General features: G+C 45.8%; 3 non-coding genes across 3 annotated transcripts; all 3 read right to left on the bottom strand.

The window, feature by feature from the left end:
- Positions 1 to 28,844: 28,844 nt before the first annotated feature.
- trnae-uuc (transfer RNA glutamic acid (anticodon UUC)) lies at positions 28,845 to 28,916 on the bottom strand. The gene has a single exon. It is a non-coding gene; the product is annotated as a tRNA-Glu (tRNA).
- Positions 28,917 to 46,852: 17,936 nt separating this feature from the next.
- On the bottom strand, positions 46,853 to 46,924 carry trnae-cuc (transfer RNA glutamic acid (anticodon CUC)). The gene has a single exon. It is a non-coding gene; the product is annotated as a tRNA-Glu (tRNA).
- A 6,591-nt stretch (positions 46,925 to 53,515) lies between these two features.
- On the bottom strand, positions 53,516 to 53,589 carry trnan-guu (transfer RNA asparagine (anticodon GUU)). The gene has a single exon. It is a non-coding gene; the product is annotated as a tRNA-Asn (tRNA).
- Positions 53,590 to 72,089: the final 18,500 nt, after the last annotated feature.

Here is a 72,089-nt window from a genome sequence, read left to right as displayed (position 1 = left end):
GGAAGAGAGGGTCCTTCAGCCAGAGTGTGGTGAGTCTATAGAATTCACTGCCACAGAAGGCTGCGGAGGCCAGATTACTGAATATATTTAAGACGGAGATAGATAGGTTCGTGAGGATCAAGGGTTAAGGGAGAGAATGGGGTTGAGAAACTTATCAGCCATAATTGAATGGCGAAGCAGACTCAATGGGCTGAATGGCCTAATTTCTGCTGCTATGGTCTTATGATATGCTGATGTGTGGAGGGATGAGAAGGGGGGAAAAGAGATGAAGAGAGAAAGACAGTTAAGGTGAAGCTCGATAGAGATGAAGGAAATATAAGAATTGTATGATAAATGGCAGAACACATAGGAGCACTGGCATACAGAGAGATCTGGGCATATGGATCCGTGGAAGTGGTAATGCAGGTGGGCACGGTGGTCAAGAAAGCACACAGCACGCTTCCTTGAGTGTAAGAGTTACGTTACAGCTGTTTATTATGGCCACATTCAGAATATAGTGTGTAGTTCTGGTCACGGTGCTACTGGAAGGATGTGGGTGGTCTGGTAGAGGGTACAGGCAAGGTTCACCAGGACATTGCCTAGTCTGGAGGGCTCTCGTTATGAGCAGAGGAGGCATAAACCTGGATTATTTTCTTTGGAAAAACAGAGGCTGAGAGGAGACCTCGACAAAATGCTGAGACACACAGATTGGCTGGACAGGGGTGGCAGGGTAGCTCAGTGGTTCGCTCTGACGCCTCACAGTGCCAGAGACCTGCGTTCGATTTTAATCTCAGGCAACTATCTGTGTGGAGTTGGCACATTGTCCCTGCACCCCACCTCCTGTGTCAGTGTGGGCTTCCTCCGGGTGCTCGGGCTTCCTCCTACAATCCAAACTTGTATAGGTTAGGGTGGATTAGCAATGCTAAATTACCCATAGCATCCAGGGAGAGGCAGGATAAGTTGGATTGTCTGTGTGTAAATTGCCCCAATGTTCAGGGATGTGTAAGTTCGGTGCATTAGTCAGGAGTAAATGTAGATAATGGGGGTAAGAAAACGAGTCTCTATGTGTTAATCTTTAGAGGGCCAGTGTTGACTTGTTGGGCTAAATGGTCTGTTTCCACGCTGGAGGGATTCTATGATAGTCAGAGACGTCTTTTTCCCTCCAAAGTAGAAAGGTCAACTAAAAGAGGTTCAAGGACTGTTTGAGGGGAAAGTGGTGGGGGTGGGGAATTTACACAGAGGGGTGGTGGGTTTCTGGAACGCACTGCCAGTGGAGGTAATGGAAGCAGGCACCTTAACAACGTTTAAGGTGTATCTTGATAGACGCATGAAGGGGAGGTGAATAGAGGAACAGAAGCCACACATGGGCAATAAATAGCAGGTCTAAGTAAGAATTAAGAAGTAGCACAGGCTTGAGGGGGTCTGTGTGCCTAAAGCAAGTGAGAAGGGCCTGTGACTGTGCTGTATTGTATTGATACAGCTTTCCCCCACTATTTGAAAGTAGAGTGTTCCTTTCATAAGCCGAAATGGCCTAAAGCGAAGAAGCAATTACCATGAATTAATTTATATTATGCCTTTCTTTGTAAAAGCGACAATCCTCTTCGGATTTCTTTCGGTTTGTGCGAACAGGTATTAATGTAGGTCTTTTGTAGAAGTGAAGTAGTGTAAAGTGAACTTTCGAAAAGTGGGGGATATCTTTATGCTGATGGAGGGGAGATGGGGGAGCAATGAAGAGGGGTGGATGTAGGCTCAGGTGCAGAATAATAAACACTGAGTCACCAATTGAGCCTGGCCCTGTGCTGGAGACTCAATGGGATAGAGACAAGTGTATCTATTTCAGGTATACCTGCAGTATGCTCCATCCCAGGATAAAAAAAAAATGTCCTTCATCTGCTTCAGCATACAGGGCAGATGAGCAGTTTCTCCCCAATGTGGACCAGGAGGTGATGCGACTGAGTGAAGCCTTTCCTGTGCTGAATGCAGGTGAATGGCCGCTGCCCTGTGTATAAATGCTGATGAATATCGGGCAGGTGGGGAAGGGAAACCGTTCCTACACTCCCTGCATTTTCATGATTTCTCCATGGTGCAGGTGTCCTCGTATTTCTCCAGGTTCAACAATCAGTTGAAACTCGCTCACACTTACAGCATAGGTGTGGTGTTACTGGTGAACCCTCTGATAATTGGAGAACTCTGTAAAACATGTTCCAGTCACTACTCTGGTGTGTGGGTATGTAAGACTCTGTGAGTTTCCAGTCACACTGACATTTAAAACCTAACTAAGCAGACAGACCTTCTCCCCTTTGTTTTCAAGGCCATCTATATCCAAGTCCTGGTGAATCAAGCGATTGTCAGACTTCGATGTGATGTTTGGTCTGAGATTTCTGCCTCCAAATTCTTCTCTTGTAATATTCCTGTGGAAAGAGATTGCAAAGGTCATCGCTGTCAGTCCACAATAGAAAATCAGAACACACATTTCTAGTTTCTGTGGATCATTCTTTCCTCTCTTAATACCCAAGATCTTTGTGCTGATCTACATGTAAATGTATACAGCAGGGTAATGTGGTGGATTGCATACTCCACGAAGAGTTCACTCAAGTTGCTGAATGGACATCTATCATGCGGTATTGACGTTCTTACTGAAGATACACAATATGCTGCAGTGCAATATTATGAGCCCAGAAACAACTGCATTCAGGCTTTTAGAGCCATAAACATTCCATCAAATATGTAACATATACCCCAGACTGATCTGTCTTATATTAACGCACGGTTGTCTTACATTTCCAGAAGACTCAGATTTAAGTTTTAAGTGTGACTTTTTGTAAAAGAAGCCGTCGTTTTGGACTCCTTCCATGCCATACTGACTCTATTACTGGAAATACATCCATACTACACCGGGATTCATGGATCAATGTCGTGAGGCTTATCTTTACCCTCTTATAATTTTCTGTTGCATAAATGTTTCGACGAATGCCAACGCTTTTCACCAGTCATACAGTCAGAGACATAAAGCACAGAAACAGATCCTTCAATCTAACTTGTCCATGCCGACCGGATATCCAAAATTAGTCTAGTTCCATTTGCCATCACTTGGTCCATATCCCTCTAAACCCTTCCTTTGCATATAACCATCCAGATGCCTCCACCACTTCCTCCGCAGCTCATTCCATACACGCTTCACCCTCTGCAAAAAAAAGGTTGACTGCAAGGTCCCTTTTAAATTTTCCCCCTCTCGCCCTAAACCTATGCCCTCTAGTTCCGCACTCCCCCTATCCCAGGGAAAAGACCTTGTCTATTCACCCCATCCACACTCAAGTTTTTATAAACCTCTTTAAAAAACACACACTCAGCCTGCGATGCTCGAGGGAAAACAACCCCATCTTATTCAGCCTCTCCTTGTGGTTCAAACCCTCCTACCCTGGCAACAGCCTTGTGACTCTTCTCTGAATCCTTTCAAGTTTCACAACATCCTGCCTCTAGGAGGGAGACCAGGATTGCACACAATATTTCAGAAGAAGCCGACTGAAACTGACTTTTGCAGAGTCTGCTCCCTGCTTGGATTCATACTGCCTCCCGTTGTTGCAAGTGAACAGTGCTTCCCCCTTTCTCTCTCCCTCCCAGGATAAGGAATGGAAAGGGGGAGACATTGCTTCATTCCCAGATTTTGCCCAGAAGAGCCCCCCTATGGTCTGAATGCGCAAGTTGGACGGTGAGCTTCTGAAGCTACTGCTGCTCCTCTCTTTCTGATTGAAGGTTGAGCTTCATTCCAGACTGCAACTCCCTTTCTCTGTCCAAACATCTGTGAGCACAGCACATTTTTGTTGAAATAAGGCATATTTCCTGAATGTTACAATTAAAGGGGTGTCTTCCCCCCGATATTCCAAGGGATGGTAAGTCAGAGAAGGACCACGCCTTGTGTTGTGTGGCTCGTGTGACAGTTGCAACAGGATGTCCCAACTCCTATGCTCAATTCAAAGTTTGAGAGAAGATTTGTAGCTCGGGTGCTCATTGTTGTGGTTCTGTTCGCCGAGCTGGGAATTTTTGTTGCAGACGTTTCATCTCCTGTCTAGGTGATATCCTCAGTGCTTGGGAGCCTCTTGTGAAGCGCTTCTGTGATGTTTCCTCCAGCATTTATAGTGGTTTGTCTCTGCCGCTTCCGGTTGTCAGTTCCAACTGTCTGCTGCAGTGGCCGGTATATTGGGTCCAGGTCAATGTGTTTGTTGATAGAATCTGTGGATGAGTGCCATGCCAGAGAACAGCCAGGGAATTCCTAGAGGCATGGCCTCGAGGCATTTTTCCAGCACCACATTTTTCAACTCTGGATCTGGGACAAGGCGTGTGGTGTGGCGGGAGGGGAGGGGAAATAAGGAAACTGGTGAAATCTACATTGATCCTATGTAGTTGGTGGGTCCCAAGGCAGAAGACAAGATGTTCTTCCTCCAAGCGTCAGGTAGCTGGAGCTTGGAGGGGAAGGCACCAGAGTACTTGCGTGTCCTTGACGGATTGGGAGGGGGAGTTAAAGCGTTCAGCCACAAGGCGGTGGGGTCGTTTCGTTTTGGCGTCCCAGAGCTGTTCCCTGAAATGTTCTGCAAGTTGGCGTCCAGTCTCCCCAATGTGGCAGAGACCACATCGAGAGCAAGGGACATATAAATAAATCTTATAAACAAATTGTACAAATTTTAGCCTGCCAGGGTTATTTTCTTTAATTAAGTTAAAGAAAATTTTAATTAAATTGGGTGACTACATGAAACGGTTTGTTGGTCAGACTCAAATCATCATCCTCAAATGAGACAATGCCATTAATATCAGTGAACTGCTTTTTTTTTAGAACCACAAGTTCTTGATTTATTTTCACAACTTATTGGTATTCACATCTGCACATTCAATGTCAAACTCTGACATCAGAGATGACATGACACCATTAATTTTTTTCTTACAGTAATTCAACAAACAAATTAATAACACACAGTGAACACCAAGTCTCATTAATATGAAATTAAATTTGACCAAAAAAAAAAGTAAAATCAAGATGAGAGATAACAAATGGGGGAAGGGCAGAAGGCAAGATATGCAGCATCATAGAAGGTGCTCCTCCAGGGAGTGTATTTTACCAACTACAACTGCTCAATATAAGCAAACACTCTGACAGGACCCTCCGGTTTTAATGTAAACCATATCCCCATACAGTAGGTACCATTTAAATAAGTTAATAGATACAAGCCTTGAGCAAATCCAGCCTCCAGCCGGACCCCCCGCTTCTTGGAGCTCGGACCTTCCTCCAGCTCCGGGGGGTTGTTGAGCTCCTGGGCTCCGGCCGCCGCCGAAGAAGCCGCGGGCGCCGGCTCTCTCTTCAACAGCCGACATTTTTAATTTGTTTTCTCGTTCACCCGATAACTGTCACCTCCCCCTTCCGGGGCCCCGGGAATTATACAAAAATAAACAATAAACCCCACCGGGGACTGTCTCCTTTTCTTCACAACTTTTGTTTGAAAAGTTCTGGCTTTAATTTGAAATGTATTTTAAAGGTATTTTCTGAGGTAAACGATGCCTGTCTGCCCCCCTCCCTCCGTCAGAAACCGCCCGCTGAGTCGATGACAAAACCGCAGCCTCGCGCCGCCATCTTTGTTTATCTTCTTCATTCCGTCTCCTCCTTCAGTGACGCGCGTCATTCGCGTCCCCTCCAATCAGAGCGCACCTTACTCCACCTGACCAATGGCGGCTGGCTTTGTGCGTCGTGTAGGTCCCACCCTCTGCAATATCTCTCTCCGATTAGTCGGTACCGACCACAAGCTTTGGGATTGGTGGAGAATTTCACAATCACGTCAGTGTATCCGCCCTTTTCATTCCCGTTCATTCATTCAACAGCAGATGACCCAATTTACTGCAACGGGCTGTGGGGCTATAGCGGTAGTGTCACATATTCAGGGGGAAGATGTGATTTTCAACGTTATCAACCAATTCAACTGTGGCACCTCCACATCCATTCATTCAACTGAAGAGGGCTCAATTTAGTGTAAAGGGCTCTGAGGGTATAATATTTGTATCCCATGTTGAGAAGAAACCTCTCCCCATTCATTCAATAGAAGAGGGCCTATTTGCTGCAGAGGTTTTTTATGGCGCAGTGGTAGTGTCCCTATCTTCGAGCCCTGAAATCCCACTGCTATGAGGATGCGTAATAACAATTTTTTTAGTCATAAGTCACATGACACCAGGTTATAGTCCAGCAGGTTTGTTTGAAGGGGATCTTACAGAAATATATTACATTATGAAAGAAATAGAAGTATGATGTTGCATTGGTAGGTGAGACTAGGATAAGAGCGCATGGCCTCAAGATTAGAGGAAGCAGGTTTAAAACTGAACTGAGAAGAAACTTCTTCACACAGAGGGTTGTTAATCTATGGAATTCCTTGCCCAGGGAAGTATTTGACATTACTTCAGCAATCACTAGAAGCAGTAGATACGTTTTTGAAAAATAAAATAATTAAGGGATATGGTGAAAACGCAGGTAAGTGCAGCATAGTCCACGAAAAGATTAGTCATGATCTTATTGAGTGGTGGAGCAGACTCGAAGGGCCGGAAGGCTGACTCTTGCTCCTAGTTATTATGCTCTTATGTTGAAATCACAAGCTTTTGGAGTGTAGTCACTTCAGCAGATGAAGTCATGAAAAAACAAGTGCAGGAAAGAGAATTTAGATAAATGAAAGACAGAGCATCTCAACGGTCAATTACTTACTCCCATTCCTATTTCTGATGATCTTACTACACAGCAAGTTGTGTTTACCAAACATTAATTTTATTTCCATTGTTTAAAATCAAATATTTAAGATGAACAGTTTGTTTTTCCACACTTGGACACACTGTGACCCACAACACTGTGAATATCATAAACCCGCTCATGAGATATCATAGGAACAATTCATAAACTAGATTTGTCACAGATACTAGAAAGGAGAAAAATTCCCAACATGTGCAGGATGCTAAGGAAAAGTTAGCAACCTGAAATGGTAACAGGAGCAAGTGAACAGCCCCAATCAGGAAACTCATATTCTGACATCCACTACAGTACCTTGCTTTCCTTTTCAGTTTAATGATCCATAATTGAATCTGACTCCAACACACTCTCTGGCAGACAGTTCCAGAGGTCAAAGTATTTTCAATCATTAACGAAGTAAGTTTTGGATCCATCCCAAAGACATTGAACATAGAAAAATACAGCGCAGTATAGGCCCTTTGGCCCTCGATGTTGCGCCGATCCAAGCCCACCTAACCTACACTAGCCCACTATCCTCCATATGCCTATCCAATGCCCGTTTAAATGCCCATAAAGAGGGAGAGTCCACCACTGCTACTGGCAGGGCATTCCATGAACTCACGACTCGCTGAGTAAAGAGTCTACCCCTAACATCTGTCCTATACCTACCACCCCTTAATTTAAAGCTATGCCCCCTCGTAATAGCTGACTCCATACGTGGAAAAAGGTTCTCATGGTCAACCCTATCTAAACCCCTAATCATCTTGTACACCTCTATCAAGTCACTCCTAAACCTTCTTTTCTCCAATGAAAACAGCCCCAAGTGCCTCAGCCTTTCCTCATACGAAATTCCTACCATACCAGGCAACATCCTGGTAAACCTCCTTTGCACCCGTTCCAGTGCCTCCACATCCTTCCTATAGTATGGCGACCAAAACTGCACACAATACTCCAGATGCGGCCGCACCAGAGTCTTATACATCTGCAACATGACCTCAGGACTCCGGAACTCAATTCCTCTACCAATAAAAGCCACTACGCCATATGCCTTCTTCACAGCACTATTTACCTGGATGGCAACTTTCAGAGATCTGTGTACATGGACACCAAGATCCCTCTGCTCATCCACACTACCAAGTATCCAACCATTAGCCTAGTACCCCATCTTCCTGTTACTCTTACCAAAGTGAATCACTTCACACTTACCTACATTGAACTCCATTTGCCACTTTTCTTCCCAGCTCTGCAGCTTATCGATATCCCGCTGTAACCTGCCACATCCTTCCTCACTGTCAACAACTCCACCGACTTTCGTATCATCCGCAAACTTGCTCACCCAACCTTCTAGCCCCTCCTCCAGGTCATTTATAAAAATGACAAACAGCAATGGTCCCAAAACAGATCCTTGCGGAACACCGCTAGTAACTGCACTCCAAGATGAACCTTTTCCATCAACTACTACCCTCTGTCTTCTTCCAGCCAACCAATTCCTAATCCAAACCTCCAACTCACCCTCAATGCCATACCTCCGTATTTTTTGCAGTAGCCTAGCATGGGGAACCTTATCAAACGCCTTACTAAAATCCATATACACCACATCTACCGCTTTAGTCTCGTCCACCTCCTTATTCATCTTCTCAAAGAATTCAATAAGGTTTGTGAGGCACGACCTACCCTTCACAAAACCATGCTGACTATCCTTGATCACATTATTCCTATCCAGATGTTCATAAATCCTATCCCTTACAATTCTCTCTAAGACTTTTGCCCACAACAGAAGTGAGACTCGCCGGCCTATAGTTACTAGGGTTATCCCTACTCCCCTTCTTGAACAAGGGAACCACATTTGCTATCCTCCAGTCTTCTGGCACTATTCCTGTAGACACTGAGGACACTGTAGCTCAGGTTGAGGTTTAGGGTGTAGGTTTGCTCGCTGGGCTGTAGGTTTGATATCCAGACGTTTCATCACCTGGCTAGGTAACATCATCAGTGGCGACCTCCAAGTGAAGCGAAGCTGTCTCCTGCTTTCTATTTATATCTTTCTCCTGGATGGGGTTCCTGGGGTATGTGGTGATGTCATTTCCTGTTCGTTTTCTGAGGGGTTGATAGATGGCATGTAGATCTATGTGTTTGTTTATGGTGTTGTGCTTGGAGTGCCAGGCCTCGTAGCCCTACACATGGATGAAAAAAAAACATCATTTCGACTGGGACAACACATCTATCCTGGGGCAGGCTAAGCAAAGACTTGCCAGAGAATTCCTAGAGGCCTGGCACTCCAACCTCAACGCCATAAACAAACACATAGACTGAGAAATCATCTATCAGCCTCTCAGAAAATGAACAGGAAATGACATCACCACAAACCCCAGGAACCCCATCCAGGAGAAAGACATAAATAGAAAGCAGGAGACAACAGCTTCGCTTCACTTGGCGTCGCCACTGAAGATGTTACCTAGCCAGGTGATGAAACGTCTGGATATCAAACCTACACCCTAAACCTAAAATGATATCTTCAGAAACATCGTTAAAGCCAGAAAGCGTGTTCAAGTTTTTTAAAAGAGCTGCTGAAATCTGTCTGATTCTTTCACTGAAATAAACGCAGTCAGGCCACCGCTCAGGACAGGCTGGAAGGGGTGAATGGGCGAAAATGAGCACTGCAGATGCAGGAGATTAGAGTCAAGATTAGAGTGGTGCTGGAAAAGCACAGCCGGTCAAGCAGCATTCGAGGCTTTTGCCTGAAACATCGATTTTCCTGCTCCTTGATGCTGCCTGACCTGCTGTGATTTCCAACACCACTCTGATCTTGACTGTAAGGGGTGAATGGCCTAGTCCTAGTCTTGTGAAGTTGGTTCCAACTATCTAGAAATAGCGTCACAGAGCACAGAAACATACCCTTCGGTCTATGCCGACCAGATATCCTAAATTAATCTAGTGACCCATTTGCCAGCATTTGGCCCCTTATCCCTCTGAATCTGTCCTATTCATATCCCCATTCAGATGCATTTTAAATATTATCATTGTACTGGCCTCCACCACTTCCTCTGGCTGACCCCCACCAGCGTTCTGTGCAAAAAGGTTGCCCCTCAGAAATCTTTCCCCTCTCACCCTAAACCCATGCCCTCCAGTTCTGGACTCGCGCAACGTGGGGAAAAGACATACAAAAGTTGAGCAGCCAGACAGAATGCAAAAACAATACAATGTCGAATCACAGGGAAAAACAAATTGTAGCTCGACCCCTTTTTTGTCGTATTGGCATTTGGACTCTTAAAATCTGACAGGAACACCAGCATCCCTAGTGAGCATACTGCGCATGTTTCCCGGTGTCAGCAACGCAGTGCACATGCCCACCGGTGTCAGCTGAACACTGGGCATGCTCATCGCTTTCCGCAAAAAATGGCGCGCGACCTTCCTTTGATGGTCCAATCGGGAACCGTGGAGGACCAAAACAAAACTGGTCCTCCTGCCAATCAGAGCCACCCCATTATCTGAATACGGAAGTTGGACCATGAATTTCTGAAGCTGCTACTCCTGCTCCTCTTTCTGAATCAACATTGAGCTTCACCCAGACTGCAAATTCTTTTCTCTGTCTGAGATCTGTGAGTACAGCACTCTCTTTTCTCGCCCCCTTTGCCATTTCTATTTATTTCCGGAATTCAATTGTTGTCTTTCAGCAACTGAAAGGAAAGGGATTGAACCCAGGGAGGGGACGGACTATGGAAAAGTGATCGAGGTCTGTGTCTCAATTGGCAAAGTAGACAGACAGGAGGCTGGAAGGGCACAGCAAATCAGGCAGCATCACGAGGTGTAGAAGTCGATATTTCGGGTGTAACCCTTCGTCAGGACTGGGGATGGGTGCCAGGACCGGGGGCTAAAGTGGGGATAGGTGAAGAATTGGTCAGATTAATCATTGGGTGGAAGAAATCAGGTTGGTGGCAGGAAGGAGTGGTAGTGAGGGGCATGGGGCTGAGAAGGGAGTCGGGTGATGGAAAGGGAGGTTATTTGAAATTGGAGTTCTCGATGTTGGGTCCTGCAGGCTGTAGTCTGCCCGGGCGGAAGATGGGGTGTTGTTCCCTAATTTGCGGTTTGGTTCGTTGTGGCAATAGAGGAAGCCTATGATGTTCTTGTCAGAAAAGGAGTGGGAAGGGAAATTAAAATCGATGGTGACTGGGAGGTCTGGTCAGCCTCTGCGGGCCCAGCTGTGATCCTCGCCAATCCGTTCCCCAAGTTTATGCTCAGTCTCCCGGAAGTCTAGAAGACCACAATTTACAAACACGTGGCAAATGCAGTATCTCAATGTAAAGTTATAGTCTTTGCTATGAAACAAAAAAGCAGGAAGGAGATGTATTGTTTAAATGGTGATACTTTGGGATGTGGAGAAAGTGAGAACTGAAGATGTTGGAGATTAGAGTCAAAGTGTGGTGCTGAAAAAGGTGGTAAGTCAGGCAGCATCTGAGGACCAGAAGAGTCGACATTTCGGTCCCGAGCACTTAATCAGGAATGATGTGTGGATGGACAAAGGGTCTGATTCGGTTCTATATAACTCTAATCATCTTCAGTGAGAGCAGAAGTGTGATTGTGAAGGCTGGAGTTTCAGAGCAGCTTTCAAAGATGCTTTGCCCTTAATGTGGATGGACAAAGGGTCTGTTTCTGTGCTGTATGACTCTAATCATCTTTGGTGAGAGCAGAAGTGTTTCTGATGAGTTTTCAAATATGTTTTGCCCTTAATGGGAGTAGAAGGTACAATGAAATCTTGCATTTGTGAGACAGCAACTGAGTGAGTGAGTAAATCCGAGGTTTTGGTGCAAAGTGGTAATTCATTGCACTGTGAGGATGAAACTCTACTTATTGAGTCATTTCTGCTGGTGAATGAAACCAGGCTCAAGATTAGGAGGAGTAAATTTAGGACAGAGATGAGGAGGAACTGCTTTATCTGGAGTGTAGTGTATCGATGGAATTCTCTGCCCCAGGAAACAGTAGAGGCAGCTTCATTAAGTATATTCAAGACACAATTGGATGGGTTTTTGCAATGGTAGGGGAATTAAGGGTAGTTGGGACAATGCAGGGAGGAGGATCTCAGATGGTGAATAGATTAGCCATGATCTTAATTGGATTTTTGAACAAGAGGAAGGCATGAAAATGGTTTCAAGACCAGTTTAGAACAGTTACAGACCCAGAGAGCACAAACAGACCCTTCAATCCAACTAGACCATGCTGACTGTGTTCACAAAGTAAACTAGTCCCACCTGCCCCATTCTCCCCGTAACCTTTGATCCCCTTGATACTCAAGAACCTATCTGTCTCAGTTTTAAATATCCTCAGTGACCTAGCCTGCACAGCCTTCTGTGGAAATAGATTCTACAGATTCACCGCTCTCTGGCTGAAGAAGTTTCTCCGTTCTAAAAGGTCTTCCATTTACTCTAAGGCTGTGCCCTCTGGCCCGAGTCTGTCCTACCAATGGAAACATCTTCGCAATGTCCACTCTGTCCGGGCTTTGAAGATTATGTATGGTTCAATTAGACCCCCCCCCCCCCCCCCCCCCCCCCCCCCACCGAGTGCGGGCCTGTTAATCAGCATGAACCAGACCCTTCAGGATGAGGTCCAGCAGGGATTAGGGTCAGCAAAGTGAGAATGGAGGGAGTGTGTGTGGGATGGAGATTTTCAGCTTCGAGGGAATGAGAGAGAAAAGTGAGTTCGCTATAAATTAGAATTGATCGGATGGGCCAAAGAGTAGTAAATGGAATTTAATTTGGAGAAATGTGAGTTGTTGCATTTTGGTCAAGCAATCCAGGCAGGACTGACACAGTTAGGGGGAATGTTGCAGAACAAAGAGTCCTTGGAGTGCAGGTTCCATAGTTCTCAGGTAGACAGGATAGCCTTTGTTGGTCAGAGCATTGAGTAGATGAGTTGGGAGGTCATGTTGTGGCTGTCCAGGATGTTGGTTAAGCCACTTTTGGAATACTGCAGTTAGTTCTGGTCTCCCTGCTGTAGGAAAGATGTTATGAAACTTTGAAAGGGGTCAGAAAAGAATAGGTCAGGGGCATTCTCCATGGAGCATCCGAGGCTGAGGGGTAAACTTATAGACCTTTGTAAGGGCCATGGATAGAGGGGAAACCCCAAGGTCTTTTCCCCAGGGTATGGCAGTCCAAAACTAGAAGGCATATATTTGAGGTGAGAGTGGAATGATTTAAGAGATTGGAGGGGCAACCACTTCAGAGGGTGGTGCATGTATGGAACGAACTGCCAGAGGAAGTGGTAGAGGCTGACACAATTACAACATTTAAAAGGCATGTGGATGTCTGTCTGTTCTCAGCTCTGCTGGATGTCTGTTGAAGCTCTGAACCCTCCCTTCTACACCTTCTGGGTTAAACAAACATTCAGTCAGTCAAGCCTCAATCCACAATCTCCCAGCCAGTCAACAATCCAGGCACAGTGTAGTCACAGCAGGCAATCAGCTGCCCTGAGTGCGGGAAGGCCTTTACCCAGGCCTCTGCCCTGCTGAGGCACCGGTGGGTCCACACGGGGGAGAGGCCCTTCAGCTGCCCCGAGTGCAGAAAGACATTCCATGAATCCTCCAACCTGTTGAGGCACCAACGGGTCCACACAGGGGAAGAGGCCCTTCAGCTGCCCAGAGTGCGGGTAGGCCTTTACCCAGGCTTCCTTCTTGCTGATCCACCAGTGGGTCCACACGGGGGAAGAGGCCGTTCCCCTACACAGTGTGGGGGTAGGCCTTTTTCCAGGCCTCTGCCCTGCTGAGGCACCGTGAGTCCACGCAGGGGAGAGGCCTTCAACTGCTCCTCCCACCTGCGGAGCCACCAGCGGGATCATGTGGCATTGCAGGGGATTGAAAGAATGACGGCCGAGTGCCTTTATGAACTGGACTATCAACCCAGTTCCAGTGGCTCCCGAGTTCGATTCCCACCGCGACAGATGGTGGAATTCGAATTTGGTCAGAAATCTGGAGTTCAGAATCTAACGGTGAAACCATTGTCGGTGGGGTGGGGGTGGAAGAAAACCCCCATCTGATTCACTCAGTTCTTTTTTAGGGAAGCCTTGAGCAGTTATTAGAGCAGTCGTCCTAGCTGCATCCTTTACCCGGTCTGGCCTACACGTGACCCCAGCCCCACAACAGTCTGGTGGACTCTACGCTGCTCATCCAACTTGATTGGAATACAGGTTGAAATTGCTGAGTGAGGCAATACTTTCTCCAGGTTAAGGCTGTACCAAGGATGCAGTTACAAAGGGACGACTCAGTGGTGACCAATAATGAAGAAAGTGAGGGGTTGCACTTTGACCTTGAGCGATGTTTTAAAAATTGCTACTTTTTCTACGCCTTTCTGCTGGGAGATTCTGAAGCTGTAACAAAGTTGGGTCACAATAAAGATTACCTGAACTTCACACTGAGCTCAGACTCTCACTGAGAGCTTTAAACTGCAACAGGTTTTTGTTTTAAAACTGCTCATTTTACATGTGAAAGTGAGAACTGCTGATGCTGGAGATCAGAGTCAAGATTAGAGTGGTGCTGGCAAAGCACTGCAGGTCAGGCAGCATGCGAGGACCAGGGACATTGACATTTCGGGCAAAAGCCCTTCCTCAGGTTTTTGCCAGAAACGTTGATGTTCCTGCTCCTCAGATGCTGCCTGACCTGCTGTGCTCATTTCTGACAGTCTCCTGTACTATGTTTCCAATGTTGTGTATCAGTTGCAGCAGTGAAGGAGGAGCCAGCATTGTTAGAAATTGTAAAATTTTCAGGAGTGCAATGTCAACAGCATTGTAGTTTCCTGGCAGCACTGAGAAGTGTGTGTTTGGTTCACTAGACATGATGTGGAGGTGCCGGTGTTGGACTGGGGTGGATAAAGTTAAAACTCAACACCAGGTTATCGTCCAACTGGCTTATTTGGAAGCACGAGCTTCTTCATTGGGTGTTTGTGGAACAGGATCATAAGAGACAACCACCTGATGAAAGAGCAGTGCTCCAAATGCTAATGCTTACAAATGAGCCTGATAGAGTATCACCTGGTATTGTGTGAAATTTAACTTCGCACACCCCAGTCCAACAGCGGCATCTCCAAATCAGGTACATAGTTCTTTGAAAGTTGCATCATTGGGACACAGGGTAGTGAAAGAGGCCAGTCAGGAGCCCTGGAGGACCGGAAGGTGACTGGTCCTCCTGCCAATCAGAGCCTTCCTATTGTCTGAATGCAGACGTTGGAACATGAGCTTCGGAAGCTGCTGCTGCTCTCTCTGAATGAAGATTGAGTTTGCTCCAGACTGTAACCTCCTTATTCTGTCAACCATCTGAGTGTATGGTACTCTCTTCACAACTCCTTTTCCATGTTTTTCATTCTGGGCTTCAATTTACGACTTGCAGCAACCGAAAGGAAAGGGAATGAATTCACGGAGCGGACAGAATCAGGAAAAGTTTGTTTATAAACAGAGTGTTTCACGTGTGGAGTGAATGTAAAGAGGAAGTGGTGGATGCACATTCAGATGCAACGTTTAAAAGACATTTGGATAAGTATATGCGGAGGCACGGTGTTGGGCCAAACACTGGCAAGTGGCACCAATTTAGTTTGAGAACGTAGGCAGCATGGAATATTAGATTACTTACAGTGTGGAAACAGGCCCTTCGGCCCAACAAGTCCACACCGACCCGCCGAAGCGCAACACACCCATACCCCTACATTTACCCCTTTAACCTAACACTACGGGCAATTTAGCATGGCCAATTCACCTGACCCGCACATTTTTGGATTGTGGGAGGAAACCGGAGCACCCGGAGGAAACCCACGCAGACACGAGGAGAACGTGCAAACTCCACACAGTCAGTCGCCTGAGTCGGGAATTGAACCCGGGTCTTTGGCGCTGTGAGGCAGCAGTGCTAACCACTGTGCCCTTAAATAGTTGGACTGAAGGGTCCGTTTCTGTGCTGTCTAACGTAACTGTTCTGTCGTGGTCTTAAAACCATTTTCTTGCCTTCCACCTTCAACGTGGATACTCTAGCTGCATCCAACACATAAACCATTCAAAATAAAAAAAAACCTCCTGCGCACAAAGAAATCCACACTTTATTGGTCAAAAATCAGATGAACTCAGCCTTGAATATATTCAATGACCCCCTAACTGCAGGAAGACATCCCCACTTCTAATCTCAGTTCAGCTTGTTAATATACCACTTGCCTTGCTGCACCTGTCTGACAACTGGCATTGACTGATGTAGAAGGATGCTGCAAATCAAAGCACTGATCACACGGTGGTCTGGTGTCAGCTCAGATTTCAGGCCTTGATTTCTCTGTCCTGTGTTGATCCTCCTGTTCCCACAGACTAAGATGTCGGTCTGTTCACAGCTCTGCTGGATTTATGTTAAAGCTTTGACCCCGCCTTTTATAACTTCTGGAACGATAAAATATTCAATCAAGACCCAACCCACAATCTCCCAGCCTGTCAACCATCCTGATACAAGGTGCAGTCATAGCAGGGAATCAAACAAGAAAAAATGAAACAAAAATCATAAATAGGCGCACGTGCTTAATGATTGTTCATGAGGAAGTAAACCAGGAATAGGGGTCTCTCAGGAATCTTACAGTGCCCTACTTGAGGAATTCTGTCACCCTTACATCTATTAGTACCCAGCTATGAATTACAACAACATTTACACCAACAGGAATAAAGCATCTGTTATCAAATAGACAGAGATATACAGCACGGACATGGACTTTGTCTCTATCTCATGCACACATGATAGATCATCCATGGTGGGAGTTAGTCTTTGTAGCATGATGTTTGCAAATACATTCTACTTTGCTCAAAGACTGCACAATCTGCAGGCAGTCAATACATGTAATATATTGTAAATTCCACTTTGAAAATAGATAATGGGCCCACTACCTTTTGGATGTGAGCATAAGTGGTATAGTAAGTAAGTTTGCTGATGACACCAAAATTGGAGGTGTAGTGGACAACGAAGGAGGTTACCTCAGATTACAATGGGATCTTGATCAGATGGGCCAATGGGCTGAGAAGTGGCAAGTGGAATCTAATTTAGGTAAATGTGAGGTGCTGCATTTTGGGAAAGCAAATCTTAGAAGGACTTGTACACTTAATGGTAAGGTCCGAGGGAGTGTTGCTGAACAAAAAGACCTTAGAGTGCAGGTTCACAGCTCTATGAAAGTGGAGTCGCAGGTCAATAGGATAGTGCAGATGGCATTTGGTATGCTTTCCTTTATTGGTCAGAGTATTGAGTACAGGAGTTGGGAGGTCATGTTACAGCTGGACAGTTGGAATATTGCATGCAATTCTGGTTTCCTTCCTAACAGAAAGCCCTATGCAATGTTTGTTTTTGTTTAGTGGGCGGCACAGTGGTTAGCACTGCTGCCTCACAGCTCCAGAGACCTGGGTTCAATTCCCGCCTCAGGCGACTGACTGTGGGGAGTTTGCGCGTTCTCCCCGTGTCTGCGTGGGTTTCCTCCGGGTGCTCTGGTTTCCTCCCACAGTCCAAAGATGTGCAGGTCAGGTGAATTGGCCATGCTAAATTGCCCGTAGTGTTAGGTAAAGGGTAAATGTAGGGGTTTTTGGTGGGTTGCGCTTCGGCGGGTCGGTGTGGACTTGTTGGACCGAAGGGTCTGTTTCCACATTGTAAGTAATCTAATTAATGATTGCTGCAACCTATTCTAAAATATGAAAGACTTAACAATCCAGGTTTGTTCAATATATCAGTTCATTGGCTGGGCACTAATGTTTTCCTATCAATTCTGTGCCATATGATCTTATTGTCCACAATCACCTGATGAAGAAGCAGTGCTCCGAAGCTCGTGTTTCCAAATAAACTGTCGGACTTAGCCTGGTGTTGTGCGATTTTTAACTTTGTCCAGGTTCAGATAGTGCCCAGGGATGTGCAGGTTAGGTGCATTAGTCAGGGGTAAATGTTGAGCAATAGGGGAATTGTGTGGGTGGGTTACCTTTCAGAGGATCGGTGTGTAGTCTTTGGGCCAGTTGGCCTGCTCCCACACTGTGGGGAGTCTCTGAAGGGGAAGGGATTTTTGTAAACTGTGCAAGGCAATGCAGGCGTAGTGTGGGGGCCTGCTGTTGGCCTTGCCCCGCCCTTTGCTCCTCTCCCCTGTTGTGGAGTTGTCTAAAATACAGCTACTCTTTCTCTGCCCTTTTTGCTGGGGGAGTTGTGGGGGATTTGAAGCTGTAACCATGTTGGGACACAAAATAAAAGGTAACCAGAACGTACTGCTGGGCTCAGGCTCTCATCGAAAGCTCCAAGCGGTTTTTGTTTTAAAGCTGCTCATTTCTTGCAGCCTTCTGCACTAAGTTTCCAATGTTGTGTATTAGATGGAGCAGTGAATGAGTAGCTGGTTTCGTTAGATGCTATAAATTTTTCAGGAGTGCATCGTTTCATCGGCAGTTTACTGGCAGCACTGGGAAGTATGGGCTGTGTTCACTAGAAACGAGGTGGAGGTGCTGCTGTTGGACTAGGTTGGACACGGTTTAAAAATCACAACACCAGGTTATAGTCCAACAGGTTTATTTGGGAGCACCAGCTTCCGGATTGCTGCTCCTTCATCGGGTAACTGTGGAGCAGGATCATAAGACACAGAGTTAAGAGCAAAAGATCAGTGTCATGCAACTGATGATATATTGACAAACGTAGATTGCTGTTAAATCTTTCATCTTTTAGAATGGGTTGCAGGTTTTAGTTCATTAATGTGTACATCGCAGTACTACTATAAAGTCATATTCTCAAGATCACTTTAAAAAGCAGGTGACATCTCAGTCCAGACAATGCATGAAAGGTGTGAGAGTATCCCAATCTTAAATTGGACTGGTTCTATTTCCAAACTAGGAATTTATAAAATATTACATGGATTGACTACCTGCATATTGTGCGTTTTGTGCAAAATTGAATATATCTGCAAATATAATTCTGCAAATGCACCACATTGTTATATGTATGAATGCAGCATGAGAGTGTGTGTAAGAGAGTATGTGCGCACATGCTTGGTAAAGTGAGTGTGATGGAGGAGAAGCCTGTGAAAGGGTGTGTGTGTTGGGGGGGCGTGTATGTGTGTATGTCTGAGAGAGAACATGTGTATAGATAAAAGGTGAGGGGTTGCATTTTGCCAAAATAAGGAAGGGCAGGGCTTGTACAGAGGGATATGGTGGGGGGGTTCAGATATATACTTCTTTGAAAGTTGCATCACTGGTTGGAAGGAAGCTTCAGAAGGCATTCAGCACACTTACCTTAATTGTTCACACCATTGAATACAGGAGCTGGGACATAATGTTGAAGTTGTACAGGATGTTGGTGAAGCCACTTGTAGAGTACTGAGAACGCTTCTGGTGGCCCTGTAATAGGAAGAATTCTATTAGAAAAGGTTCAGTAAAGATTTACCAGGATGTTGCCAGGACTGGAGGGTTTGAGTTGTAAGGAGAGGCTGAGACACTCTTCACTGGAGCACAGGAGGTTGAGGGGTGACCTCATTTGAGATTTATAAAATCATGAGGGTGATAGGGAAGGTGAACATCAAACACAGCGAGCAGCGTGCGCGGTTATGTCGAGTGAGAGGGGAAGAAATTGTGGCATTTGGACACTTTAAATCCATCAGGAACAGCATCTCCATAGAGCACACTGCGCATGTCAGGTGAGGTGCCAGAAGACTGGAGGTTGGCTAACGTGGTGCCACTGTTTAAGAAGGGTGGTAAGGACAAGCCAGGGAACTATAGACCAGTGAGCCTGACATCGGTGGCGGGCACGTTGTTGGAGGGAGTCCTGAGGGACAGGTGGTACATGTGTTTGGAAAGGCAAGGACTGATTAGGGATAGTCAACATGGCTTTTTGTGTGGGAAATCATGTCTCAAATTTTGAGTTTTTTGAGGAAGTAAAGAGGATTGAGGAGGGCAGAGCGGTAGATGTGATCCATATAGACTTCAGTAAGGCGTTCGACAAGGTTCCCCATGGGAGACTGATTAGCAAGATTAGATCTCATGGAATACAGGGAGAACTAGCCATTTGGATACGGAACTGGCTGAAAGGTAGAAGACAGAGGGTGGTGATGGAGGGTTGTTTTTCAGACTGGAGGCCTGTGACCAGTGGAGTGCCAGAAGGATCGGTGCTGGGCCCTCTACATTTTGTCATTTACATTAATGATTTGGATGCGAGCATAAGAGGTACAGTTAGTAAGTTTGCAGATGATACCAAAATTGGAGGTGCAGTGGACAGTGAAGAGGGTTACCTCAGATTACAACAGGATCTTGACCAGATTGGCCAATGGGCTGAGAAGTGGCAGATGGAGTTTAATTCAGATAAATGTGAAGTGCTGCATTTTGGGAAAGCAAATCTTAGCAGGACTTATACACTTAATGGTAAGGTCCGAGGGAGTGTTGCTGAACGAAGACACCTCAGAGTGCAGGTTCATATCTCCTTGAAACTGGCGTCGCAGATAGATAGAACTGTAAAGGTGGTGTTTGGTATGCTTTCCTTTATTGGTCAGAGTATTGAGTACAGAAGTTGGGAGGTCATGTGGCGGTTGTACAGGACATTGGTTAGGCCACTGTTGCAATATTGTGTGCAATTCTGGTCTCCTTCCTATTGGAAAGATTTTGTGAAACTTGAAAGAGTTCAGAAAAGATTCACAAGGATGTTGCCAGGGTTGGAGGATTTGAGGTATAGGGAGAGGCTAAACAGGTTGGGGCTATTTTCCCTAGAGCGTCGGAAGCTGAGGTCTACAAAGGGGCATGGATAGGATAGATAGACAAAGTCTTTTCCCTGGGGTGGGGAAGTCCAGAAATCAAGGGTATAGATTTAGGGTGAGACGGGAAAGATATAAAAGAGACCTACTGGGAAACTGTTTCACACAGAAAGTGGTACGTGTATGGAATGAGCTGCCAGAGGAAGTGGTGGAGGCTGGTACAATTGTAACATTTAAGAGGCATTTGGATGGGTACATGAATAGGAAGGTTTTGGAGGGATATGGGCCAAATGCTGGCAGGTGGGACTAGATTGGGATGGGATATCTGGTCGGCATGGACGGGTTGGACCGAAGGGTCTGTTTCCATGCTGGTTCAACAAAAGCCATTCATGCTCTTCGCTGTCTGCAAAAATGGCGCAAATCCTTCTTCAAATGGACCAATGAGAAGCCAATTGTTGACTTGCAGCAACTGAAGAAAGTGAGTGAATCCAGGGAGGGGACAGAGTCGGGAAACGTTCGTCCAGGTCTGTATCTCAATTGGCAAACACATGGCAAATGCAGTCCCACAGTGTGAAGTTATAGCCTCAGTTACGAACAAATAACCGCTGAAAGGAGGTGCGTTGTTGAAATGGTGACATATTGGGATGTGGAGAAAGTGAGGACTGCAGATGCTGGAGATGACAGTTGAAAAGTGTGGCACTGGAAAAGCACAGCAGATCAGACAGCATCCGAGAATCAGGAGAATCAACGTTTCAGGCATGAGCCCTTCCTCAGGAATGATGTGTGGATGTAAAAAGTGGCCTCAGCATCCTTCCACACCAGTCACTGCCAGTTGTCAGACAGGTGCAGCAAGCAATCAGCAAGGCAAGTGGTATATTAGCAAGAGGAAATGAGTTCAGAAGTCTCTCCAGTTAGGGGGTCATTGAATATATTCAAGGCTGAGTTCGTCTGATTTTAGAACAAGAAAGAAGTAGATGTTTCTGGGGGAAGGCAAGTAAAATGTTTTTAAGACCAGTACAGAACAGTTAAAGGGTCATAGAGCACAGAAACAGACCCTTCAGCCCAACTAGTCCATGCTGACTATATTCACAAACTAAACTAGTCCCACCTACCTGTGTTTAGCCCATATCCCCCTGAACCTTTCCTATTCATGTACTTATCCAAATGTCTTTTAAATGTTGTTACACAACCAGCATCCACTATTTCCTCTGGACATTTATTCCACACACAAACCACTCTGTTTACAAAAAAGGTGCTCCTCATCTCTTATTAAAATCTTTCTCCTCTCACCTTAATTTGCGGCCTAATCTTGAAATGACACATGCCGTTCACCTTATCTATGCCTCTCATGGTTTTGGAAACCTCTATAAGGAGAACAAAGAAACCTACAGCACAGGAACAGGCCCTTCAGCCCTCCAAGGCTATGCTGATCGAGATTCTCTGTCTGAACCTGCCGCCTATTTTCTAAGGATCTGTATCCCTTTGCTCCCTGCCGATTCATGTATCTGTCTAGATACATCTTAAATGACGCTATCGATCCCAGCCCTACTGCCTCCACTGCATGAGACAACCACCACCCTCTGCGTAAAGAACTTTCCATGTAGATATCCCTCAAACCTTTCCCCTCTTACTTTGAACTCGTGACTCCTAGTAATTAAGTCTTCTCCCAACAGGAGAAGACCACGCAAACCTCCACGAGTGTATCAACGCGACTGTGCCATTGGGCCAGTATATCACTGGGAAATATTTATGTCCAAGCTGTTTTCGGAAGCAGATGAGAAGGCGAGGTGCAGAACAGAGCGCTGTTATACCGGAAAGCTGCTAAAGACGACATTGAATGAATAGGAGAGAATGCGTTCTCAGCTGGGTTATGGTCGCAACACGCACCCGTTGTGCCAGGGGTTCCACCTCGGTTCCACTCTTCCTTCACTCGCAACACCCCACACCCACCTCCCATAGTGCCAAGGCACTTTCCCCTGCAACCGCCGAATGTGTAACACCTGCCCATTTACCTGCTCCCTCCTGAATATCCAAGGGCTCAAACATACCTGCCAGGTGAAGCAGCACTTTTGCCACAACCTAGTCCACTGCATTCGCTGCTCACAGTGTCATTTCCCCAATGTAGCATGAAGCATAAACTGGGTGACTGCTTCGCAGAACATCCCGGTACTGCCCGCAGAAAAAAAGGCCCTGACCTTGCGGTTGCCTGCCACTTTAACACATCACCCTGTTCCCTGGCCAACATCTCTGTCTCAGGCTTGCAGTAGTGTTCTCGCTCCAGATGAAAGAACAACACCTCATTTTCCACTTGGAGACCTTACAGCCCTCCGGTCTTCAATATCGAGTTCCATAACTTTAGGGCCTGAACTCCCCCATGTCCTTGACCCCTACCACACAAACGACTCCTTGTTATCACCTCGTCTGCTATGACACACTACGTATTGTTAGCCGCTAACAGTCTCCATTAACAGTTATTCGCCCTCTCACGCGGATCATTATTCACTCCCACGTCCTTCCTATTGTTCTCTCTCTGAGCTGGCGGCAAACACAGCAATGTACATCGGAGACTCTGAGCCAGCTGAAACTTGCTCAGTATGAAGTACATACCACGTTGCTGCAAGAATTGCAAGCAGCAAAGCGTTTCCAGAACATCTGCTTGTCATTCTGTCCCCGGGGCGCTGATATTTGTCTCATCCCCAGGAACTGGACTACCTCCACTGGTGGATAATTAAACCATTTTATTTCTACTTGGACGTTGTTCTGGGGGGTGGGACGGGGTGTAGGGTGGGGGCGGGTAGAGTCCATTCGATCTTCTGCTCTCTCTCTCTGTCTCTCTCTGAAACCCTTGGGGTGAGAGGTGTCAGTTACATTAATGCGGGGAACATGAACAACTTTGATTGTGAACTTTGTCCAAGGGTCTGTTATCGGAGAGATAGAAAGATGCTGTGCTGGCAGGACAGAAAGAAATGGACACCGAGAACTCTTCGCCCAGGTAAATTCACATTGTTGTGCAGCCTTCTTGGTGTTCAGAAATCGTCTTCACCCAGCAATCTTACGGAAAGTCGATTGCAAAGTGGGCATCGCTTTCTTTGCTGCGATCGCGCAGCAGTTAACATCTGAGCCCCAAGTGTCCCAGATGAAGAGAATCCGAGTGAAACCTTCACTCACTGAGAGTCATCCCCACGGCCCTGAGCTGAGCGACTGCAGGCATCCAACACGGAAGGGACGGTTAAAAATGAAGCAGTTTTGCTCCCTCAGCCTCTCTGTCCCAGAGACAGGCAGTGGGACGGCATAAATACGTAGCATCATTCTCGCGCAGACAGAAGCCGTTCAGCCCATCGAGTCCACGGCGACTGTCTGTCACGTGTCTCTCTCTCTGAGGTTATTTACAATCGGTGGTATCCGTCCTAATAGTAGAGGACGATGTCTGAGTCGTGATGCGGTTTCTGACATGCTTGTCATTCTCGTCTGGACCAGGGTGGCGAATTAGTGCAAGGAATGGACGAAACCGCAAGGCATGTGTTTCAACTTTACCAGCTGATTGGCATCGCAGAGAACTGGGTTTGCGATTCAGTTCAGAGGAAACAGACGAAGGACAGAAAACCATTGAGACCTCTAAAATCATGCCACTTGAATTGAGTGGATTTGGCGAGTGCATCGATATGCTAAATGCCATTAAGTAGATGCAAAGGCGGCTTGTAGAAGAGAGCAGCACGAGGCGACATTGAACAATAGCAGAGGATGGTTTCGATTCATCGACCTCAGGGTTATGGGCCCAGCACGCTCCCGCTGCGCCACACTGCTGCCGCAAGCGGCGCACCTTACAGAGAACACTTCAGGTTTTCGTCTGGCACACGGCAGGCACCTTCGAGCCTGATGTCAAAGACCTCCACTGCTGTCCTGTAATATGCTGTTTCGCAGACGTATGGAGGCTGTGTAAGTATAAACTTATTTCTAAATTCCCACATTCTGTTGGTCGAACTGTGATTTCACACTGAATCACAACATGTGTCACAGCGCAGACGGAGGCCATGCGGCCCACCTTCGCTCTGCTGGTTCTACACTTAAGTAAACGTGTGTCTCTATTCGTTTCATTCTCTCGCCTTCTCAGCGTAAATCTGCACATCTGAACGTGACCACCGAATTCCCTTTTGTGTCCATTGAATCTTCCTCTTTGTCAGTGTCAGACAGGGACTTACTGACCCTAACCACTCCCTGTAACGAAAACGTTCTTCCTCATGTCACTTTTCCTTCTTTACCTCGTGACTTTAAAATTCTGCCGAATCGTTGTGGATCCTTTCAGGTGTGGGAGCATTTTCACAACATTATTTCCTGTTTCTAGATCCCTCGTGACTTGGAAAAGTTCGCTTCTCCGAGGAGAGCTGTCCCAATTTTTCAATCTACCTTGATTGCTGACATTCCTCAAACACCGCACCACTCACGTCAACCTGTTGAACACTATCTCCAACCATTTCACTTCCCTGTCTTCTGCCTCATTCGTACTCCAGACAGCCCAACCTCGTTTCACGAAGGCGTTTTTTGAGAAAATTAATCAGGCAGTTTTGCACAAGTCAAGTTAAAAAACGCGGGCTCGTCCGGGATTTGAACCCGGGACCTCTCGCAATTCGGCATTGGAAAGGACCCTAAGCGAGTATCATACGCCTAGACCAACGAGTCAGAAGGCCAGAGCGCTACTGACGACCCACACCGCTTGCGTGACCTGAGACTTGCTCAGTATAAAATACATTTGAGATTGCTCTGAGAATTGCAAGCGGCAAAGAGTTTCCCGAACAGCTGCTTCTCATTCAGTCTCCCTGCTGCTGTTTGCCCCGTCCCCAGGAACCGGGCTCTCTCCACTGGCAGATAATTCAACCATTTTGCTTCGAAACTTTTCTCTGACACCGGAGTGGCCAGTGACAAGCATTGCCCTCCTCAATACAGGATACAGAGAACAGGAGAAGACCACGCAAACCTCCACGAGTGTATCATCGCGACTGTGCACATTGGGCCAGTATATCACTGGGAAATATTTATGTCCAAGCTGTTTTCGGAAGCAGATGAGAAGGCGAGGTGCAGAACAGAGCGCTGTTATACCGAAAAGCTGCTAAAGACGACATTGAATGAATAGGAGAGAATGCGTTCTCAGCTGGGTTATGGTCCCAACACGCACCCGTTGTGCCAGGGGTTCCACCTCGGTTCCACTCTTCCTTCACTCGCAACACCCCACACCCACCTCCCATAGTGCCAAGGCACTTTCCCCTGCAACCGCCGAATGTGTAACACCTGCCCATTTACCTGCTCCCTCCTGAATATCCAAGGGCTCAAACATACCTGCCAGGTGAAGCAGCACTTTTGCCACAACCTAGTCCGCTGCATTCGCTGCTCACAGTGTCATTTCCCCAATGTAGCATAAAGCATAAACTGGGTGACTGCTTCGCAGAACATCCCGGTTCTGCCCGCAGGAAAAAGGCCCTGGCCTTGCGGTTGCCTGCCACTTTAACACATCACCCTGTTCCCTGGCCAACATCTCTGTCTCAGGCTTGCAGCAGTGTTCTCGCTCCAGATGAAAGAACAACACCTCATTTTCCACTTGGAGACCTTACAGCCCTCCGGTCTTCAATATCGAGTTGCACAACTTTAGGGTCTGAACTCCCCCATGTCCTTGACCCCTATCACACAAACGACTCCTTGTTACCACCTCGTCTGCTATGACACACTACGTATTGTTAGCCGCTAACAGTCTCCATTAACAGTTATTCGCCCTCCCACGCGGATCGTTATTCGCTCCTACGTCCTTCCTATTGTTCTCTCTGTGAGCTGGCGGCAAACACAGCAATGTACATCGGAGACTCTGAGCCAGCTGAAACTTGCTCAGTGTGAAGTACATTCCACATTGCTGCAAGAATTGCAAGCAGCAAAGCGTTTCCAGAACATCTGCTTGTCATTCTGTCCCCGGGGCAGAAAGCCCACTTTGTCTCATCCCCAGGAACTGGACTACCTCCACTGGTGGATAATTAAACCATTTTATTTCTACTTGCACGTTGTTCTGGGGGATGGGACGGGGTGTAGGGCAGGGGGCGGGTAGAGTCCATTCGCTCTTCTGCTTTCTCTCTCTCTCTGAGACCCTTGGGGTGAGAGGTCTCAGTTACATTAATGCGGGGAACATGAACAACTTTGATTGTGAACTTTCTCCAAAGGTCTGTTATCGGAGAGATAGAAAGATGCTGTGCTGGCAGGACATAAAGAAATGGACACCGAGGACTCTTCGCTCAGGTAAATTCATATTGTTGTGCAGCCTTCTTGGTGTTCAGAAATCGTCTTCACCCAGCAATCTTACGGAAAGTCGATTGCAAAGTGGGGATCGCTTTCTTTGCTGCGACCGCACAGCGGTTAACATCTGAGCCCCAAGTGTCCCAGATGAAGAGAATCCGAGTGAAACCTTCACTCACTGAGAGTCATCCCCACGGTTCTGAGCTGAGGGACTGCAGGCAGTCCAACACGGAAGGGACGGTTAAAAATGAACCAGCTTTGCCCCCTCAGCCTCTCTGTCCCAGAGACAGGCAGTGGGATGGCATAAACACGTAGCATCATTCTCGCGCAGACAGAAGCCGTTCAGCCCATCGAGTCCACGGCGACTGTCTGTCACTTGTCTCTCTCTCTGAGGTTATTCACAATCGGTGGTATCCGTCCTAATAGTAGGGGACTCTGTCTGAGTCGTGATGCGGTTTCTGACATGCTTGTCATCTCGTCTGAACCAGGGTGGCGAATTACTGCAAGGAATGGACGAAACCGCAAGGCATGTGTTTCAACTTTACCAGCTGATTGGCATCGCAGAGAACTGGGTTTGCGATTGAGTTCAGAGGAAACAGACGAAGTACAGAATACCACTGAGACCTCTAAAATCATGCCACTTGAATTGAGTGGATTTGGTGAGTGCATCGATATGCTTCATTTGAACACTCGGAAAGTAGACGCAAATGCAGCTTGCAGAAGAGAGCACCGATCCAAAGGAAAGCAGCTCGAGGTGACATTAAACAATAGCAGAGGATGGTTTCGAGCCATCGACCGCTGGGTTATGGGTCCAGCACGCTCCCGTTTGGAAGGATATGGGGCCGTGTGCTGTCAGGTGGGACGAGATTGGGTTGGGATAGTTGGTCAGCATGGACAAGTTGGACCAAACAGTCTGCTTCTGTGCTGTACATCTCTGTGACTCTATGACTTCTTCTGGACATTCATTCTGCACTCAGACCACTCTCTTAAAAACGATCCTTGTTCTGTCTTTATAAAATCTTTCTCTACTCACCTCAAAATATTTGCTCCCTGATCCTGAAAACCCCAGCTGAGGGAAAGGACACCTGCTGTTCATCTCATCCGTATCCCTCATGATTTTATAATCCTCTATATGCAGTGCGTCGTGGCTCATTGAAATAATGTCCTGATGCAGCTTCGTTTGTGGGTGTTGGGATGATTGCTTCTGTGGTTAAGCACTTGGTTTGCGTGTGTTGTTTTTCTGTAGACGCTAGTGTGAAGTTCCCTATTGACTGTTCGCTCTACTGTGACATCTAAGAATGGCACTTTGTTGTTGTTCTCCTCCTCTTCAAACCAGGAGCCCCCCTCAGGCCATAGTCTCACTACTTGGAACACCAATATACAGACTAGTCAAAGGCCTCCACTGAAGACTAAAACACCAAGTCGAAGATTCACGCCACTCCATTTATTCCATCCAAGAATTCCTGAACAACAAAGACACTAAGTTAGAAGAGGATGGAATAATGATGTCCTTTGACATAACAGCCCTGTTCACATCCATTAACATCAACGTGGCCAAAGAAAACTGGAGACACTACTCGTAGAACCAAAGACACAAATACAGCACCAACTTCATCAGCAAAGATAGCACTATCCACCTCGTGGAACTGTGCCTTAACCACCCACTTCATATTCAGTAACAAGCCTCAAACAAATCAAAGAAACACCCATGAAACCACCATTATCAGGATTCCTAGCAGAAGCAATAATGCAGAGTCTCAAACCAACAGCCCTTCCAACGATCCAAAACAAACTTTGTGTCCGCCACAGTGATGACACTTTTGTCATCCAAAAATGAAGTAATTTAGAGGAAACCTACAACACCATCAGCAATATCCTTACTGGCATAAAATTCACAAAAGAGGAGAACAACAACAAAGTGCCATTTCGAGATGTCACAGTAGAGCGAAACAGCGTCTGCAGGAAAACAACTCACGCGAACCAAGTACTTAGCTACAGAAGCAATGATCCCTACACACACAAACAAGCCTGAATCAGGACACTATTTCAAAGAGGCAACACCCACTGCAGTAGCCAGTAACGACGAAGACCAATAAGGAACTGTACAGCGCATTAAAGGAGAATGGGTAGGCAAAAGATCCACTGAGAAATACTTCTCTGACCGGGAATCGAACCCGGGCCGCAGCGGTGAAAGCGCCGAATCCTAACCACTAGACCACCAGGGAGACAGCAGCGCCGCCTCACAGCTCTAATGTAAATTGCTTCCGTGCCCGGAAATCGAACCTGGGCCACGATCGTGAGAAGGCTTCCACCAATGTCAATGCCATTGCTCCCGATGCGGTCTCCTCTACATTGGGGAGACTGGAGACTCCTCGCAGAGTCAAGTCACAGCGCTTGAGGGAACATCTCCACGACACCCGCAGCAATCAACCCCACCACCCTCTGGCCCAACATTTCAACCCCCCTCCCACTCTGCCGAGGACATGCAGGTCCTGGGCCTCCTCCATCGCCGCTCACTCCCCACCCGATGCCTGAAGGAAGAACGCCCCACCTTTCGCCTCGGATAAATTCAACCCCAGGACATCAATGTGGACTTCACCAGTTTCCTCATTTCCCTTCCCCCCACCTTACCTCAGTTCCAACCTTACAGCTCAGCGCTGTCCTCATGACCTGTCCTACCTGCCAATCTCCCTTCTCAACTGTTCGCTCCACCCTCCTCTCTGACCTGTCACCTCCATCCCCACCCCCATTCACCTATTGTACTCTTTGCTACCTTCGGCCCAGCACCCCCCAATTTATAGCGCCATCCCTGGAAGCGTCCTGCCTCTATTCCTGATGAAGGGCTTAAGCCCGAAATGTCGATTTTCCTGCTCCTCGGAAGCTGTCTGACCTGCTGTGCCTTTCCAGGACCACTCTGATCAAAACTCTGGTTTCCAGCATCTGCAGTCCCCACTTTTGCCTACCCAATAAACCCAGTGTGACGATTTCACATCAACAAACTGACACTAGCAGACACAACGTCTGCAGAAACCCTAGCCACATTACTTTACATTAAAGACATCTGTGAAATGATTTCCAGATTACTCAACCCTCTCAGCATTAAACAACGGCTAGTGAACCTTAAATACCCTATACAAACAACCCGCAAACGAATGTTATTTACAAAATACCATACAAGGAAATACATGAACTCTGCCGCACAGTTCTCTGTGGCAAGAAATGCTCGGATGAGATAAGGAAGATTTTTTCAGCCAAAACGAATCGACACTAACTGGACAGCCATTTAAAATCAACGCTGTCAGGCCAGGATGGAAGACCGGAAGGGATAATCAGTTTTCTTATTTCCTGAAGATTTACAAAGCTGAGACTGGGTTTTGGTGTTTGTTCCCTTTCCATTCCCAGGAGCCGCAGTGGTTGGGGCGGTGAGTTGGGGAAAGTGAAATGTGCCCGTGAGCAGCGTGTGGGGCTCTTTCAGCTTCCCCTCCTCTGACAGCGCTGTGACGTGACTCTGATGTTCTCAGGGACACTGACTGACGCGAGACAGTGAAAAGAGTCTCGTTCCTGCAGATCAGGAATTCAAACCGTATGCCGGCTTCAGGACAATGAGAAAGATTAATTGGGGTGTGTGAAGAAGCTGTGAGCTGCATTTCAAACATGTAGGTGGAGTCAGATGCGTCATCCATTGCGCCCCCGGCCCTGTGCGGACCTGACGCCACCATGCTGCAGAGTTCTGACGTTATACGGACATGCACAGCAATGGGAACATTCACAAGGTGAACAGCCAAAGATAATCACCGTCACTGCTTCTCTTCCATTGTACCAAATTTGTGAAGCAGTATCTTTCACTGGCAAATAAAACACCTTTGTCCTCAGGTGCCTGCTTCATTTCGACCACGACTTCACGCCCCTGACTGTTCTCGTCTCATTTCCAAACACTTGGCCCATATCCTCAAAAGCAGCTCTGGGGATATCTGCTTGATCCACCCTGACAGGCAGTGGGTTGCAGATTCCCGACCAGTCCCAATGTGATTGAAATATTTCAACCCCTCCACTGATTTGCATCTTTAAAAAAAACGTGAAGCAATCTCCCTTTCTTTTTGACGACAGTTCTCAACTGTAGTCGGCAGGGTTCACACCTGCGTGGGGAACCCGCAATGGATTTCATGTCTATCGCATTCATCTCTCGGCCCACCAATACAGAACCACACTGACAGCTTCATTTCCCAGGTCTCTCTGCCTGTGGAGCTGAGAAAGAGTGAATCATTGCAGAGTTTGTTTGAATCCAATCACTTCACAGGTTTCGAAAGGGTTAAATATCTGCAAATGGCGGGTCTGGGTGTTTCATCCCGAAAGATGAAATGGACGTTCAGTTAAAAACAAAACCAGAAATTGCAGGAGCAACTCAGCAGGTCAGGCAGCATCTGTAGAAAGAGAATCAGAGACAAAATTTCAGAACTTTTTTTTCCTCATCCAGGTACTGAGTTGCTCCAGCAGTTTCGCTTTCTGTCTCGGACTGTAAGCATCCGCAGTCCTTTACGTTAGAAATTCAATCAATTCAGAAACCCCTTTGTGCTTCCTCAGTGGAAAAGATTTCCGTTTGGGAAACATTTTCCTGACACCATGAAAAACGCGCATCTTTGCAGCCAAGAAAGCGGTTGGAGCGAGAACAACAAACGCGCCGCCTCGGGGTGGTCTTGAACCAACAACCTCCCGGTTAACAGCCGAACGCGCTGACCAGTTGCGCCACAGAGACAAGCCCAGGCCTTCCTGCACAGTCTCCTTGAGGAAGTTACTATTCAATTCATAATTCAACCTGCCCCGCACAGAAGTACCATTGTCAAAGCACTGATAACATAGTAGTCTGGTGTCAGCTCGATTTCGGGTCCTGATTTCTCTGTCCTCTGGTCCCCCTGTTCCCACAGAGTAAAATGTTGTCTGTTCTCAGCTCTACTCGATTTCTGCTGAATCTTTGACCCCCTTTTACACCTTCTGGAGCAATAAAATATTCTGAGCCTCCAGGAAATGACACCTTATGTTGTCCCCCTCCTGATTTTAAAAATCTCTATAAAGTTATCTGTCAACTTGCTAGGCTTCGTTGGAAAAATGTCCCAGCTTCTTCTTAACACAAACCCTCCATTCCCAGCTGCACGCTGGTAAAGTAGGGAATAGGGATTTGTATCAAATCACATAAATGTACTGTCTGAAAAAATCTGGCTGTGTTCTTGCCTGAGATATTGAGAGTCCCTGTTGTAAGTAATTATGAATGCAATTATTTTGGTCACAGAATTGAACAATCATTTTGCAACAAAGGGGTCTACTCTGATAAGGAGGTAGTGGTCATTTCTAGGGTAACTGAACAGTTTGTAGATCAGGGAGATGAAGTTCCAGACACTTGGGAAAGGCAAGAAATGACTGTGATAAATAAGACAAAGAACTGTGGATGCTGGAAAACTGAAACAAAAACTGACAACACTGGAAAAGCTCAGCAGGACTGGAAGCATATGTGGAGAAAAAGCAGAGTTAAGGTTTCCAATCCAACAACTCCTCTTCAGGATTCTGAAATAGTTTGTGAGAACCTCTTAAGACTACTGCTCCGCTTTAAGACCATAATACACAGGAGCAGGATGAGGCCATTTGGCCCATCGAGTCTACTCCACCAGTCGATCATGGCTGATATATTTCTCCATCCCATTCTGCTGCCCTCTCCTCATAACCCTTGACCCCCTTACTAATCAAGAACCTATCTCTGTCTTAAATGCCCTCAATGACTTGGCATCCTCAACCCTTCTCCTAGTGGAAACATCATCTCCACATCCACACTATCCGGTCATAGAGTAGCACAGCGCTGCCTGACCCACTGTGATCTTCAGCATTTGTTGTTTTCAGGAAGGATTCCAGCACCTACAACAACGCGCTTCTAAATTTTGTACCCAGTTGGTTAGCTCTCCCTGGATCCTGTGAGATTTAACCTGGCTCAACAATCCACTGTGTGGTACAATTAACAAAGTTCCCAGGCCCCACCTCCTTTTGCACACGTAAGTCGCACGATGGATCAGTGGTGAGCACTGCTGCCTTACCGCACCACGGACCCGTGTTCGATTCCAGACTTGGGGCGACTATCTGTGTGGAGTTTGCACATTCTCCCTGCCGTGTCTGCGTGGGTTTCCTCCGGCTGCTCTGGTTTCCTCCCAAAGTCTAACGATGTGCGGTTTCGGGAGAAGTGACCATACTAAATGGGCCCAGAGTGTGCAGTCAGTGTAGTATAATGGGATAGGGGAAATTGTCTGCATGGGTTCCACTTTGGATGGTCTGTGTGGACTTGTTTGGCTGAATGGCGTGTTTCCACATTGTAGGAATTCTACGTGGCATTCCCCCAACTCCAGAGTCTCAACACTCTTGGCTTTTCCCATGGGCAGTGTTGGGGAGGGAAACAATGTTTTACACGGGAGGAAGGTTCAGCGAGTGTGAAGCTAAAAGTACACGCAGTGCATTACTTGAGCTGTTTTCCCCGGTAGACCAGAGGCTGAGGGGTGACCTTACAGACGTTTTTGAGTCATGCGAGGCATGGATAGGTTAAATAGACAAGGTCATGTCCCAGGGATGGGAGAAGTCCAGAACAGGAGGGTAGTATGTTTGGCGTGAGAGAGGCAAGTGTAAGGCATGATCTGCCGGAGGAAGTAGTGGATGTAGGTCCAATTATAACATTTAAAAGGCGTCTGGATGGATATATGAATAGGAAGAGTTCAGAGGGATATGGGCCAAGTGCTGGTAAATGAGACGAGATTAATTTAAGCTATCTGGTCGGCACGGATGAGTTGGACTGAAGGACCTGTTTTTGTGCTGTGTATCTCAATGACTCTGGCTTGCCCGTAATGTTTGCCATGCCTGTATGTTCAGTTTCTGTCTGGTGTCGGTGCCAATGCCTTGATATCTCATTTCCTCCACCTCCCCAGATGTTAACCATTCCGTGTCTGGATGTTTCGCAAGAAGCTGCATTGAAGGTTCATCCTGAATTGATACTTTTTTTGCTTCCCAAAATCAGACTTACTCACTCCTACATATCGTGAAAGATACTAACTTTCAGGTGGAGGTATCCAAAATTCAGAGGTGTCTGTCTTGATGTTTTCACTTTTCGGTCTCTGTAAGATCCTGAATCAGTACCATGGGGAGAATTAGTTTGAGCGGAGTGAGAATAGAGGGGTGAGAGAGGGTGGGATGGTGCTTTCAATTTTGTGGAAAAAGAAAATAATGTTCTGCGTAAAGTAGAATTGCTTGTTTGGAATTTCTAACCTGGACTGACAGTGATGATGTTTGTAATCACTTTTTACAGATTATTTGAAGATCTGAAGACGTAAGTTTCAATATCAATATCTGAAGGGCTTTGCCTGAAACATTGACTCGACTGCTCCTCGGATGCTGCCTGATCTGTTGTGATTTTCCAGCATTGCACTTTGACTCTGACTCTCCAGCATTTGCTGTCCTCAATTTCACGTCAATGTCTGACAGTCACTGAATCCATCGGGACTATAACAATTTTCGACCATGATTCTGTGAGAAGGAACCAAGCGTTTTAGTTCCTGTTTCAGTACGTTTTCAGCATCAGTGAGACTGGAAGAGAGACTCTACTGTTGCAGCACTTTGGTTGTGGAGCCAGTAAATGTTATACAGACTGGGAAGAGGAATTCACGGCAGAGAGGTGCTGTACACGCGTTTGTGTGCAGGTGAAGCTTCGGTCATGGAGAAACCTAAGGAATCCCGTCCCGTGGAGAAACCGTGGAAGTATGGCGACTGTGGGAAAGGCTTCCGTTTCCCATCTGACCTGGAGACTCATGGGCGCAGTCACACCGGGGAGAGACTGTTCTCCTACTCTGAGTGCGGAAAGGGCTTCAGCAATTCCACCCGCCAGATGAGCCATCAGCGGGTCCACATTAGGGAGAGACCCTTCAGCTGCCCTGAGTGCGGGAAGACCTTCAGCATTTCCTCTGTCCTGCAGAGGAACCAGCGGGTCACACAAGCGAGAGACCATTCTCCTGCCCCGAATGCGGGAAGGCCTTCAGCTATTCCTCCGTCCTGCTGACCCACCGCCGGGTCCACATATTGGAGAAGCCCTTCAGCTGCTCCAAGTGCGGGAAGGCCTTCAACGATACCTCTGCCCTCTGAGGCACCAGCGGGTCCACACCGGGGAGAGCCCGTTCTCCTGCCTCAAGTGCGGGAAGGGCTTTAAACAGGCATCCCACCTTCGGGTCCATACCGGGGAGAGGCCCTTCCCCTGCCCAGAGTGCGGGCAGGCCTTCAGCAATTCCTCCCACCTGCTGAGGCACAGTCGGGGACCATACCGGGGAGAGGCCGTTCACCTGCCCCGAGTGCAGGCGGAGGTTCTCATCATTCTGCACCTTGCAGAAGCACCAGCGGGCACACCAGTGCTCCCAACAATCTGATTCTGCTGGTGAAACTGCTGTGGGTCACTGCCAGGACTGAACCCCTGCCCATTCTGACAGTGCTTATAGCGGGAGAGTCGGTCGGATTTTTTTGTTTTATGCCGTCGTGCTCCCCACCCCCGCAACTTTGCTTCCAGTGGGCACTGCTGCTCGTTGAGACCAGGAGCTGTTCTCTCTAGTGTTTTCTGTCCAGTTAAAGAATTATTGGCTCTGTCTGGGAACGAGCCCCAGTCTGTAAGAAATAGCTGAATACTTCAGGGTGTCCATTCACATTCAGCAGTGACTTTGAAATTAAATTTACGGTTATGTGCCTGTGAACAACTCATCATCGAAGAATTGCCCAACGGCTTGGCAATCCATTGTTGGGAATTGATTGCTTCAATTGATAATTTAAAAAATTCTCTTCCTTAATTTACCCCTTAATTTTGTGTCGATGGGATGGTGGAGGACTTGATCATAAGGCTTAAATCATCGCTATTAACTGGATTATCTTGTTTAACTTTGCCCTAGTAAATTTGCGGTATTCATAATTGTTTGTTCTTGTTTAAATTATAATTCTGGTGTGCAAGATCTGTTTATCAAGTGTGGCCCTCTTGATGAAACTGCTGTGGGTCACTCCCAGGACTGAGCCCCTGTGCATTCTGACAATGTGTTTGTGCAGTGGGAGAGTCAGTGGGCTTTTTTGTTTTATGCCCTTGCCCCGCCCTGCCCCGCCGCCAACTTTGCTTCCATTGGGCGTTGCTGCTTGTTGAGCCCAGGAGCTGTTCTCTCGAGATTCTACTGTCCAGTTAAAGAATTGTTGGCTCTTTCTGGGAATGAGTCCCAGCCTGTAAGAAATGACTGAATACTTTGGGGTGTCTCGTCACATTCAGCAGTGACTTTTAGATTGGATTTACAGTGACGTGTCTGTGAAAAACTCATAGTCCAAGTATTGCACAAAGGCTTGGCAATACATTGTTGGAAACTATTTGTTTGAATTGGTAAGTTTAAAAAAAAAATTCTTTCTTAATTTGCCGCTGAAATTTCTATTTCTGAGATGATGGGGGACTTGATCAAAGGGTTTAATTCATTGCTATTAATTAGATTATCTACTTAACTTTGGCCTAGAAAAGTTGCCGTATTTATAATTGTTGGTTTTTGTTTAAATTATAATGTTGATGTGCAAGATCTCTTCTTCATCAAGTCTGGTTAGGAACAGTTGAGAAATTGAGGGACATTGCATGTTTTAATTTCACTGTGTTGTGAATCTGGTGAGAGTGACATTCATTTGTATTTGGTTGCTTACCCTTAGTTGTAATGTCTTTCACCCCAACTATTCACTATAGTAGTGAGTTCCACAGTCTCACCACACTCTGAGGTTTTTCATGAAATCTTTAGTACAGAATTGGAAGGGAAAGTGTTGACGAGGGCAGAATATAGGGTCTTAAATGCAAAAGCCAGGTAGTCATTCGACAAAGTAAAACCATGACAATGTCGGGACAAATAAGGAACTTTGACAGCAATGAAGATGTCACACGTCAGATTTCAAGATAATGGTCGTGACAAAAAGAAAAAGTACTCTGCTGATATTGGATATTGTAATTAAGCAAAATTCGAGATGCTGCAGTTGGTTGAATATGATGACATAAGAGATGAAATAACCAAAGCCACGAATGTAATTTGATGTCGGTAACCATAAAGCAAGAGTATACTGTTGATTGATATAGGTCAATTGCGTGCAAGGAGGCCATTCAGCCCATCGAGTCAACATTGACTGACCGTCCCACCCAAAACAAGTTCGTTACTCTATCTCTGTAACTCTGCATCTCCCATGGTCAATCTACACTCACCTGCACATCCTTTGGACTGTGGGAGGAGGCCAGAGCACAGGGGAAACCAACGCAGACACAAGGGGAGAATGTGCAAACTCCTCACAAAGAGTCGGCCCGAGGGTGGGTTCAAACTCAGATCACTGATGCCGTGAGGCAGCAGTGCGAACCACCGTGCCACCACCACATGCTGCTCTCTAAAGAAGTGAATTTCAAAGACTTGGGAACACTTGAGAGAAAAACAAAACTCTCCTATCTTAAATGAGAGGCTAGTCTCTGGCTAGAAATGAGTGGACATTACATTTACATCAAGTCCTCTCCAGATGTTATACAGCTTCATCAGATCATCTGTTTCTTCTAAACGCAAATTGATACAAGCCCAGCCTGACATCCCCTTGTCCCCGATTATAAGTTGAGTAAATCAGCGACCCTCGACCTCACTGGCATGACACAGGATGCCCTCAATCCAAGTTGTCCTTAATTGTCTAATCTCTTGACGCCCACGCCACCATGTGGTCAGCCGCAACTCAGCCCTGAACGAGAGCAGAGGAATTGATTAGACAGCAGTGAGGTGGACATTGCATTCCCAGAGAATATTATTCAAGTGAGAAAGTTGTTCAGCTCACATTCAGATCATTGCAGGGATCATATCTCCTCTCATTTAAATATCTTAGATCCCAATAACGGTCTAGTTTTGTTGTACATTGTGTGTGTTTTACCTGATTTTCTGTTGCTGTCATTCCCATTAGGGTGCGTGAATTCAGTACCAGATAATAGGCTCAGTTCTGAATTATCCTTGAGGATTGTTGTAGAACGTACTAAGTGTCAGTCATAATGGAAGAAGCTCTACTGTTTATTTAACCCTTTGCTGTCATTGTCCAGGGACTGAATGAATGGGGAAGTGCAGAGGGAGTTCTACTCTGTATCTAACCCAATGCTCTCTCTGTCTTGTCAGTGTTTGTTGGGGACAGTGTTGAGGTAGCTTCACTTTCAATTTAAGAGTAGAGGAAGCTTTATTCTGATTGTAATCCCATGCTGTCCTTGTCCTGGGAGTGTGAGATGGCATCTGTAATTGAAGTGAATGCAGACTTGCTGTGGGAGTGGAGGGTACTTCTACCTGAGCACACCCATCTTTGAGATTGCTGTGCTGATCAAGACACTCTCAGACACCTTCATTCACTTTTCCAACCAACCACAGGGTGGTTAAGGATGGTATAAATGCAAGCATTGCCAGCGATGCCCACACCCCATGCATGAATAAATACTTTTTGTTTAAATGTTACATTCACGTTCCAATCCCTCTAATGTATGATTACTTACATGGAAAATTCCAGTCAGTTTGGAATATCATTTTAAAACATAGGAATGTGTCAACCATGTAGAAATATAACAAGTACAATAAATGGAGAAGTTAACAGGTAATGAGCAGGACCAGAATGCTGAGTCAGTCTGACCTCCATGGCTGAGAGAGTTCTCCCAGATGTTGAAGTTACACCAGTGCCTTTTACTCTTGCAGCTTGCCAAAAGTTTGTCCCCGATGTAAGATCATTCAATGACACGAAGAACTAACTGTTTTTATCTCCATAGCTGCTGCCAGACTTGCTGAGTAATTCCAGTACTTCTGCTTTGTTCTTTTATCGGATTTGAGCTTCCCTACGTCAGTGTAATAAAGAACTGCAATGCTGGAGATCTGAAACACAAAAATGCACCAATTGCTGGAGAAACTCAATAGGACTGGAAGCACAAGTGGAGAGAGAAGCAGAGTTAGCATTTCAAGTGCTGTGACCCTTCTTCACAACTGTTCTGGGCGCATGCCAGGATATTTACTCTGTTTCTTTCTCTCTCTCTCTCCACCGGTGTTGCCAGAGTGGCTGAGTTTCTCCAGCAATTTCTGTTCTGACACTTTAACAAGGTTGATGTTTGTTATCCATCCTTAAGTGCAAGGTGTCTTGCTTATGCCAATTCAGAGGGCAATTTGAGAGTCAACCACATTGCTGTGTGTCTGGAGTCACATGTAAGCCAGACCAGGTAAGCATGGCAGTTTCCCTCCTGAAAGGACATTGGTGAACATGGACTTTTATGACAATTGACGTCAGTGCCATCGATACCATACTGAGACTAATTTTGTGTTCCCCATTTATGATTTGAATTATTCACATCTCACCTCTTGCTGTGGTGGGATTTGAACTCATGTTCCCTGGATTACTCATCCTGTGACATTATGTCCACACTGTTGTTTCCCATCCCTTGCTATTTTGTGTTTGCTCTTTATGTCTTAGTCCTCAGATGTTTGGGAAATTGAACCTGTTTTAAAGATTGCCCTAAACCTGCCCCTTTGACCAAGTCTTTGGCCACCTGTCCTAATCTGTGCTCCAAATTGTGATTTTTAAAGGAATTCTCATTATGTTCACGTGAAGCACTTTGAGATAGTTAACTGTACCACAGGTATTATTTGAATGCAGCTTGTATCCCTATCTTAATATCTGAAAATAGAGGGTCATATTTTAAAAGTAGAAGACAAAAATGAGGATGATTTTTTTTTCTTTCTGATGGTTGTGTGTCTTCCTCAAAAGGCAGTGAATTCAAAATCTTTAAGGCAGAGGTAGACAGGTTCTTGCTAACCAAGTGGGTGACAGATTGTCGGGGATGTGGAGGAATGTAGAGCTGAGGTTGTATTCAGATCAGCCATGATCTTATTGAATGTTGCAGCAGGCTCGTAGGGCCGAGTGGCCTTCTCCCGCCCTTTGTATCAAGCAGTCTGTGTCTCCCCTCTTATAGCTATGAACTGGATAGTTCCTTTCCAATATTGCGCCTTGCAGACAGTTAAGTGAACACCAGATGGTCTCCCATTGGGAGCAGGCATATTGTAGCAATTGCAATATTTCTTGTGTTAATTTTGTTGCTTCTCACTCAGTGCTGCTGAGAATCATCTAAATAAAAACCAAAACACTTCTATAATTATCGCACCAATGGAAGTGTTGGTTTGGATGTAACATTTTTGAATAAGCTTTTCCAGAATTCTGTGTTTAAAGCCCTCGAGTCTGGTTTCTACCCCTGAAACAGTTCTTATCAAGGTCATATTTGACATCCTTTGTAACGGTGACAGGGATGAACATTCCCTCGTCGACCTGCGGACAGCCTTGATCAGAGTTAATGACAGTACTGACCCTCTCCAACATCGCTGTATACTCTGGGAGGGTCTGATTTTAGTGTCTTCCGTTCTTATTTATTTCACCGTAGCTGCTGGTGTTGGCATCTATACTGATGATATCCAACTGTGCCTGAACACCACTTCTCTCCCGACTCCTCTGTCATTCATAATTTACCAATAATTTCATCTGAATGCCTGCCCAATTTCCAGCATTGGATAACCATAAACATTCCCTTAGTTAAATATTGAGAAGTGTGAAGCCATTGTTGTAGTCCCCAAGTACCCCCCGCCCCTCCCCCAACCCCAGTAACTCTGTTAACATCCTTCTTGTCACATTTAAAACTAGGATCGATAGATTCGTGATCAGTCGGGGGATGAACAGTTACAGGAAAAGGGCAGGAAAGTGGATGTGGGGAATGCCAGATCAGCCACGATCCTACTGAATGGAGGAGCAGGCTCAAGAGGCTGAATGGCGTATTGCTGTTCCTATTTCTTGTGGATCCCGAGCCCTTACCTCTGATACAGGGCCCTGGCTTCAGTATGTACCATTACTGAGAGTGCTGATGTTCCCTTGTGTAATATCAACAACTTAGCAGCTGCTGAAACCACTTGCTCTTTGTTACCTCTGAACACAATATGCCAATGTGTTCAGGGGAGGCGATGGCCACTTTATTGTCACCAGACCATTCACCCAGGTAATGTTCACGGGACTTGGGTTCAAAACCTGCCACGGCAGATGGTGGAATCTGAATTCAATATAAATCTGGAATTAAGAGTCAAATGATTTAATCGTTGTGGTTTGTTGTAAAAACTTATCTGGTTTCCTGCTGTCCAAACCTGGTCTGATCTACATGTGATTCAGATCCACTGTCAGCTGGTTGAATCTTCACTGCACTTTCAATCAAAACCTCCAGGCGGAGGTTCACTATAACCTCCCTACTTTTGTACTCCATTTAAAGACCAATCTCCCTTTTGCCTTCCCGATTACTCACTGAACTTGGATGAAGAGTTCATGTCATCCTTACCACCTGCATTCTAATCAACTGTATCTACTGCAGTCTTGGCAATAGTACATTCACTTTACTTATCCAAGTAATTCATATAAATATAGTAAATAATTTTGTGCCCCAGCACTGATCCCTGTGGAACGTTGCTAGTTGTAAGTTGCGATCCTGAGCATGCCCCTTATCCCTCCTGTATCATTGGTTAGCCAATCATCTATCCATACGTTTAGACTGTTTCCAATATCATGTGCATATCATTCGCTCTGCCAGCAAGTCTTCCCAAACCGTTCTTGAAAAAGTGGTGGTGAGCTACCTCTTAAATTACTTCACAAATATGATGTGGTCTATAATAAAGGTTCAGGAGCGAGTTCCAGGATTTTGATCAATAACATCGAAGCAATGCGTATATGTCACAGTTGGAATGTTGTGTTCACACTTATCTCCTCTTGCTGGTTGAAGTGATGGAGTGGAAGTTGCTCTTGAACAACCGCCACTCATATAATCAAGCCAGACAGATCGATTGTGGCCAGCGACACTGCCATTTTGCCTTCTCATCAATCTACATTCTTTCCATCCAAGTTTTAGTCACATCAAACTGCCTCGCAATGCTGTATGGCCACAGTAAACTATAATAACGTGAAGATCGCTGGGATGATTTTCTACATCCGACTGCAATATAATCACAAATCATTGTTTCCAGTTTTGGTGGAACAAACGACATCGTATTGGTGGATAATTGCAGTTAGTGCAGACACAGCTAGCCATCGATATATATTAATTCTGATCACTTCAATGGCCAAATTTCAATTCAGAAACCAAGTGCACTCGGCTGCTTGTAACATAGACAACATGACAAAGTGGCTCATAGGAGGAGAAATGGGGCATTGAGGAGGAGTGAAAAGTTTGCTTTTGGTCACCTCGACAATTGTTAGAAAAACAGATTGAAACGATTCTTAAAAGGTGGCTGAAGTAATAATGTGGCATAACACTTCAGACAGCGCAAAGTGGAAGATCACTTTCTAGTGGAAGAAAAAGATATTTCTTATTTCTGAAAGAACTGGGAAACAGAAGAGGGAATGAAATCTGACTTGGGAGCTATTTCCTATTTGTTGAGAATGTTGTTTCACAACAGTCTTGGTTTAGAGCATAAGCTCTTCATCAGGAATAAAGGGTGGCCCAAGGGGGCTGAGAGGTAAATGGGAAGGAAGTGGGGCTGGATGAATGGCAGCTGGGAATGCAATAGGTCGATGGAGGTAGGGATTGATGGTAATAGGTCAGAGATGAGGGTGGAGCAAATAGGTGAGAAGCAAGGTGGACAGGTAAGACAGGTCAAGAGGTTGGTGTCGAATTGGAAGGTTGGATCCGGGACAAGGTGGGGGAGAGGAAATGAGGAAACTGATGAAATCTACATTGATACCATGTGGTTGGAGGGTCCCAAGTCAGAAGGTGAGGTGTTTTTCTTACAAGCGTCGGGTAGCAAGAGTTTGGTAGTCCTTGGCGGCATGTCCTTGGCGGAATGGGAGAGCGAGTTAAAGCGTTCAGCCACAGGGCGTCGGTCGTTTAGTTTTAGTGTCCCAGAGCTGTTCCCTGAAACGTTCCGCGAGTTGGCGTCCAGTTTTCCCAATGTGGATGAGACCATATTGCAAGCAATGGACATAATCTTATAAATAGATTGCATAAATCTTAGCCTGCCAGAGTTCTTTTCTTTAATTAAATTAATGAAAATTTTAACTAAATTGGGTGACTGCATGAAACGGTTTGTTGGTCAGATTTGAATCATCACTCCCAAATAAGACAATACCATGAATATCAGTGAACTGCTCTTTTTGTTAAAAACCACAAGTTCTTGATGTATTTTCACAACTTACTGGTATTCACATCTGCACATTCAATGTCAAATTCTGACATCAGAAATGAAATTACACCATTAATTTTGACTTTCAATATTCGAAGAAGCAAATTAATAGCACACAGTCAATACCCAGTCTGATTAATATGAAATTAAATTTAACCAAAAAAACATAAAACCAAGCTGGGAGATAAGAAATGGGGGAAGGGCATAAAGCAAGAAATGCAGCATCATAGAAGGTGCTCCTCCAGGGAGTGTATTTTACCAACTACCGCTGCTAAATATAAACACTCTGATATGATCCTCCGGTATAAATGTAAACCATAGCCCCATACAGTAGGTACCATTTAAATGAGTTAAAAATACAAGCCTTGAGCAAATCCAGCCTCCAGCCTTACTCCCCGCTTCTTGGAGCTTGGACCTTCCTCAAGCTCCGGCGGGTCGTTGAACTCCTGGGCTCCAGCTGCCACTCCTCCACTGAAGAAGCTTTGGGAAGCAGATGCAAAGGCAACATACAGAACAGAGCACCATTGTAATTGAAAGCAGCTTACGAAGACATTGGGCAATAGCATCACATGGTTTTTACCCATCGACCTCTGGGTTATGTGCCCAGCACACTCACGCAGCACTACTCTGCTTCTGGGCTCCCAGCAGCTGGATTGTGGATCAGTTTAAAGTAGGTCCTATATCTCTGATTACATTGGTACACAAGGCAGTGAAGAAAGGTTTCAGCACACTGGCCTTCATCAATAAGGGAATTGAGTATAGATGTTGGCAAGTTATGTTGTAGTTATACAGGACGTTGATGAGGCTGCACCTGGAATATTGTGATCAGTTTGGTCCCCTTGGTGTTCTGACTTCTGACTTCTTCAACTCTGGGTTTGTGTTGAACTTGATGGGATACTTTGTCCAACTTAGCATGTTTAAACAGTATCGCTCAGATGATTCATTTGAAACTTTTCAGGAAGTGAGCTCAATAAGATTGAACTATTCAAAGTTACTTGGACCCTATTTTAAAATTACATGAGGACCAGTAGTCAGAGACACGTACAACATGGAAACAGACCCTTCAGTCCAACTTGTCCATGCTGACCTGATATCCTAAATTAATCTAGTCCCATTTGACAGCACCTGACCCATATATTCTGGCAGCTCATTTCATATATGTACCACCCGCTGCATGAAGACGTTGTCTCTTTAATATATTTCGCCTCTCACCCTAAACCTATGCCCTCTAGTTCTGGACTCCCCCACCCCTGAGAAAAGACCTTGTCTATTACCCTGTCCATGCCCCTCATGAAATTATAACCTCTATTAGGTCACTCCTCTGCCTCCGATGCTCCAGGTAAAACAGCTCCAGCCTATTCAGCCTCTCCCTGGAGCTCAAACCCTACAACCCCCAGCATCATTCCCATAAATCGTTTCTCATGGAGAAGTTAACGTTTCAGTCCTGAAGAAGGGTTAATACCCAAAACGCTGACTACTCCACATTCTGAGGCTGTATTCTCCCAACCTCCTGCTTGCAACTTCGGGTTGAAATATGTAGTGGCTCAGTGGTTACCACTGGAGCCTCACAGCGCACGGGACCCAGGTTTGATTCCAGCCTTGGATAGCTGTCTGTGAGGAGTTTGCACAATCTCCCAGTGTCTGCATGGGTTTTCTCTGGGCGATCCTGTCTTCTTATATAAACCAAAGATGTGCAGGTCATGTTGATTGGCCATGCTTAATTGCCCATAGAGTTAGGTACATTAGTTAGAAGGGAATGGGTGTGGATGGGTTACTCTTCGGAGGGTTTGTGTGGACTTGTTGGGACAAATGGCCTATTTCCTGTAGCTAATCTCATCTGCACTAATTTTGTCTCTAACGAATGGCAGAGTAGACTCGACGGGCCCAATGGCCTAACTTCTGCTCGGATGGTCTTGCGGTCTGAGGTTTATTTGGATCATTTCATTGGCAATGTGCAGTCCCTGGCTCAATGAGCAGCAGTGCCCCCGCTGGTGCTTCCGCAAGTTGCAAGCAAACATGAACCTCTTCTCACACTCGGGCCAGCTGAAGGGCCTCCCACTGCTGAAGGACACACAGGTGTTTCAGCAGGGTGGAGGAATTGCTGAAGGCCTTCCCGCACTCAGGTCAGCAGAATGGCCTCCCCTCCCCCCCGCCCCCGTGTGGACCAGCTGGTGCTTCCGCAGTGTGGAGGAGCGGATAAAGCCCTTCCCACACTCGGAGCAGGAGAACGGCTTCTCCCCGGTGTGGACGGACTGGTGCTTCAGCTGAGGAATTGCTGAAGGACTTCCTGCACTTAGGGCAACTGAACGACCACTCCCCCATGTGGACTCACCAATGGGCCAGCAGGTCGGAGGAAAGAGCAAAGCCCTTCCTGCACTCGGGGCAGAAGAACGGCCTCTCCTCAGTGTGGACCCATTGGTGTCTCAGCAGGTGGGAAGAACTGCTGAAGGCCATCTCGCACTTGGGGCCGGAGAACAGCCTTCCCCGGTGTGGCCCAACTGGTGCGGCAGCAGGCAGAGGAATCACTGAAGGCCTTCCCACACTCAGAGCAGCAGAAGGGCCTCTTCCCCTCTGTGGACCCACTGGTGCTTCAGAACCCTTTCAAATTTCACAGTATCCTTCTGATAGGAGACCAGAATTGCACACAATATTCCAAAACTGGTCTAACCAATGTCCTGTACAGCCACAACATAACTTCCCAACTCCAATACTCAGTCAGAGGATTGCGAAAGCTTTCAAAACCCGCAAAAAACAAACAGGAAAGAATGGAGGGCCAAACGAATTTTTGAGAGCCAGCTTGGAAGCATCAATGAGAAATCGGCGGACTGGGTTTATTGGGTACCCGTTCTCCTTAAATACACGAGATACGTATTTCTCTTCTGCTCTTCGTAGTTTCTCTGTGCTGCAGTGTGTAGTGGCTCGTTGAAATAATGTCCTGATGCAGCAACGTTTGTGGGTGTTGGGATGATTGCTTCTGCGGTTAAGTATTTGGTTTGTGTGTGTTGTTTTTCTGTAGACGCTAGTTTGAAGTTCCCCCATTGACTGTTCGCTCTGCTGTGACATCTAAGAATGGTACTATGTTGTTGTTCTCCTCTTCAAAACAGGAGCCCCCCTCAGGCCCAAAGCCTCACCATTTGGAACACCAATATGCAGACTAGTCAAAGGCCTCCACTGAAAACACCAAGTCGAAGATTCATGCCACTCCATTTACTCCATCCAAGAATTCCTGAACACCAAAGACACTAAAATAGAAGAGTATGGAATAATGCTGTCCTTTGACATAACAGCTCTGTTCACATCCATTAACATCAACTTGGCCAAAGAAAACTGGAGACACTACTCGAAGAACCAGAGACACAAACACAGCACCAACTTCATCAGCGTAGAACTGTGTCTTACCACCCGCTTCGTATTCAGTAACCAGCCCTCCAAACAAAGCAACGAAATACCCATGAAACCACCAGTATCAGGATTCCTCGCAGAAGCAATAATGCAGAGACTCGAACAAACAGCCCTTCCAACGATCCACCCAAACTTTGGGTCCACTACAGTGATGACACTTTTGTCATCAAAAAATGAAACAAATTAGAGGAAACCTACAACACCATCAACAATATCCTCGCTGACATAAAATTCACAAAAGAGGAGAACAACAACAAAGTGCCATTTCTAGATGTCACAGTAGAGCAAACAGTCAATGGTAAATTCAAAACTGCCTCTACAGGAAAACAACGCACACGAACCAAGTACTTAACTACAGAAGCAATCATCCCTCCACATACAAACAAATCTGAATCAGGACACTATTTCAACGAGCCACGACACACTGCAGCACCCAGGAACGACGATAAATAATTACACAGCGCATTTAAGAAGAATGGGTAGCCTGCACCCCTGAAAATGGTTTCCCTGACCGGGAATCGAACCCGGGCCGCGGCGGTGAGAGCGCCAAATCCTAACCACTAGACCACCAGGGAAATGCGTATTTTGTTTGTCAGCTCTCCTAAAAATTACTTTCCTGCCCGGAAATCGAACCTGGGCCGCGGTCGTCAGCATGCTTTCACCTGTGCATCCAACAATGTCATTTCTTGTATCCATTGCTCCCGATGCGGTCTCCTCTACATTGGGGAGGCTGGAGACTCCTCGCAGAGTCCAGTCACGGCGCTTGAGGGGATATTTCCAGGACAACCGCAACAATCAACCCCATCGCCCTCTGGCCCAACATTTCAACACCCCCTCCCACTCTGCCGAGGACATGCAAGTCCTGGGCCTCCTCCATCGCCGCTCCCTCCCCACCCGATGCCTGGAGGAAGAACGCCCCATCTTCCGCCTCGGATAAATTCAAACCCAGAACATTAATGTAGACTTCACCAGTTTCCTCATTTCCCCTCCCCACACCTTACTTCAGTTCCAAACTTCCAGCACAGTGCTATCCTCATGACCTGTCCTACCTGCCAATCTCCCTTCCCACCTATCCGCTCCACCCTCTTCTCTGACTTTTCACCTCCATCCCCACCCCCATTCACCGATTGTACTCTTTGCTACCTCCGGCCCAGCACACCCCCACCCCCAATTTATCTCTCCGCCCTGGAGGCGTCCTGCTTCCATTCCTGATGAAGAGCTTTTGCCCGAAAAGTCGATTTTCCTGCTCCTCGGAAGCTCTCTGACCTGCTGTGCTTTTCCAGCACCAGTCTGATCTAAACTCTGGTTTCCAGCATCTGCAATCCGCACTTTTGCCTACCCAATAAACCCAGTGTGTCGATTTCACATCAACAAACTGACACAAGCAGACACAACGTGTGCAGAAACCCTAGCCACATTACTTTACATAAAAGAAATCTGGGAAATGATGTCCAGACAACTCAACGCTCTCAGCATCATGGTAGCCCACAAACCTACCAACACACTTAAACAACGGCTAATGAACCTGGAATAGCCTATACAAACAACCCGCAAACGAATGTTATTTACAAAATAACATACAAGGAAATATATACATGAACCCTGCCGCACAGTTCTCTGTGGCAAGAAATGCTGGGATGAGATAAGGAAGGTTTTTTTTCAGCCAAAACGAATCGGCACTGACTGGACAGCCATTTAAAATCTACGCTGTCAGGCCAGGATGGAAGATCCAACAGGATGAACAGATTTCTTATCTCCTGAAGATTTACAAAGCTGAGACTGGGTTTTGGTGTTTGTTCCCTTTCCACTCCCAGGAGCCGCAGTGGTTGGGGAGGTGAGTTGGAGAAAGTGAAATTTGTCCATGAGCAGCGTGTGGGGCTCTTTCAGCTTCCCCTCCTCTGACAGCGCTGTGACGTGACTCTGATGTTCTCAGGGACACTTACTGACGCGAGACAGTGAAAAGATTCCCATTCCCGCAAATCAGGAATTCAAACCGTATGCCGGCTTCAGGACAATGAGAAAGATTAATTGGAGTGTGTGAAGAAGCTATGAGGTGCATTTCAAAGAGGTAGCTGGAGTCAGATGCGTCATCCATTGCGCCCGGCACTGTGCGTACCTGACGCCACCATGCTGCAGAGTTCTGACGTTAACACGGACATGCGCAGCAATGGGAACATTCACAAGAGGAACAGCCAAAGATAATCACCGTCACTGCTTCCCTTCCATTGTCCCAACTTGGTGAAGCAGTATCTTTCACTGGCAAATAAAACACATTCGTCCTCACGTGCCTGCTTCATTTCGATCACGACTTCACGCCCCTCACTCTTCTCGTCTCATTTCCAAACACTTGGCTCATAGCCTCAAAAGTAGCTCTGTGGGTGTCTGCTTGTTCCACCCTGACAGGCAATGGGTTGCAGATTTCCAACCCCTCCACTGATGTGAATCTTAAAGAAGAAACCGGGGAACAGTCTTCCTTTCTTTTTGACGACATTTCTCAACTGTAGTCGGCAAGGTTCACACCTGCGTGGGGAAACCGCAATCGATCTCAAATCCATCGTATTAACCACTCGACCCACGAATAAAGAACCACACTGACAGCTTCATTTCCCAGGTCTCTCTGCCTGTGGAGCTGAGAAATAGTGAGTTATTGCTGGGTTTGTTTGAATACAATCACTTCACAGGTTTCGAAAGGGTGACATATCTGCACATGGCGAGTCTGGTTGTTTCATCCCGAAAGATGCAATAAACTTTCAGTTAAAAGCAAAAACAGAAATTGCAGGAGCAACTCAGCAGGTCAGGCACCATCGGTGGAAAGAGAATCAGAGACAACATTTCAGAACTCTGTTTTCTCCCACAGGTACTGCCAAACCGGCTGAGTTTCTCCAGCAGCTCCTCTTTGTGTCTCTGATTCTCAGCATCCGCAGTCCTTTACGTTAGAAATTAAATCAATTCAGCCTCATGTGCAGGAATGAGAATCCTTTCAATTTCCCAAAAAATTGGCAGAAATTTCAAGGCATTTGGAAAAAAAAGTAAAAGTGACATTAGGAAGAACACTTTCTTGTCCCTGTCTGACCGTGACAAGGAGGCAGATTCAAGAACACAAAAGGGAATTCGGTGGTCATGTCCAAAGTAACAATGTGGAGATTTACAGGGCGAAGGCAAGAGAATGATACGAATAGAGACTCTCATTTACTTGCTGTGTAGAACCAGCAGAGCTAATGTGGGCCTCAAATTGCGCTGTGACACGTGTTGTGATTCAGAGTGAACTCACAGTTCAATCAACGGAAGGTGGGGATTTAGAAAAGTTTATATTTATACAATCTCCTCACGTCAACGCAACAACAAAGTGGCTTAATTAATTATCCGCCAGTGGAGAGAACCCGGTTCCTGGAGATGGGACAAAGAGCTGGCTCAGGGATATCAATCCACATTGCTCTCTTTGCCACGAGTTCAGACGAAGAACATTGGAGGGACAAAGGAGAGAATAACGATCTGTGTCGGAGGGTGACTAACTGTTCATGGAGACTATTCCTGGCTAACAATAAGTCGTGTGTAACAGCAGACGATATGATAACACGGCCTCGTGTGGGTGTGGTTGGGATCAAGGGCATGCGGGAGTTCGGGTCCAAATAATATTGAACTCGATCTTGAAGACTGGAGGATTCCAAACGGAAAATGAGGCGCTGGTCTTCCATCTGGAGCGGAGCTTTGCTGGAACACTGCTGCATGCCTGAGACAGAGATGGAGGCCAGGCAACAGGGGGGCGTGTTAAAGTGACAGGCAACCAGAAGCTCATCGCCTCTGGGTGGGCGCGAACCACCAACTTTTCGGTTAACAGCCGAACGCGCTGAACAATTGCGCCACAGAGACAGGCGATGACATGGGCTGCCCCATCGCTTAGGGGAGGCAATTAGTGATTCATAATTCAGCCTCCTGGCCTCGAATTCCAGTTGTCGTCTATCAGTTTTACTTTTCCATAATAAAGCCTGGGACATTCATTGTGGAGACACTGGGGACAGGCTGGAGACACATCCATGTCAGGAGGAACTCGCTTTCTTACTCCGGGCCGTCACCCTTCGAGACTTTCCGTGTTTTGCCTGTTCCCGAGTTCTCTCATTGGCTCGGAGGCGAGAAGGTGTTTGAATTCCTGATGTGCAGGAACGACAATTCTGTCAATGTCTCAGATCAGTTCATGTCCCGAGAACATCAGAGTCAATCTCCAGGCCTCTTCAATAAGGGGACGGTGTCTGGACTGTCTCTGCTCAGTCGGACAGTTCATCTTTCATTCTCCTCGAAATACGCTTCCCAAAGAGTTTCTAAAGATTCACAAAGCTGGAGACTGGGATTTATGTTTTGCTTCATGAACGTTTTTCCATTTCCTAACTGACAATATTTTGCCAAAACCTCTTCCCAATTGTACGCCATGATTCATTTCCAGGGATGAGGAATTTCCATTTTGGAGAGACATTCCCAAGGTTGGGAATGTTCGCTTTGGAGCAAAGAAGGTTAACTGGAGATTTCCTGGGGCTGTTGGTCATGATGGGAGAAGACGCGATGGGAATGGGCAGATTAATGATCAGAAGAATCAATTGCCACTGACGAGAGTCAGTTCCCAGAGGACAGGGATTGAAGTTCTTGAATGAAAAGCAGCACTTGTGCCTAATAAACACAGAGAATACTGCAGAAAGCCAACATGTCGAGCAGCATCCGTGGAAAGGTAAACAGAGCTGACGTTGTGAGGCTGGTACGTTGTTTGTTCACAACCCGACTTTCCTGCATGGCAATCAATTCCCAGACATGAGAAAACTGGATTTTATCGAGACGGGTTTTGTGAAGTTTGAGCGAGAATGCAGCCAACAGGAAGTCATTTAAAATCGTCAGTGAAGAAAGCATAGTCAGCAGATTACTACCCTGAGCGGGGGAGCCCCAAAGGATCTCTACGCCAGCACCTTAAGTGTTCGGCGATAACTACACGCCCAAAGTTGTGGTCTAAAATTTCTCATGGAATGGTTCTAACAGGAAAGGTGAGTATTGGGCTTTTCCTGTCCGCGCCATAGTTCCAACGTATTCTGTTCCCCTGGATTTGATCAGAACAGAGGAGGCTGATGGGAGATCGACCTGAACTACACACATTGATGAGTGATAGAACGGGTGGGAAGGATCCATTCCCATGCATAGAGAGATTAATAATCAGGGCCGAAAATAAGGAGCCACTTCAAGAAATTTGGGGTTCATTCAGCAAAGCTAATGTGGAACTGTTCACAGAAAATTGTGAGGAAAGTCTCTCGAGTTATTTTGATGAGAAGTGTTGATGATGCTAATACAATCGATAGGATGAACGTAGATTGGTAAATGTATTTGGTGACAGTTCTGTTCTAGCCCTGTGAGCGAAACCTGGATCTGAAGGAATAAAAGTGATATTAACAACATCGATCTGAAATTGGATACGTGACAAGAAACAGAGCCATCATTAACAGTTGGCTTTTGAACTGGAGAAGTTTTCTCGTGAAATTAGCTTGAGGCTTGAGGTATGCAAGGTCAAGATAATTTAGGTAAAACACGGAAACGCTATCCTCATTAGCAGACAGTGAAAGGATTACAAGATGCAAATTAAACATTTTCGATAAGTGATACAGGGGACTGGGAAGATAAGTATTATAAACTGTGAACAACAAAGTTCTGGAGCACAACACTTACATTCAAAGACCGAAAACACCCAGGTCCTGATTAATCAGATTGCATTGTGGTGCTTTTCTGCAAAACATCCACTTGCAATGTCCTACAAAAGAGTGACAAAACCCATCCCTGTCAGCCCAGGATAGAAAATCCGAAGGGATGAACCTTTGCTTATTTTCTGAAGATTCACAAAGCTAAGACTGGGTTTTGGTGATTGTTTCCTTTCCACTCCCAGGAGCTGCAGTGGTTGAGGCGTTGAGTTGGGGAAAGGAAAGTGTGCCCGTGAGCAGCGTGTGGGGCTATTTCAGCTTCCCCTCATCTGACAGCGCTGTGACGTGACTCCGATGTTCTCAGGGACATTTACTGACGCGAGATAGTGAAAAGATTCCCATTCCCGCAGATCGGGAATTCAAACCATATGCCGGCTTCAGGACAATGAGAAAGATTAATTGGGGTGTGTGAAGAAACTGTGAGCTGCATTTCAAACAGGTAGGTGGAGTCAGATGCGTCATCCATTGCACCCCGGCCCTGTGCGTACCTGACGCCGCCATGCTGCAGAGTTCTGACGTTAACACGGACATGCGCAGCAATGGGAACCTTCACAAGGTGAACAACCAAACATGATCACCGTCACTGATTCCCTTCCACAGGCCCAACTTTGTGAAGCAGTATCTTTCACTGGCAAAGGAAACACCCTTGTCGTCATGTGCCTGCTTCATTTCGATCACGATTTCATGACCCTCACTGTTCTAGTCTCATTTCCAAACACTTGACTCATAGCTTCAAAAGAAGCTCTGCGGGTATCTGCTTGTTCCATCCGAACAGGCAGTGGGTTGCAGATTCCCACCAGTCCCAATGTGAGTGAAATATTTTTCCCCCTCCACTGATTTGAATCTTAAAGAAGAAGCCGGGGTGCAAGCTCCCTCTCTTTTCGACGACATTTCTCATTTTGTAGTCGGCAGGGTTCACACCTGCGTGGGGAAACCGCAATGGATTTCAAGTCCATCGCATTAACCACTCGGCCCACGAATACAGAACCACACTGACAACTTCACTTCCCATGTCTGTCTGCCTGTGGAGCTGAGTAAGAGTGAATCATCGCAGAGTTTGTTTGAATCCAATCACTTCACAGTGTTTCGAAAGGGTTAAATATCTGCACATGGCGAGTCGAGGTGTTTCATCCCAAAAGGTGAAATGACATTTCCGTTCAAAACAAAACGAGAAATTGCAGGAGGAACTCAGCAGGTTAGGCAACATCTGTGGAAAGAGAATCAGAGACAACATTTCGAAATTCTGTTTTCTCCGACAGGTACTGTCAAACCTGCTGAGTTTGTCTTTTTGTCTCGGCTTCTCAGAATCCGCAGTCCCTGACGTTAGACACGAATTCAATTCAGAAACCCCTTTGTGGAGAGGATTTCCGTTTGGGGAACATTTTCCTGACCCCATTAAAAGCGTTCAGCTTCGAAGCCAAGGAAGAAAAGCGAACACAGCGCCCCTGGGTGGGCTCGAACCACCAACCTTTCGGTTAACAGCCGAACGCGCTGACCAATTGCGCCACAGAGACAGGCGTTGGCCTGGTCTGCACCATTGCTTAGGTGAGGCTATTAGTGAATTCATAATTCAGCCTCCCCGCCGAGAATGACAATTGTTGTCTTCCGCGCTGTCTTGCGAGGGATCACGGCTTTCTTAACTTGACTTGTGCAAAAATGCCCGATTAAACTTCTCAAAAAGAACCTTCGTTAAAAGAGGCTGGGCTCCCTGGATTACGAATGGGACAGGAAGTGAAATGATTGGAGATAGCATTGAACAGGTTGACGTGTTTACTTCCCTAATTTTCTTATCCCTATGCCAATTGGCACGTGGCTTGGGCAGTAATGTTATTCCACACACTGAAGCAGAGGGATTTGAACCTGAGCCTCAGGGCTCTATGGGAGACTACAGCTGCACCACAAAAAAGAACTCTAGTAAATAGGTCCTCTTCTGTTGAATGAGAGGAAACAGCTTCCTCCTCAACATGAGACACGACCACTGTACCCTCCGTGCCCATTACAATAAATTGAGCCTTCTCCTGTTGAATGAATGAGTGGGAACCCCTCTCGGAGCTCCAAGAAGCGGGGGGCCCGGCTGGAGGCTGGATTTGCTCAACGCTTGTATCTATTAACTTATTTACATGGTTTCTACTGTATGGGAGTATGGTTTACATTAAAACCGGAGGATGATGTCAGAGTGTTTGTTTATATTTAGCAGTTGTTGTTGGTAAAATACACTCCCTGGAGGAGCACTTTCTATGCTGCTGCATTTCTTGCCTTCTGCCCTTCCCCGATTTGTTATCTCTCATCTCGATTTTACATTTTCAGTCAAATTTAATTTCACATTAATCAGCCTTGTATTCACTGTGTGTTATTACTTAATCTGTTGGATTGTTGTAATGGTGTAATTTCATTTATGTTGTCTGAGTTTGACATTGAATGTGCAGGTGTGAATGCCAGTAAGTTGTAAAAATAAATCAAGAACTTGTGCTTTTTAAACAAAAAGACGAGTTCAATGGTATTACTGGCGTTGTCTCCTTTGAGGATGATGATTATAGTCTGACCAACAAACCATTTCATGCAGTCACCCAGTTTAATTAAAGTCTTTTGGAAAATAATTCTGGCAGGCAAAGATTTATACAACCCAAAATACGGTTGTTAATCATGTGTATTCTTATCTTTTAAGCCGTAACAGATGGCATCGCGTGGTGGTTTGAGACTGAAACTTCGCTGGAAAGAATGTAGATTGATGAGGGAAGTCAAAAGGGCAGAATCTCGGGCCGCAATCTATCAGTCTGGCTTGATTGCATGAGTGGTGGTTCTTCAAAAGCACCTTCCAAGTCATGACCTCAACCACCAAGAACAAACAAGTGTGAACACAGGATTCCGACTGCAAGATATATCGCATTGTTTCTTTGTTATTGACCAAAATGCTGGAACTCACTCCTGAACATTGTTGCAGTCCACATCATATTTGTGAAGCAATTTAAGAAGCAGATCAGCACCACATATTCAAGGTCAGTTTGGGAAGAGTTGTTGGCACAGCCAATGATATTCACATCTTATCAAATAGTAAGCAAAGAGCCCACGGTGTTGGGAGGCTGTATGTTAGCATGGATAGATGATTGGCTAAATACCACAGTTGTGGTAAGTGGCACGTTCAGGATGACAACTTGTAACTAGTGGTGTACCACAGGGATCAGCACTGGGGGCAACATTATTTACAATATATACACGAAATACTTGGATAAGTAAAGTGAAGGTACTATTGCTAAATTTGCAGAAGAGACAGTTGATGTGAAAGCAGGTGATGAGGATAACATTAGATATCTGGAGAGGGATATAGACAGGTTAAGCAAATGAGCGAAAGCTTGACAGATGGGAAAATGAGGTAATACAGTTTTTTAGGAGGTGAAGAACTGAATATTAAATGGAGAAAGCTTTAGAATAGAGGGATTTGGAATCAAGTCCACGAATCTCTTCATCCAATTTCAGTGAGTAATAGGGAGACAAATGGGAGGTTGGCCTTTTCAATAGAGTAGAAATGTAGGGAGGTTATAGTGAACCTATGTGAGGCATTAGTCAGGCCACAACTGAATACTGTGAACAGTTTAGGGACCTTTACCTGAGGAAAGATATATTGGCATTGGAGGCAGGCCAGAGAAGGTTGACCATGATGATACCAGGGATGGAAAGAATGTCTTATGAGGAGAACTGAATAGGTTGGACCTGTGCTTATTAGAAGTTAGAAGAATTAGAGGTAACCTTATTGTCACGTACAAGATTCTGAGGAGACTTGACAGGCAAGACGTGGAAAAGGGTGAGTCTGGGACCAGAGGAAGTAACCTCCAAATAGGAGATTGCATGTTTAGGACAGATAGGAATTTCTCCTGAGGGCAGTAAATCTGTGGAACTTGATACTACAGAGGGCTGTTGAGCCTGGGTTGTTACGTGCATTCAAGGTTGAGATAGATTTTTTTAAATCATTAAGCAAATTGAGGATTATAGGGAAATGGCAGCAAAATGGAGTAAACGTTTCCCAGAATAATCGTTATCTGAATAAATGGCAGAGTCAACTCAATGGGCTGAATTGAATAGTAAATAGTAAGGAGGAAAAGGATGCAACTGGCAATTACAGGCCAGTCAGTGTTGGGAAGCCTAGAGATTGTAGGGAGTTGGTAACATTTGGGCATTGTTAGTGGATTTAACATCTGGAGTTTCAAATTGATCCTGCTAATAACCCGATGCAATTTGAAATCACTTTATGTATCTGGAATATTAATTTATCGCTGCTTTGGTGATCTTATCAATTGTCATAAGTACCTATCTTGTTCACTAATAACCTTTTTTAAGGAAGGAAATCTTCAGTCCTTTCCCAGTTTGGTGAATGTGTCACTCTTGATCCAAAGTCATGTGGTTGACTCTTAACTGCTCTCTGAATTGGCACTTGGTTATTTTTTGGGAGACCAAGTGTCACGTTCGATGAATGAATAATGAAAAATATTCAGGACAAGATTATCAATGTCACTGGCAGTGAAGGGAAGATTGGGATCTCGTGATACTGGTTAAGAAGCCCAGAGATCTCGGTCTTCTGAGAACAAAAATTAAAATCCCATCATGGATGCTAGTGGACTTTATTTTCAACGAATAAAAAGATCTGGAAATGAGAGTTTGTCTCTGTACTGGCAACCAGGAAACCATTATTGGCTAAGACAATGAATTGCAGCTGTTGGAGATCAGCAACAAAAGGCACAATTGCTGGGGAAATGCAGCAGGTCTGGCAGCATCTGTGGAAAGAAAACAGTTAATGTTTTGAATCCAGCCTAATTTTGAAGGGCCACCGGGCTCAAAACAGTAACACTGTCGTCTCCTCATAGATGCTTCCAGAACTGTTGTTTTTGTCCAATCATTACAGAGTGTTGTGAAAGTGTTCTTTTAGGGAGGGAAATCTACCATTCACAACTCTACACACGCGTGCACACGCTCACATCATGTGACTCCAGACCTACTACAATGTGGTTGACTCTCAACTGCCTTCTAGCATGTAGCCTATTGCTCAGTCCAAAGGCCATGAGGGATGGGGAGCAAGTGTTGGACGTGCTAGCAGCAATCCCATCCCTCAAAATATTTTCTTATATATTATAAAGCATAGGTTAATGAAGGACAACCAAAACTATGGAAAAGTCATGCCCAACTAATCTGATTTGCTTGTAGTTATAAATATTGTTTTAAAATCCTCTTCAGAGAGGACATTGGTTCCATCATTGTTGCAATACTGCTTGCAATTCTGTGCTTTCTGCTGCAGGAAGGGTGTTGTGAAACTTGAAAGGGTCAGAAAACATTTACAAGGATGCTGCCAGGGTTAGAGGGTTTGAGCTACAGGAAGAGATTGAATAGACTGGAACTATTTTCTCTGGAGCTTTGGCGGTTGAGAGGTGACATTAAAGGCATTTATAAAATCACGAGGGACATGGATAGGGTAAATAGGCAAGGTCTTTTCTCTTGGGGTGGGGGAGTCCAAAATTAGAGGGCATAGGTTTAAGGTTAATGGCAAATGGAGTTTAATATAGATAAGTGTGAGGTCTTACATTTTGTATAGTCAAATCAAGGTAGGAATTTCATGGTGAATGGTAGGACCTTAAGGAGTGTAGTGGAACAGAGGGATCTTGGAGTACATGTTCACAGTTTTCTGAAAGTGGAGTCACAGGTAGAAAATTTGGGCACACTGGCCTTCATCAATCATGGCATTCAGTATAAAATACCGAATTAGAGTCGAGATAAGCACCAAATAATAATACATGCCAACAAGCACCAAATTTGAGGAAGGCATATGGCGTACTGGCTTTTATTGGTAGAGGAATTGAGTTCCGGAGTCCTGAGGTCATGATGCAGTTGTATAAGACTCTGGTACGGCCGCATCTGGAATATTGTGTGCAGTTTTGGTCGCCATACTATAGGAAGGATGTGGAGGCATTGGAACGGGTGCAGAGGAGGTTTACCAGGATGTTGCCTGGTATGGAAGGAAAATCGTATGAGGAAAGACTGAGGCACTTGGGGCTGTTTTCACTAGAGAAAAGAAGGTTTAGGGGTGACTTGATTGAGGTGTACAAGATGATTAGGGGGTTAGATAGGGTCGACAGTATGAACCTTTTCCCGCGTATTGAGTCGGGTATTACAAGGGGGCATAGCTTTAAATTAAGGGGGGGTAGATATAGGACTGATGTTAGGGGTAGGTTCTTCACTCAGCGAGTCGTTAGTTCATGGAATGCCCTGCCAGTAACAGTGGTGGACTCTCCCTCTTTATGGGCATTTAAGAGGGCATTGGATAGGTATATGGAGGATAGTGGGTTAGTGTAGTTTAGGTGGGCTTGGATCGGCGCAACATCGAGGGCCCAAGGGCCTGAACTGCGCTGTATTCTTCTATGTTCTATGTTCTATGTTCTATGTTTCCTATGCAGTATTTCAAACCAAGAGATGTAAGGGTGCAGGTTCATAGCTCCTAGAAAGTGGAGTCATGGGTAGACAGGGCAGTGAAGAAGACTTTCGGCATGCTTGCTTTCATCAGTCAGAGCACTGAGTACAGGAGTTGGGATGAATTGTTGCAGCTGTCACAGATTCCACACAACAACACAAGACGTGACCCTGCCCTCCCCTGACTGACTGTCCCTTTGCATATCTGGGGGAAGACACCCCTTTAATTGTGATGATCAGAAAACATGCCATCCTTCAAAAAAAGGGATGTGTTCACAAATATTTGGACAGAGGAAGGAAGTTGCAGTCTGGGTGAAGATCAATCTTCATTCAGAGAGGAAGAGGAAGAGCAGCAGCAGCTTCAGAAGTTCATGGTCCAACTTCTGAAAAGACCTTGTCTGATTTGCAGTTGTTCCTGGACTTGTAATATCGTACTGCAGCATATTGTAGATTTTCAGTAAGAGTGTCAATACTGCACTACAGAGGTCCATTTGCAACTTGAGTCCATGTGAACTCTTCGTGGAGGTTTGCAGTCTGCCCCATAACCCTGTTGGTTTACAGTTACATAAAGATCGACGCAAAGATCTTTGGGATGGAGAGGAAAGAATGTTCCACAGAAACGAGAATTACGTTCAGATTTTCTATCATGGACTGACTGTGATGACCTTTGCAATCACTTCATAGGAATATTACAAGAGAAGAATTTGGCGGCCGAAATCTCAGACCAAACATCACATCAAAGTCTGACAGTCACTTGATTCACGAGGACGTGGATATTGATGGCCTTGAAAACAAAGGTGAGAAGGTCTGTCTGCTTAGTTAGGTTTTAAACGTCAGTGTGACTGGAAACTCAGAGTCTCACATACCCACACACCCGAGTAGTGACTGGAACAAGCTTTACAGACTGAATGAGAGTGTTCCAATTATCAGGCGGTTCACCAGTAACACCATACACATGCTGTAAGCGTGAGCAAGTTTTCAACAGATTGTTAAGGTCTGAGACAGACGAGGGCACCTGCACCATGGAGAAACCGTGGAAATGTGGGGAGTATGGGAATGGTTTCCCTTCGCCATTTGCGCTGGAGATTATTGGCGTTTGCACACCGGGCAGCGGCTGTTCACCTGCACTCAGTTACACCACCTCCTGGCCCACCAGTGGTTCCACACCAGCAAGAACCCGTTCATCTGTCCCGTGTGTGGGCAGGGCTTCACTCAGTCATACCACCTGCTGCCGCACCAGCGGATGCACACCGGGGAGAAACCGTTTTCCTGCTCCGTGGAGGGCTACACCCAGTCGTATCACCTGCTGCTCAGTTTCTGCGTCCACACTGGGGAGAAGCCGTTCACCTGTCCCGTGTGGAGCAATATCTTCTGTGATTCTTCCACCCTGCGCAAACACCAGCGCATCCACACCAAGGAGCGGCCGTTCACCTGTCTAGTGTGTGGGAAGGGCTTCACCCAGTCGTACAACTTATGGAGACACCAGCAACTTCACAAGTGAGATGGCGCAGGGATTCAGGTTACCGCTGCTGAGAGTCACATCTTGAACCCTGTTTAGTGGGTAAAGTGGGAGGGGTAAGGGGTTCCTTTATGCAGAATGGCCGCTCTGTCACCCATTTTACTTCCAGTGGGGGCTGACCCTCTCTGAGCCTGGGATTGCACCTTCCCTACGGAAACAGTCCACAGAAGCGGCTGAAGTGCAGGTAGATCTGAAATAGATACATTTGTCTCTGTCCCATTGAGTCTCCAGCACAGTCGATCCAATTGGCCTCTGTCAGTGTTTATGCTCCACCTGAGCCTCCACCCACCCCTTCATCAGCATACAGGTATCCCCTGCTTTTTGAAAGTTCACTTTACCCCCTACCACCTCCCCACCCAAGCCTGTGCCAATTCTTAATCCTAACTTAGGCCTGCTATTTATTGCCGATGCGTGGTTTCTGTCCCTGCATACATCTCCCATTCATGTGTCTATCCAGATACACCTGAAGTATTGCTAAGGTGCCTCTTACCACTACATCCATTGGCAATGCATTCCAGGCATCCACCATCCAACTGTGTGAAAAATCTTCCCTTTCAATTCACCCGCAGACTGTACCCCTCTCGCCTTGAACTTGTGCCCTCTTGTCGTTGACTTTTCCACCCTGGTGGGGCGGTGGGGGTGGGGGGGAGCCTCTGACTATCTAACAGACTATCTGCCCCAACACCAAACATCCAAAGAATAATCCACACAGACCAATTTCCCTACCCCTATTACTCGAAATTTACCCCTGACTAATGTACCTAACTTTCACATTCCTGAACACTGTGGGGCAATTTTCGCACGGACAATCCAACTTAACCTGCCAATCCCTGGGCATTGGCGTAATTTAGCATAGCCACTCCACCCTAACCTACACATTTGGATTGTGAGACGAAACCGGAGGAAAACCATATCGACACAGGGAGAATGTGCAAACTCCACACAGACAGTCACCTGGGACTGAAATTGAACCAGTGTCCCTGGCGCTGTGAGGCATCAGTGCTAATGATTGAGCCATCACGCCGCCCCGTCCAGTCAATCTGTGTGTCTCATCATTTTGTTGAGGCCATCCCTCTGCCTCCATCTTTACAGTGAAAATAAATCAAGTTTATCCCATCTCTTCTCATAATGAGACCTCCAGACCAGGCAATGTCCGAGTGAACCTTCTCTATACCCTCTCCCAGAGCATCCATGTCCTTCTGGTAGTGTGGGGACCAGAACTGCACGCAATATTCTGAATGTGACCGGAATAAATAGCTGTAACATAACTCGCCAACTCTGACACTCAAGGCAAACGTGCTATGTGCCTTCTTGATCTCGTTACCCGCCTGTGTTGCCACTTTTGGAGATCTATATGGCCAGATCCTTCTGTATGCCAGTGCTTCTATGTGGTCTGAAATTTATCGTACAATTCTTGTATTTCCTATATATCTGTATCCAGCTTCACCTTAATTGTGTTCCCCTCTTTATCTCTTCTCCCCCATTCTCACCCCTCCACACATCAGCATATCATAAGATTATAGGAGCAGACATTATGCCATTCAACCCATTGAGTCTGCTCCACCATTCAATTATGGCTGATAAGTTTCTCAACCCCTTTCTCCCCGTAACATTCGATCCTCTTGATATTCAAGAACCTCGTTATCCCCATCTTAAATATATTCAACGATCTGGTCTCCACAGCCTTCTGTGGCAGTGAATTCCATAGATACACCACTCTCTGTCTGAAGAAGTTCTCCTTATCTCCGTTCCAAAAGGTCTTCCCTTTACTTGAAGGCTGAGCCCTTGGCTCCTCGTTTCTCCTACCCATGGAAATATTTTCCCAACATCCACTCTGTCTAAGCTGTTCAGTATGCTGTAGGTTTCAATTAGTTCCCTTGTCATCTTCTAAACTCCATTGAGTATAGACCCAGAATCCTCAAATGTTCTTCATATGTTAAGCTTTTCAATCCTGGGACCTTTCTCATCAACCTCCTCTGAACATGTTCCAGGGCCAGTACATCCTTCCTGAGATATGGGGCCCAAAACTGTGTACAGTACTCCAATTGTGGCCTGACTGGAGCCTTACAGATCCTCAGAAGTGTTTCCCTGCTTTTATATTCAAGTCCTGTCAAAATAAATGCCATTGTTGCATTTGCCTTCCTAACTACTGACTCAACCTGTAAGTTTACCTTGAGAGAATCCTGGGCTAGAAGTCCCAAGTCTCTTTGCTCTTCGGATTTCTGAATTTTCTTCCCATAATCCTTCTGTTCCAGGGTAGCAGCAGAGACTTCCAGACACACTGATTTGTATTCCGGGATATCCAGGGATCTCAAGAACTGCCAGTATCTCAGGAGGAATCGTTATTCTGGGAGGAGGCAGAGAGGAGCGTGGTGTGCACCTGTAAACTCCAGAGCTTCCCAAACTTCACGAGTCAACAAGAACTCTTTCTGGACCAAGAAACGAAAGGGCGGACGAGAAACTGTGGCACCACAGGAAGTGAAATTAGGCCATTCAGCCCATTGAGTCTGCTCCACCATTTACTCATTCTTGAGTATCAGGGGGCTCAAAGGTGATAGGGAGAATGGGGTTAAGAAACATATCAGCCACGATTGAGTGGCAGAGCAGATTCAATACAATAAATGGCTTAATTTCTGCTAGTTAACATCCATGGAAAGAAGGAGGCAACACAAAAAGTTGTTTCTTGGGACAGGCAAGATAATGTTGTTTAATAATGGTGTGACAAAAGGACAATTAATTCTGCCTGGAGAAGGAAAGCCCTGACATAGAGGGGTTAATTGCATGGCAGGCTGTTTCAAACAAATAGCTAACCCTCAAGGATAAGAAGGTAAGCTGCAGACCTGAGGTCTCCAGCAATGTGAGGTGATGTTAGAGTCTTTAAAAAAAACTCACACCACAGATTTGAAATTGAGGAAACGCCACCAAAATTCAACTCCAGAATGATGCAGCAGCAACAGTACTTAGAAGAATAAGATTGCATCAAACCCCTGGACACTTCCAGAGATGGGCACTGTCGGTGGAAACCCAGATAAATTCAGCCATCAACTGGGTGATAGCCAAGTTTGGTGGGGGGTGACGCTGAATGAACTTGAGGGGGTTTATTTGTGGTTGCTACATGCAATAAAGTGCAAATCATTGTTTCAGCAGTTGATTCTATGTGCGGTTTCTGAGTCAGGAGCCAAATTAAGGTGATTCACCCACAACCACACGAAGAGGCTGGGATTAATATTGACTCCATTGCATTCAAGAGAATGTCATCAATACTGTTACAAAGCGAAGGCTGAACCCACCCACCTCACTCACCAAGATCTCAAACTGAAACGTCCAAAGAGTGGCACGTTGCCCTTTAATCTGTAAAGTCAGTGTGATAAGTGGTGTAACCTGCTGTAGTGTAAAGTAAATCCCTGACACTTTAAAATCGACAATCGACAATTTATTTAGCCAACTCTCACGGTGAACAAATGAAAAAAACTACTAACAAACTGAATAAATCCGTCCGAACTACTGGGTATTCTGGAATAAATCAAGATTCTTCTGGTATGCTGTTCCAATCAATACATGTCCCACTCAGATAACGCAAAATAGAATTTAATCTCTCAGATTACAACCAGGTTATGTGTCTTCCGGAATATTCTGTGCCATCTTCTGTCGGGGATGCCTCCTCCGATTACTCTGTCAGGAATGTCCTTCTCTGTTTTTTCTAAATGATGCTTTCTCTAATACACAGATGACTGAGAGCGCCAATTCTTTATGATAGGATTGGCCATGTTGTCAAAACTTTAGTATTTAAATTTAATTAGTTTTTGGTAGCCAATGCGGCTGATTTAAATTGATTGGTGAAATTGAAAACCGTTTTCTTGTCCTGCTAACTGTATAGCCTTTTGTAACAAATGTTTCAGTTCAAGTGCTTTTTGTTGTGATCATGTTGCTCCTTTAAGATTACGTTGTTGGTTTATTTTCAGGAGGGGTTGTAAAAGGCTTCCCATTCATCTAGGATTAAGGTTTTTGCTAATGGTTAACAGATACTGGCTAAGGCAACAATCCGGGAAAAGGGTTTGACATTTTTTCTTCTAAAACACTTCTACGATGAAAGGGCAGTTGTCCCATTCTTTTCCCCTGCTTTTGATTTTAGCAAGCAGTCTGTCTGAAGCTGCTGCAGGAAGAGATGTTTCCTGATTCAACAGATGTTTCTGGCTGACTCTAAAGCTTCAGGGAAAATAGTACCAGGGTATTCAGCCTCTCCCTGTAGCTCAAACCTTGCAACCCTGGCAACATCCTTCCAAACCTTTTCTGAACCCTTTCAAGTTTCACAATGTCTTAAAAAGACGTCAACTTTGCTCGACTAATGTGGGAGAATTTTCTGCATGATGCGTTCTGTCTGAAAGAGCCCTCCCCTGTGCTATGACAGAGCTGCAGTGACTTTCAAAAGCCTGACAAATGCGGTTATCAGTCAAAGATTCATTGGGAGAAGCTTCTCAATCACATCTGTAAATGGAGAAAGTGTTTTTAACAATGAGACATGAATAAAAGGCTGCATTAATCTTTTGTTCTGAACATTTACTCATACATCACAAAACAGAGCATATGAACCCGGTCACAAGAAGTCTACGGGAATATAAGACACCACTGCCTATTTCCTGACCAGGACCGACTTTGCACAGAAAACATGGACATTTTAAATGAATGGGGTGCCATTCGTTTTAAGATCAGGTGAACTTAAGAGGCACAGCATTGGCTTAGAAATGAGAGATCCTTGACACACGCACAGCCAAAATCATCACTGCCATTATTATCAAATTAGAATTTAGGCTGGATAGGCTGGGATGTTTTTCCACTGGAGCAGAGGATGTTGAGAGGCAATATTTCCAAACCGTGAGGGGTAGAGTTGGGTTAACGGTAGCTGTCTCTTCCCTCGGGGGAGGATTTCAAGTGCAAGGACGCGTTTTTATGGTGAGAGGAGAAAGATGGAAGAAAGGATGTGGGGCAAAATATTTACAGAGTGTAGTTCGTCTGGGGAAACAGCTGCCAGTGGAAGTGGTTGAAGCAGGTACATTAACAACATTGAAAAGGTGTTTCAACAAATACATGGATAGCAAAGCTTTAGAAGGATATGGGCCAAGTACAGGGAAATGAGGTTAGTGTTGACAAACATTTTGGTCAGCATTGATCGGTTTGGGCTGAAGGGCCTGTCTCTGTGCTATAGTACTCGATGACTGGCGTCTCTTTGTAACTTTGACAGTGTTGAGTTTCCACATGAACCAGGAAAAAGTGAGGACTGCAAATGCTGGAGATCAGAGTTGAGAGTGTGGTGCTGGAAAAGCACCGCAGGTCAGGCAGCACCAGAGGCGCAGGAGAATCGATGTTTCAGGCATAAGGACATCCAGATGAATATCTCACTAAATCATGCTGAATCAAATCTCATCTCATTCGTCAAAACTGATGCGGAGGTGCTGGGGATGGACAGGTCAGCAGTCACACAACACCAGGTGAGAATCCCAATAGATTGATTTGAACTCATGAGTTTTCGAAGCACTGTTCCTTCATCAGGTGAAGTGATGAAGGAGCAGCACTGATGAAGGAGCAATTCTCCCAAAGCTTGGGATTTCAAATAAACCTGTTGGACTGTAACCTGGTGTTGTGTCACTTCTGACTTCAACTTCTTCAACTGCGCATTCATGTTGAACTTGATGGGATACTTTATACAACTCGGTATAGTTAAATCATATCGCTTGGAGGGGTTCATTTGAAACCTTCCAGGAGGTGAATTCAACAAGATTGAATTATTCAAAGTTACTCAATTCTAAACTTACCTCAGGACCAGTAGTCATAGAGGTACAGCGCGGAAACAGATCCTTCAGTCCAACTCGTCCACGCTGACCAGATATTCTAAATTAATCTAGTCCCATTTGCCAGCACTTGGCCCAAATCCCTCTAACCTTTTCTATGCATGTCCCCAACCAAATGTCTTTTAAATTCTACCAGCCTCCTCCACTTCCTCTGGCAGCTTGTTCCATACACGCACCACACTGCATGAAACGTTTTCCCTTTAGGTCCCTTTTAAATCCTTCCCCTCTCACTCTAAACCTATGCCCTCTCGTTCAAACTGATAAATCACTTCTGATGGAGATGTCAACGTTTCGGGTAGAACCCTTCTTCAGTCCTGAGGGGTAATACCTGAAATGCTCCCTTCTCCACCTCCTGGTCTGCCTGCCTTGTTGTGCCCAGCCTCCTGCTTGAAAATTTTGGATTCCAGCATCTGCAGTTTTTTATTTTGTCTCTAACAAATGGTGGAGCAGATTCGATGGGTCAAAATATCCTAACTTCTGCTCCAATGGTCTTGTAGTCTTAGGTTTGTGCGGGCCCTGGGCTCAATGAGCAGCAGCGCCCACTGGAAGCAATATTCACTGAACCATAGAATCACGACAGTGTGGAAACAGGCCCTTCTGACCAACAAGTTCAGAGCGACCTTTGAAGAGTAATTCACCCAGATACATTCTCCTACCCCATCACTCTGCACTTACACCTAACTAATGCACGACACCTACACATTCCTGAACACTATGGGACTATTTCGCTTGGCCAATTCGTCCAAACATGCGCACGTTTGGACTTTGGGAAGACACTGCAACACGCAGAGGAAACCCACGCAGACACAGGGGGGAATTACATGCAAACTGCACACAGACAGTCACCCTGAGGATGGAATCAAATCTGGGTCCCTGGCGCTATGAGGCAGCAGTGCTAACCACGGAGACACCACCCCCCCTTCCCCCTCCACTCCCCCAGTAGAAAACAAAAAACCCTACCAACTCTCCCACTACCCCCACTGTCAGAAAGGGCAGGAGGTTCAGTCCTGGGAATGACCCTCAGCAGCGTTACCGGCAGAATCTGATTGTTGGGAGTATTGGTGCCTCCGCTGGTGCTTGTTCAAGCTGCAGGACATTGTGAACCCCTGTCCACACTCGGGCCAGGCAAACGGCCTCCCCCCAGTGTGGACCCGCTGGTGCGTCAGTAGAGTGAAGGAGACAGCAAAGCCCTTCTCGCACTCGAGGCAGGTGAACGGCCTCTCCACAGTGTGGACCCACCGGTGTGTCAGCAGGTGGGAGGCCTGGGTAAAGCCCTTCCCGCACACAGAGCAGCTGAAGGGCCTTTCCCCAGTGTGGACCCACTGGTGCTTCAGCAGGTCGGAAAGCGTGTAAAGTACTTCCCGCAGACAGAGCAGGTGAATGGCCTCTCGCCGGTGTGGACCCGCCAGTGGGCCAGCAGACCAGAGGAATCGCTGAAGGCCTTCCCACATTTGGGGCAGGGGAAGGGTTTCTCACCGGTTCTGGACCCGCCGGTGAATCACGAGGTGGGAGGAGCGAGTGAACACCTTCCCACAATCGGGGCAGCTTCCAACCCATATAAGTACCACATGGGAACTGACAATTTTTAATGCCATTGGATTGCTTGGACAGAACATTGGCTGGTGAAATTGGCAATATAGCTGTCTCGGACCATGTTCCAGTGGAATTAGGTGGTAAAATCAAGAGTGGTGGAATGGATGCACAGCACTGGTGCATGGATCCATTCCTGTTCAGGGATAGCAAATTTGTTGAGTACATCACTAGAGTTCAGAGCCTTCTGGGATAGCAACTCGGGTACGGCCAGTAATCCGGAAATACTGGAGGAGGCCACTAAGGCATAGTTATGAGGCCTGATTATTTTTTATTCAACGACTAGAAGGACGCAGAGGAAGGAGCAACAACAGATGCTGGAGACCCGTCTGCAGAGAGCTGAGGAAGTATATTACAATAGGCCTTCACTGGTCAAGCTGCAGCTCTCTGGGCTGCTCCCAACTCATTGCACACACTGGGAAAAAAAATGGTCTGCTTTGCTCTACAAAGATTGTTTGAATTTGGAGATAAGCCAGGTAGATATCTGACTAGAAAGAAAATGCTTCCCAATCTATTACGTCTGTTAGAGAGAAGGTTGGCACAGTTACCCGTGAGTTAAAGAAGATTAATGTTAGATTTAGGGAATACTTTGAAGGGTTATATCGGTCGGAGGGAGATGAACACAGTGCAGCGAGAATGCAGGCCTTTTTTGAGATCCTGCACCTCCCTAGTATAAACACGGAACAGGTTTCCTTTTGAATACGCCTTTGACGATGCATGAGGTGCAGGATGCAATAAAGCATCTTCAAGGTAGCAAAGCACCGCGGTCAGATGGATTCCCAAGTGAATTCTATAAGGAATTCATAAATGTGTTGGTGGAGCCACCTCTGGGGATGTATAGCTAGTCATATGTACAGGATTAGGGAGGCTAGTATCTCCCTCATTTTAAAGAAGGGGAAAGAGCCCGAAGAATGTGCTTCATATAGACCCATTTCACTGTTGAATGTAGATTTTAAAATTCTACCCAAGACGCTGGCCCTGAGGTTGGAAAAGGTGTTGTTCTGTATTGTGAAAGAAGATCAGATGGGTTTTGTTAAGGGCCGTAGCTCCTCCAACAATATCAGGAGGGTACTGAACATGGTGCAGGTATGCCAGCAAAGGTTGATCCTGGGTTCAGTGGCCTCCCTAGATGCAGAAAAGGCATTTGACCAGATAGAATGGCTGTACCTGTTTGTGGTCCTCAAGCGCTTTGGTCTGGGGGCAACCTTTGCTAGATGGGTGGTGGTGTTGTATAATGATCCTAAGGCAGCAATCATCACAAATGGCACTAAGTCAGATAACTTTTATACTGGGAGAGGCAGTCGACAGGGATGTCCTCTTTCACCGCTGCTATTTACCTTGGCAATTGAGCCATTAGCTGAGGCTATCAGGAGGGATCCTGAAATAGTGGCGCCAGGAGTGGGAATGGGGGAACATAAGATTACCCCATATGCTGATGATGTCCTTTTGTTCTTGGCCAATCTGGAGGAGTCCGTTCCTCGATTGATTCAAACAATTAATTTATTTGGCAGTTTTTCAGGCTGCAGGATCAACTTTACAAAATCAGAAGCCATGCCGATGGTGGGTGGGGGGTGGGAGAATTAGTGGAGGTGCCTGATCTGAAGGATGGAATGCAGTTCCTGTTTAGATGGTCGTCAAAAGGGTTTTTGTATTTGGGAATTTATATTACCACTGCCTTCCACCAGCTGTGTAAAGCTAACTAAGTACAATTACTGGAGAGGATAAAGCAGGATTTGCAGCGATGGGACGGATTACCGTTATCATGGTTAGGCCGAATAGCTCTGATTAAAATGAATGTTGTTCCTCGCCTACTGTACCCCATGAGAATGCTCCTGTTGTTGCTACCCAGATGAATATTACTGAGGCTCAATGGTTGACTAGGTTCTTTTATTTGGTGTCGCAGACGCCCCCTAATTAAGTTTACCAAATTGAAGCTCTCACAGGATGAGGAGGAGTGGATCTTTTGGACTTGAAGAGATATCAAATAAGCGCTTTCTTAGCATGTGTGTGTGACTGGGCACGAGGGGACTCGGGGTCGATTTTGCTTGACGTTGAAGCATTGCAGTCGAGATGTCCCCTAGTTAATCTATCATTCGTTGATAAGATGAAATCCGAGACTGAGCAGTGTAAGAGTACAATCATTTTAAATACAGTGAAAACCTGGAGGATAATGAGGCAAGACAAGGGCAATTGGCTGATGACCTCGCTGATTACCCCACTGGTGGCAGCCCAAGGATTTAAACCTGGGGCAAGGGACTCCGGCTTTAAGTCATGGGAGAATAAGAGAATCTCCTGTAGGGAAGATTTATTCAAGGGTTAGGTCTTGATGTCATTTAGCCAGCTAAGTCAGAAATATGCATTGTCTAATAGGGACCTTTTCCGGTACTTTCAGCTAAGGGATTATATACAGAGGAAGACCACGCTCCTGGCTCAGCATTACAGGACAAATGTGGAGTAAAGAGTACTCTGGTGTACAGGCACTCTTTCAGTTAGTTACAGAAGGGACGTACCTTAGGGGATGTGGAGGGACTCTCTCGGATGTGGAATCGGGAGCTAGGATAGGATATTTCATTAGAAGCATGGCAAGATATATGGGAAATGAAAGGAAAATTTCAATATGTAACAAAGCACAGGGCTTATGTGGTGCCAGAGAGGAGCATCACCAGGGTGTCCCAAATGTAAAATTAGTATAGGCACTCACACACTGCTATTGTTCATGTTGTAAGATCCAGAGATACTGGAGTGCTATCGTAAGGGAGCTGAAGGACATCCTGGGGGATTGAAGTTAAAGTGAATCCGGTATTTCTTCTTCTGGGGTTGCTAAATTTGCCTTCTCTCAGAGAACACAGGAACAGACTGTGTAAGGAAGAACATTTTAATGAATTGGATGTTGGAAAAACCCCGAGGGCTTATGGGGTGGCATATGCTGATGATGGAGCATCCCCCACAAGATGACCTCACAAATATGGTGCACCACAAAATAGTAGTTTTACAAGACGTGGCGGCCCTTTCCAAATTATATTGATGCAGACTGATCAGCAGTATTAATTAGAGCCGTGGTATAACTGTGGGAATCAGTCTGGGCGCTCATGGGCCCCTGGGAGGGCAAGGCTGGGTGAAAGGAATACGGGTGCAATAACTGGTACTCCCATGGATTGGAGCCTTAATGGAGGTGTGGTGAGTGAAATAGAATAAAGTAATGTGATAGAATTCAAATTAACTTAAATTATGTTTAATTTTATTTGTTTTCAGTTTGATTGTAGCTTAGTTTAAGCTAAGTTTGTTCTTGTAGAATAATAGGTAACTCATTATTAATAGTATCATAATATGACATTGTTGTACTGCTATTTTTCTGTATTTTGGTATTGTTCTTTTTTGTATATAGAGGTCTTGTGAGAGATTTGAAAAAGTTTCGAATAAAAATATTTTAAAACAAAATTTCACCTTCCCCCATAACTATTTTTGACATTGAAAAGTCAGATGAACTCAGCTTTGAATATATTCAATATCTCCCTAACTACAGGAAGGCATCCCCACTTTGAACTCAGTTCCTCTTGCTAACATACCACTTGCCTTGCTGATTGCTTGCTACACCTATGTGACAACTGGCATTGACTGGAGTAGAAAGCCTGAGCAGAAGGTAGCTGAGGCACGTTTGTACATCCACACATCATTCCTGATGAAGGGCTTTTGCCCAAAACGTTGACTATTCTGCACCTCGGATGCTGTCAGACCAGCTGTGCTTTTCCAGCGCCACAACTTTCGACTCTGATTTCCGGTATCTGCAGTCCTCACTTTCTCCACATCCCAATATATCACCATTTAAACAATGTACCTCCTTTCTGTTTTTATTTCATAGGAAAGGCTATAATTTCACACTGCGTTACTACATTTACCATGTGTTTGCCAATTAAGACACATACCTGAACCAACTTTGCTGCAAGTCAAGAACTGAACACCAGAGTGAAAAAATAAAATGGAAAAGGGGGTGAGAACAGTGTGTTGTACTCACAGATGTTGGACAGAGGAAAGAAGTTGCAGTCTGGGATGAAGTTCAATCTTCATTCATAGAGAGAGGAGCAGCAACACCTTCACAAGCGCATGGTCCAACTTCCGCATTCCGACAATAGTGGGGAGGCTCTCAATGGCAGGAGGACCACACTCCTTCCGGTCCTTCAGGGTCGATCAGAAGAATATTGAGTGCCATTTCCGCTGACAGCAAAGAGCATGCGCAGTATTTTGCTGACACCAGCGTAGATGCGCAATGCTTCCTGACATCGAGAAGCATGCGCAGTATGCCCAGTGGAGATGCTGGTCCAACTGCCAATCGGAGAGAAGAAAAGGCTGGAGCCCACTTCTTTTGTTTTCCTGGAGCTCAACAGTTTATTCCTTTTGTATTTTGTCTGGCTGCTCAACTTTTGAATGTCTTTTCCCCAGGGTAGAGGAAATCTAAAACTGGAGGGGCATAGGTTTAGGTTGAGAGGGGAAAGGTTTAAATGAGACAGAACTGGTAACATTTTCATGCAGAGCGTGGTATATGTATGGAATGAGCTGCCAGAGACAGTGGTCGAGTCTGGAACAATTACAACATTTAAAAGGCATCTGAACG

This window comes from Chiloscyllium plagiosum, unplaced genomic scaffold (genome assembly GCF_037043375.1).
Source record: "Chiloscyllium plagiosum isolate Xiang-an unplaced genomic scaffold, Cpla_swu_hap1 HiC_scaffold_27, whole genome shotgun sequence".
NCBI lineage: Eukaryota > Metazoa > Chordata > Chondrichthyes > Orectolobiformes > Hemiscylliidae > Chiloscyllium > Chiloscyllium plagiosum.
This window is presented reverse-complemented; position numbering and strand designations above follow the sequence as displayed.